Source organism: Cyprinus carpio, chromosome A12 (genome assembly GCF_018340385.1).
Source record: "Cyprinus carpio isolate SPL01 chromosome A12, ASM1834038v1, whole genome shotgun sequence".
Lineage (NCBI taxonomy): Eukaryota > Metazoa > Chordata > Actinopteri > Cypriniformes > Cyprinidae > Cyprinus > Cyprinus carpio.
The window spans coordinates 1,488,457-1,549,404 of NC_056583.1; the positions used below are offsets into that span (position 1 = coordinate 1,488,457).

The 60,948-nt window shown below is 35.9% G+C and overlaps 3 protein-coding genes across 4 annotated transcripts; 2 read left to right on the forward strand and 1 right to left on the reverse strand.

The window, feature by feature from the left end:
- Nucleotides 1-18,221: 18,221 nt before the first annotated feature.
- LOC109099103 (bone morphogenetic protein 2-like) lies at nt 18,222-21,248 on the forward strand. The gene is made up of 5 exons (XM_042768232.1): nt 18,222-18,673; nt 18,754-18,881; nt 19,810-19,926; nt 20,024-20,207; nt 20,805-21,248. The coding sequence occupies exons 1-5, from the start codon at nt 18,274-18,276 to the stop codon at nt 21,212-21,214; spliced, it is 1,239 nt and encodes a 412-aa protein (XP_042624166.1). The 5' UTR covers nt 18,222-18,273; the 3' UTR covers nt 21,215-21,248.
- Nucleotides 21,249-22,065: 817 nt separating this feature from the next.
- Nucleotides 22,066-29,970, reverse strand: LOC122146939. The gene is made up of 2 exons (XM_042767087.1): nt 29,490-29,970; nt 22,066-28,488 (listed from the first exon to the last, which is right to left on the reverse strand). The coding sequence occupies exon 2, from the start codon at nt 28,382-28,384 to the stop codon at nt 22,610-22,612; it is 5,775 nt and encodes a 1,924-aa protein (XP_042623021.1). The 5' UTR covers nt 28,385-28,488; nt 29,490-29,970; the 3' UTR covers nt 22,066-22,609.
- A 16,252-nt stretch (nt 29,971-46,222) lies between these two features.
- On the forward strand, nt 46,223-56,480 carry LOC109099741 (V-set and transmembrane domain-containing protein 4-like). Of its 2 annotated transcripts, XM_019113264.2 has the most exons (8): nt 46,231-46,561; nt 48,277-48,675; nt 53,306-53,359; nt 53,944-54,051; nt 54,827-54,860; nt 54,943-55,061; nt 55,147-55,211; nt 55,327-56,480. In XM_019113264.2, the coding sequence occupies exons 1-8, from the start codon at nt 46,510-46,512 to the stop codon at nt 55,438-55,440; spliced, it is 945 nt and encodes a 314-aa protein (XP_018968809.1). In that variant the 5' UTR covers nt 46,231-46,509; the 3' UTR covers nt 55,441-56,480. The 2 variants fall into 2 exon arrangements, with proteins under 2 accessions (XP_042623022.1, XP_018968809.1); XM_042767088.1 differs by lacking the exon at nt 53,944-54,051 and having other exon boundaries at nt 46,223-46,561.
- The last annotated feature ends 4,468 nt before the right edge of the window (nt 56,481-60,948 follow it).

Sequence of the window (60,948 nt, forward strand, 5' to 3'; positions counted from 1 at the left end):
GATTCTTTTCATTTATTTTCAAACAAACCATTGTTGATTAGGATGGTTATCAAGATCACATGATGATATTCAATCTCAGATTAAACCCATTTAATATGAAATAAAGCATCAGTACCTGAGATCATTATTGTCATAGTTTATATGAAAATAGATTTCCTTTTTGCTCGTCACGGTAACAAGAGGGCAAAAATGTTGACTTTGATGATGTGGCATCGTAGTGGTGTTTCGTTACTGAATGATTCAGTGACTCATTCATATAGACTGCGACTGCATCTGAACGTAGTAGATGAAAAACAATACAAGTAAACAACCTGTTCTCCAACTAATACGCTCGTATAGGAGGATCTTTGTTGACATCTTTGTACGCATGGGCAAGTGGTTGTGTGGCAACAAAACAAACAGTATGGCGGGCTGTAAAGACGCGACGAGCACTTTCAAGAGAGTTAGTGGGCGAAATCAACAATATATAAGCACTTTAACATCTGAAGACCGGAGGAGGTTTGGAGAGAAGCTCAAAATTTGTATTGGTGACAAAATTGAAGTTATTCAAAGCCCATATGAGATCTGGGATGACAAAAAACGTTGGTCCGACTCGCCCGTGTCTTGGCCACCAATCTGCTGGGGAGACATTTATTCTTGTTTAATAGAAACCCCTGGACCCTTCACTCATGAAAGATTAAAGGCTTTCAAAAGTCTGGAGGCCTATGATTATTTTGTTTCTTGCAAAGTTGGGCCGATCTTTTCTGCCAAACAGAAAGCAGTGATCGTGCTAAAAGCAGAGGTTAGACCTGGCCAAGCAGAGTCACAGCGTGATTCGCATCTCCCGTGGGTGATCGCCAAAGAGAACGGCGAAATAATCACTGCTCACTGCGACTGCAAAGCCGGGTAAGTCTTCATTGATCAGTGTTCTTATTTACTTATTTATTGAAAATGTAGTGACTGTTGTACCAGTCGCGGTTTGGGACACCTGAATCAGAACGCGAAAACATATGACTCGGTTGATTTGACTCGGTTGATTTGTTATTTATTTTTTATTCAATCTTCTATAAATACATAGTCACTAAGACTTACCATGAACAAAATGTGCCTCACAAACTTGATCAGAAGCTGCAGGAATCCAGGCTTTCTTCGGAGCGTCCAGGTTCAATCGCCTAATTGGACGCAACCATTTCTTTCGTTTTTCCGCTATCCTTTTCGGAGGGAATTCGAAAAAAACTTTTTATCAGGCCCCCAACGAGCCGTAGAATCGACCACACAGCAAGAGTGAACCATCCTCTTCTCTAAATCCTCCTCCAAACGTGCAAAACAATCAAATTACAGGTATCTAGCGGTGTTTCTTGCCACACGACTCCCATGATGCAACGCGACAAACATAAACAATGACGTCACAAAAGATCCGCCTATAGGTCGTTTGTCCAAATCCCTGAAATACGACCCATCAGAGCGTATACTACAATTGCGCCCCTATCGGCAAAAGGTCGTTTTCATATTAATGTTTTGTACTCTTTTATTTGCACTGTGATTTGCGTTTCGTGTAGCTCAGTTGGTAGATTATTGCGTTATACCTTGATATGCAATCATGCTATCATGGGTTTGATCCCAGAGAACGGACGTGCACGTAAAATGTATATGCTCAATAAGTCATAATTTAGCATGATTTCTGTGAGGGTTAGGTTTAGGGGGTGGGGATAGGTGTGGTCATTCGAACGAATAAGCCACCTAGTAAAATATGTACGAATTACTGTGAGATCGGTGTAAAAAGTCCACACATTGCATTTAAATAAACGTGAGTTTTTGATTGGTAATGACGTTATGCGTCATTTCATGACGACAGACGCAACGCGATACTGTCATTATTTTTACGCCCGCTAGAGGCCGCTTAACTTTAAAACGTAAATATAGGTCGTAATAAGGTGCTTGCACAAACGACCTATATGGTCGTTTTTTGTTGGAGGAGAGGCTCCAAGTAAAGGAATTCACAGTATTCATAAAACAGTACTTCCAGTAAAATTCTGAAGTGAGCATCGAAAGAGCACTTTACTCTTTCAGGAGGATTTGTGACAATATGACAATAACAATGAACCTTATACATTCATATTACACACATTCATATAGAACAGTCACCAAGTAATTACGTATTCAAAAGAAGTACAGAAATTTACTGTAAAATGATTGATTACTGGTATTAGAATTTAGAATAATAAAAAGTGTTAATTTAGATACCAAATAGCATGTTTGGACACCTCTAAAAAAATTTTTATGATTTAATTCCTTGACAAAAATTTGCATTGTTGGTCTTGCTGGTATATATATATCAGATCTTTAATATACTAATCATGCTTTCAATGTACCTTAATTTAATGCATGCCATAGAAAAATAAATAAAATTAATTTCTGCAAGTTAGAGAGTGTTTGAATTTAACATGTATTTTTGCAAATGTGATGACAAACACACAGCTCACCCTCTTCAGGGTCTACTGTTACACTCCAAAGATCTGTTTGTTAGGACAGATGAAAGGGAAAAAAAATGGGTTGCAAAGTTACAAAACCGTAGAGAAAGACTGCTGTCAAAGCTGAGTCCAAATAAGTGTGCAGGCCAATCCTACTGAATACACATGAAGACAGAATGAGCATAGAGTCTGCACATAAGTGTATTAGGATGTTGGAAAGTAACAGATTTCCCATCGAGAAAAGCCTGAGGCAGGTTGCTAAAACTAGATTTGTAACAAATCATTCCGTTCAGATGACACAGATGTTAGTGCATCTATCTTAATAGATCTTACAGGCCGGATTGTGTTGTAAAGCCCAGCGGTTGGTCTTGCCCTCCATTATGAAAGCTATCGATGTGTTTTGCTACCATGAGGACGTGCAGGCTGGTATTGTGCTAGTTTTGGCTGATGAAGAGGCCAAGATTTTATTGCTTTTAAAGCTTCTGCTTCCTTCCTCAGATGAAGTATTACAACTACTGTTTGTTATCGAGCCAAGAAGTCGCAGGTAACAGAGGCCATTCACCGTCCGCCAGAAGGAGGGGTTGTGCACTTCACGGAGAATTGACTTTATATTGAGTCTCATAAAACACTGCAACCTTCTCAAAGACGTTACTATGGAGGCAAATAAATAGATGTGTTTTTCCCCTTCCCTTTCTGGAGTCAAATCCGAGATGGTCACCATCCAGCCTGCATCTCTTTTGGCATAGGATCGCTGGTATGTTTGGAAAAATACTCCACAGAGGGTTTTTGGGTCATTAATAAAGCCTAATTGCAGCTAACCTAGCTGTTATCGGCTTCTCCTTAAACAAGCAATTTGCTATGAAATTCGAGATCCCGCACTCATTTGTGCTGTGTTGGTCAGTTCGGCGTTTATATAAACACTTTATAAATCCTTCATACTGAGCCGTGCGAGCCTGCGGCCGGCCTCTGTTGCCTGCAGCTCTTTCTTCATGCTTATTTTAAAATGAGGCCATCTCAGATGTTTCTTACAGTTTATTGAGGAACCACAATCCATCGACAAAAAGTCCTGGATCGCAATTTCTTGATTTGGCCTCTGTTATTGCAAATAAGTTATTGCCTTTGTCTGAACTAAGCAAAATATACATGTTTCATTTCTAGGGGAAAGTTGAGAGGGACTGTCAGCGGCGCTCAAAATTAGGGCTTCGTTTAGCAGGAAATTACAAATCCGCCTTTCAGACGACGGCATCCTACCTGTACATCACTCGCTAAGGACCTGGAGGAGATCGGTCACGGTCCTGACTGATGACAATGTCAACGTGGAGCATTTATTTCTCCTTTATATTAAAATGATATTTTAAATGAGAGCATATAATGTCTTCCACATTATTATATGTAGTGCAAATCAGGTCATTAAGGAGGTGGTTTCACTTGCAAAATAGAAAACTTGATTAAGGGTCAGTGACATATGGTATAAAGATGACTTTGACCATAATTCTGTGAAATTTTGCAGGCCAAAGGCAGTTATTTCAATAGGAACCCATGCATTCGAGAGTTTCGTGTGGTGTAACCAAGTAAAAAACTAATGCATTTTCCTTGAATACATATGAGCATATCATAATCATTATTTTAAATATATGTATATACATATATATATAGTTTGAACATTTTAATTTTAAGATACTTTTTGATCTTAATAATTGTCATTTTCTTCTTATCACATATTATAAAAAAATAAATAAAATATAATTTTTTTTTTTTTTAATATTTTGTGGACAAAATGTTTACAAATATTAACCAGTAAAACATTTAAAAAATAAATAAATAAATAAACATTGCACAGAAATTGTTGTGCTTAAGTCATTGTAAATACAACATGACTTGCAATTTAACATTTTTGAATAAATGAATGAAGCACGTCATGTCATTGACCTTTAAACTCTTAAAAACACAGCGCAGATGTGCTCAGATGTACCATCATTCCCTCCAGAGCTTCGTCCTCAATCCTCATTTGAAGGTGGGAGTTTGACGAGGATCCAAGAGAACAACACATGGCATATAAACTACAGGCCAACCGACAAGGGACCCATCAGAAAATCAGTGCTACATCAGGGCCGTAACCGTGAGAGGAGATGAAAAATGAAAAGTTTTACAGCCAATGTCTTCCATATGAGGGCCGCAACCCCTCCGCCCTGGAGGCATGATGGACGCTTGCAGCTGTGGGACGTGGCCGCAGAGATGATTTGCATAGCCATTGGTCCACAGCTGCTGATGTCATTAAAGGGGTGGTTGATTATGATTTCACTTTTTGAACTTCAGTTAGTGTGTAATGTTGCTGTTAGAGCATAAACAACGTCTGCATAGTTACGACGCTCAGAGTTCAATGCAAAGGGAGATATTTTCTTTTTAATGAATTGCTGTTTAAGGACTACAAAAAATGGTTGGGAGGGACTACAACAAACTTCTTCCTGGGTTTGTGACATCACTAACCCTGATGATTACATAAACCCCGCCCCCACGGGAAGACGCAACTACCTGTAATGGGAAGGAGGCGTGACGTTTCCGGACAATGTGAACTAGGCATCTAGCGAATCACAAACACACTAAGCCCGCTAACCAATCAGAGCCCATTGCGTATTTTCTGAGGGAGGGGCTTCATAGAACCAGGAGCTCAACAGACAGTTTGGACGAGAATGGAAACAGCAGTGTAGAATAAAGTTAAAATGTGAATGTTTATTTATTTTTTATTTTTTGGAACGAAGCATTAGCACATGTTGCACTGCACCCCATAAACACAATCAAGCTTTCAAAAAAAGCTAATCAACCACACCTTTAAGGGTGGCTCTTCCGTTCCCCTACTCTTAGGCTGAGCATACACTGCGATTTTAGCAATGTTTTTGTTAAATACCAACTTTCACTGAATGTGTAAATCGCATGCGATGTCGAGCCAAAGCTCAGGATTTATGTGCTCACAATATGATCATCAATGTCAAAATGATCGAGATGACACATCAAATAAAAGAAGGCAGGATTTACTGTTCACAGAAACTGACCATAATTTCCAGTGCATCGATTCAGTTTTTAACGGTGCATGGTAAGATGTAGCTACTTGACTTAAAACTGTTTTACGACAGAACTGTGAAATGACCAACAGTGATGCAAACCACTTTACATTTTTGTCAAATTTCAATGCTTTGAATTGAAAATAGAGGTCGTCAGTTATGTGATTTATATTATTCATAACTGAATGACACAAGACAAGAATAATTTTCTGTTTTGTATTTGTAACATGTTAGGGATACGAATACGATTAAACGTGTGCATTTTTTTTTTTTAAACAAAACGCTATTGCCAATAAACAATTTAAATTATTAAAAAAAAAATCACTTATGTGAACGTTAATGCATGCCTTACTGATCACAGAAACGGATTCCAGAATGCCGCTTTAGTTTTTCAATGATAAAAGAGTGTGAGGTAAGATCCAAGTTGTTAAACATTTCATATCTGACAATTGGTTTTTACAATAAAACTGTTAAATGATTATCTGCATTATGCAAACTACTCTACGGTTTTGTTAAATTTTGGTTTTTTGTTTCGATTTTGTATGGTGTTTTTTGGATGTTTCATGTAGCCTAGTTCATAATTTTATTTTTTTGCGTGGAAATATATTTTTCTGTTTTGCATTTTCAACATATGTGACCCTGGAGCACAAAAGCAGTCTTAAGTCGCTGGAATATATTTGTAGCAATAGCCAAAAAAATACATTGTATGGATCAAAATTATAATTTTTTCTTTTATGCCAAAAATCATTAGGATATTAAGTAAAGATCATGTTCTATGAAGATATTTTGTAAATTTCCTACTGTAAATATATCAAATCTTAATTTTTGATCAGTAATATGCATTACTAAGAACTTAATTTGGACAACTTTAAAGGCGATTTTCTCAATATATTTTTTTTATTTTTTATTTTTTTATTTTATTTTTTTCACCCTCAGATTCCAGATTTTCAAATAGTTGTATCTCGACCAAATATTGTCCTCCTTACAAACCATACATCAATGGAAAGCTTATTTATTCAGATTTCAGATGACGTATAAATCTCAATTTCGAAAAATTTACCCTTATGACTGGTTCTGTGGTCCAGTGTCACATATTAGGCATACAAATAAGATTGAACATGCATATTTAAAGTAAAAATATTTGCAAACCATTCAAATTACAAAAATTGTTGTTCTTCCTTTTTCTTTATTCCCATAAATCCATTTAAACCATTTTCTTAATTCCTTTAATAAAATACCATTACCATTTATTCGAAAGACCCCTCCCAAAAAAATGTTCAAGACATGCTTACAGTCTTGCTTCTGTAAACTCCCATAATTCTCTTTTAGGGTTGAACAAACCCTTTTCCTCGAGGGGAAAATCGTAATGTATTTAATATCTCAATTACGATAGGCAGGATTCCAGATCTCGGTCAGAAAGCGGTCTTGCATCACTGAAACGAGACGAAGTGTAAACTTCTGACCACATTGTGAAAGCACCATTTACCGAAGGGAATGAGATTGAAGATTATTTGCAACTGGTGAACTTTCGCCATGCCTTGTCTTGTGAATGATATACAGTAAACCTAGAAAAAACGTGACGACAGTCGCTCAAAAAAAGGTCACAGAAAATTGCTCCTATTACAAGAGAAGATTTACTGTGGGCAAAGCTCATTAGACTGGAGAAACTAGCAGAGACACAATGAATAATGGCTTGCCTGGGTATGTTTGTGCAGTCCTCTTTAATCTGTGTCACTGTGCCCGCTGCGCTGTGGATGTTGGCACGTTCCCCGCTGGATAAGTGACAGTGCCCACCATACGCCCTTCTGCTGTGCCCTACTCACCCAGCCTGAACCCCTTTCTGCTGTATTCTCAAAAGCCCCACCTGACCGACTGCCGCCATCCGTCCGCCTCAATAATTACCCACGAAATGAGAAACAGGAAAATGCAATAACTCAGACTGGTGATAATGAAATAAAACTGTTAAGAGAAGAAAAAAAACAGCACTCTGTATTTCAGCGATCAGGAATATCATCTGAGCTGCAATAATTTCCCAGATGAAGTAGTGTCTGGCCTCCGAAATGGCAAAAAGGTGAGTCGACCGTTAAAAGGCCTGAGAGTGGGAAATGAAGCAGAGACTCGCAGACTTTTGGCTCATTTTGCTCTTTCTTTCTTCTGTTCTCACTTTCGTTCTTCGTCACGTTTTCTCAGTCATGGATGTAAAGAAGGCTAGAGAAAAACAATTGGCTTTTTCTTAAACAGAACAAAAGGTGAGCTGCATGTCTGACAGTAAAACACAACAGCCGCGCTTGTGGGTCAATGGCAAACAAGGATGTCCATGAACAAACTGAGTAAAATTTTAAAGAAGAAAAGAAAAGAAAAGAAAAGAAAAGAAAAGAAAAGAAAAGAAAAGAAAAGAAAAGAAAAGAAAAGAAAAGAAAAAAAAAGAAAAGTTCCCTGAAATGTACTCGTGTTGTTTTCATGTTGGTTTAAAAAAAAAAAATGCATACTAAAAAAAAAAATATGCAATTTTCATAAGTCTTATTGACTTTGACACTCATTAGGGTTTCTTTAATATAATTTCCTGATGTTTCCAAAAACAATTCTAATACACCAATTTAATCATTGTATTTGCATTTTTTATGTAATTTTTATTAGCAAGTTTGTTTGTTTTTTTCCCAAGTAAATCTAAAGGTGAAGCACAAGTCTGAAAGCAAAACAAACTGCATTTGTATCATTATAATGACTCTAAACCGAAATGAGCGCTGAAGAAGAAAGTCTACATCCCACATAATCTGTAACCTCCTGAAAGTTTAGAAGCCTTTCCACCAATCTGAAGCACTTTGGCTTAATTTTCTTCTATTCTCAGCTGAATGGCTTGCTGTTTTCTCAGGGCCATCGCTGCAGGACTCTGGTTTCATACCGCGCCTGCCAGCTGACTCATGAAAAATACACAGCAACGCGCTCCAGTGTCTCGTTGCATTTAGCACTTACACTAACCAAACCCCATTGTTATTTTAGCTCAACACTGAGGAATACGCTGAATGCCTCTTCAGAGAACCTTACTTGTTTCTTGAAGGAGCAGCCCTCCTGCATTTCTATTTATGTTTCAAAAATTAGCCCTTCCACATATATAATGGACTGGGACCTGCAGGAACAAGGCCACAAACTTAGCGTGTTCATTGGAAAGACAGAATCACTCATGCAAACTGGTCGATAAAACAAAATCACACACAATGTGAAGTATATTTATCATGCTCTGGAAATTGTGACATGATGACAACGGGTCTCATTCACTAATATAATCATACAAGCTGTGCACAGAAAGAGTTTATGCTTTAACTATGACAGATCTATATTGCACATCATTTGACTTAGTCTGGTCACTTTATCCAATTTCTAATATTTTTAATTATAAGAGTACAATTTATTTTTATTATTGTTTTTATTTTTATTATTATTATTATTATTATTATTATTATTATTATTATTATAGTTAATTATTATTATTATTATTATTATTATTATTATTATTATTATTATAGTTAACATTTCTTTTAATGAATATGTTTTTATGGTTTTTATATTTAAGATACTATTCACACTGAGAGCTTGAAGCATTCTACAAAACAACCCATTCTGATAGACCTTTTCACCTTGGGGTCTGTATATTTTTCCAAATCTATATTCCACATATTTTTTTTACTCTGAAATAAATTGCATATAATAATATAATATAATATAATATAATATAATATAATATAATATAATATAATATAATATATATTACAATTTATAATCAGATATTTGATATTTATTATACATTATATAAATATTAGGGCTGTCAAATGATTAATCACGATTAATCACATCCAAAATAAAAGTTTTGTTTACATAATATATGTGTGTATACTGTGTATATTTATTATGTATATATAAATACACACACATGCATGTATATATTTAAGAAGAATATGTTATGTTTATATATTAAATATATTTATATATAATATAAAATATAAGAATATAAATATATAAATGTATATACATGTAAATATTTTCTAAATATATAATTTATGTGTGTATATTTATATATACATAATAAATATACCCTGTACACATACATATGTTTTGTAAGCACAGGGCATCACTTCCCAATCACATTTTATATATATATTTTTATATATATAATAAATATACAAATTGATGTACATAAAATTAATATATATAAATTGATGAAACGTGATTTCTACATAAAAATGTGCACACACCAATATATACTGTACATGCACACGGTTAGTGAATGAGATTTTTAAGATATGTCAATATTAGCCAATTCTTCATCTTGTTTCTTCATGGCATCTGGGGGTCAGTCAGATGTCTAATGAGACCGTTTCCTCTTCTAATATATTTGAGTGGGGTCAAATCCATTACTGTGGCATTTTACATCAGTCAGCATCTCAGAACAGGCGAGATACATCACTGTTGTCTTGATCTGCTGACACTGATTAAACGCTGAAAAATGTGATGCAGAATACACCCGTAACATACAGAAACACAGGCAGTTTGGGAATAGATGAGTGAGAGGAATGAATAAAAAGACAGAATCTGAGAGAAAATACAGACAGATGGGCCTGGAATGGAGAGAGGAGCTCCAATTTGGCCTGCGGAAGTGTTTCTTATGTAATAGCACACTCATACTTGAGTGCCAAAGCTTTTTAGCATGTTTGTAAACCTGGCAGGTCTAAAGCGCAGCTTTGAAATCAATATTTGAAAATAAGTTTTCATCTGTCTCCTGTCTTTAGAAACAAAGACAAATTGAAAAACCACTTTCAGACAGAACTCAACCTGCCATGCCGTATCCAATTTATTGTAATTGATGGGTTTGCTGCCTAATTAACCAGATCTTTTGTCTAAAACATCAACATTCTTGTCCAGGGCAGCAGGTTATGCAAGAGTCAATGTGTGTGTGTGTGTCTATGGGAGTGTGTGTGCCCTGTGTGTGTTTGTGCATGTGTGTGTGTGTGTGTGTGTGTGTTTGTGTGTGTGTGTGTGTGTGTGTGTCAGTGAGTACGTGTGTTCGTGTCTGTGTGTAGGTGTGTGTGTGTGTGTGTGTGTGTGTGTGTGTGTGTGTAATGAAAAACTAAACATGAAAACGATTCCTTACAAAATATCATCTGTCTGGAAAAGTTTAGGAGCGACAGCAAATAGCAGACGTGTATGACGATTTCAAGAATAATAACGTAATGGTTTGACAATAATTTAATAATAGGGCTTTTACGAGAATGGAGTCATAATATTACACGTCTAAAGTAGTAATGTTTTGAAAACAGATTCAGAATTACGAGAATAAAGTCATAGGATTATGAAATTAGGGTTGTAATGAAAAAAACATCAAAGAGGACATTATTCTCATAATTTAAGTTATATTTGTAATGTATTTACATAATTTAGCAGTTTTAACCTCATAATGCTACAGCCTTATTCACATAATTTTGTCCTTTTCTTTTTCTTTTTCTTTTTTTTTTTTGCATAATACTTAACTCTAATTTGTTAAAAATGTTATGATTTTATGCTCATAAAAAGGCCTGTTACATTATTCTCCAAACGTCAGAACTTTATTTTATTCCAGAACCCGGATGAAAAAAAAAACATAAATATATAAAAGATGCATACCTGTACATTTAGAGAAATGTTTGGGAGAAAAGATATATTAATTTGGAGGGAAATTGAATAAATAAATGTAAAAATTATAAATACTATATATATTTTTTTTTTTAAAAAAGAGATTTATTTAAATGTTACAAGAAAATACTATTTTAGTCTATTTCAAAATTCATGTTTAATTAATTGTGTAACTTGCCATTTCTTTGTAATTATTTGTAGAAATGTACTAGAAATAAATACTGAAAATTGCAAATCCTAAACCAAATTGTTATATATCAATTGTATTTTTTTATTTATTAATAAGAAAAATTAATTCTCAAAAAAAAAAAGATATAAAGGCTGCTGTCACTTGGGCAGTTCCCTTTCAAAAGGTACTAATATTTACACTATTACCTTTACAGTACTAATATGCAGGTACAAATGTGTATTTTTGAGAAAGGCTATGGGCCCCAATCACAGCTTTTTTGCTATTTTTTTCTTAAAGTGTAACTAGCATTAATGTATCGAAAATTTACTGTAATTCCATTAATATACCTTCTATCTTAGCTCTAAGGAATGGCTTGGATATCCCGGGATGATCCAATCCAGAGTCTCATCATCACTGCTTACACGTCTGAGTGCTAAAAGTATCTTACCACCCACCGTGTTTGCAATGGCAGAGTCCCAGTGACTGTCTGTCAGCATCGGCTGCTACTGTTTGATTACAGTGTGCCACATCTATCAGTCAACACATGCTGCATCACACATGTGTATATGTGTGTTTGGAGGCAGCCAGGGTAGAGAGGAAGTATCAGGTGTGGGTTTGGTTAACGGGGGGCTTTTCCTCTGTCAGTGTGAGCCGCGCTCATCAGGTGCTGAAAGCTCGGCTACGTTCGGCCTCTGTCTGAACAGATGTGAAAAATCCAGTCATACACGAGAGAGAGAGAGAGAGAGAGTACAATGTACACCAAGACAATTCAGCCTAAACATATTTAGAAAAAATAAATACAACTAGTTTTGATTACTTCACTAAACAGATTATTCAATTCAGTTACTAAGATGGATTTAAAAAAAAAAACACAATATACACACTTTTATGAAATTCATAAGATCCATATGATCGTATGAGTCTATTAGAACAACCAGACAGAAATTATGTTTCACTTGCTTGTGACTGACATCACTGAAAAGAAAGATAATTACAATACAGTAAGCAATTTAGATGTTGATTCGGTAACTATTTTGACTGATTCAGTGAGTTCAGTCAGTGAAGGTTTCAGGAAGATGTGTTTTCTTGCCATTTTATCGTAGTATCAGTAAAAAAAAAAAAAAAAAAATGGACAGAAAACACTGGTTTGATACTCAAAAACCTTTACTAGTTGACTAATCTCTACAGGTATTTTTCACCAGTAAATCGTTAGAGTTGAACAGCAGTACAGAAGGGAACTCTAGCCCTGGAAACTCTACTTACCCTGAATTGTAGACTGATCAAGTCATTAATGAGAGGTATACAGTATCATTAAATCATTTTATATATGCCGTTTCTGAGCCAATAAAACATCCAAGAAAAACACAAAGCTCTAAATATGTGGTTGTAATCTGTAAAATGATGACTGCAACTCTGGTTTGGTCTTAACACACATCTAATATGTTATATATTTCAAACATGCATTTGGCAGGTGAATGCAATTCCTCCAACTCTAACTATGATTTAGAGAAGAATTTCTACAGCCATTATTAATAGTACATATCATCTTACTGTAAAGAGCTGATTTAATGCATTCATCGTTTTATAATTCAGGCGTCGTCTAAACGTGAGACGTGTCTGCTTTGCATTGTAAAATCTGGAAAAAATGACTCCTAGACTCATTTCATCAACCCTGCTACATGAGTTTATCGTTTTATATCATTTACTCTTTTCTGTCAAGAGTTGTTGGAACTCAAAGAGACGTGAAAGGAATAGTTCACCCAAAAATCAACATTTGGTGAAAATGTCCTCACCCTCAGGGTGTCCAGGATGTAGATGAGTTTGTTTCTTCATCAGATTTGGAGGAATGTTGCACTGCATCAGTGTCTCAGCAATGGATGCTCTGTAGTGAATGGGTGCCGTCAGAACGAGAGTCCAAACAGCTGATAAAAACATCACAATAATCTACAAGTAATCCACAGCACTCCAGTCCAGCAGTTAACATCTGGAGAAGACAAAAGCTGTGTGTTTGTAAGAAACAAATCCATTATTAAGACATTTTAATTTGAAATTGTTGGTAAAATGTGAGTCCTCTATCCATAATAATGATTCCTCCAGTGAAAAAGTCTTCTCATCTGAATTAGAAGAGAAATCTGCACAGATCAAGCAACGTTTACAGTTCAAAACAGCTCTAAACAAATATGTGTGAGGACTTTGATGTGAGAGGACAACAGGAGATGGACGTTTAAACTGGAGGAAGCATTATTTTGGATTATGGACAGAAGCGATGGTTTAAAGCAGGGCCGGTTCTTGACAGCTATAGAAGGGTGGGCTGGCAGATATCCTGGGTGGGCTTTTTTTTTCTTCTGTCGGGTTGGTGGGGTGGGGGGGGTTATTGCAAGGGGGGAAAAAGTCTAGATATTTATTCTGTAGATATTGCTATAGGCTGTTATACGTATGTACACTGAAGAAAAAAAAAAACTTGCATGGTCAGCCTAGAATATCATGCACTTTCACAACAAATTAAACTTTTTTTTCTTTATTGAATAATAATAATAATAAAAAAAAAAAACCTTTTTGTTTTCTTTCTATGTACCATTGTTACTGGTGATTTTTTTAACTAACTTTTATATTTATACAAAGCAAGGCCATATCTAGAACATTAGGGGGGCAATTATTTTGAGGAAAATATTAAGGCCAGACCATTATGGTAATGGTAAAGGAACCAAATAAATAAATAAAAATTTGTGAAAGTGATCAATCTGAACTGCAAATAATATTGTGATTGTAAAATATGCAGCCATTCAATTTTAGTTGTAGCCTATTCCTTTTGTTGAAAACACAAGACAGAAAAATTTGTCATCACAATAATTATGAATTACATGAATCACGTATATGACAGCCCAACTTTCAATTCAAATCAGCCGAATTTGAAAAAAAAAAAAAAAAAAAAAAAGGCAAATAGTTTGCATCACTGGATAATACAGTTGACTGTTGCTATAGTAAGTAATTTAAACATTCAACATTAACAGCGAGTCAAAAGGGGTAGCTTTCAACTGTAGGCTATAGCCTAATATGCATTTTAAACGTTTATATGTGCCCCGTCCTTGCAATGAACGCACGTTATGGAATGTTTCTTTTTTTTTAGAACATTAAAACATAGCTTACTGTGTAGGCTATGATACATATTCGTGTATTAAACTCCTCATAACTCGCAAACTCCCCGTGATAGCCCGCAAATATTTCTGCCCGTTTCCACTCGTTGTCAGCCTCTGCTTTCATGCAAAAGACTGAAGCCTCTGCGTGCATTCAGCACACCTTTCTTTTCAGCTAATAAAATAAAAATGCTGCAATTTTCTGGAGTTATTTTATGATTATTTGGGCAGTCTCAAGCTATATTTTAAACTTGTCTAAATACACGCAGCTTTTGGCTTCTCAAGATGATAACCGATGGGTTGACTGTGGATTATTGTGATGTTTTTAACAGCTGTTTGGACTCTCATTCTGACGGCACCCATTCACTGCAGAGGATCCACTGGTGAGCAAGTGATTAAATGCTAAATTTTTCAAAATCCGTTACAATGAACAAACAAATTCCTCTACATCTTGGATGGCCCGAGAGGGAGTCAAATTTCACCAAATTTTCATTTTGGCTGAACTTTTTATTTAAACCTGTATCCCCCCCAAGAAAATAACCCTGAGACACACCTCTAAACAAACTGACTAATTGTTAAGCATAAGATTCTCAAAGGAGGAAATGAGAATTAAGTGGCAAAGGTATGAGAAATGAAACAGCAGCTCCTGTAAACTTCCCATTCACCATCCTCATCTTTAACCCAAACAGCCCCTAAACACTTCACCCCCAGGTCAACCAAAATTCAATCATTCTGAAAACATAAAACACCAAGCCTCCCATAATCCCCCAGCGGTATGTTTCCACTTTAGCCATAATTGTATTTTCTCTTCAGATATCTAATAGAACAGCAGCAACGGCTTGGTGCTTGTTTAATTTCTTCCATCTGTTCTCTTTTGGACCCAAAGGGATGTTGAACAAAAGGGGGAGGCCATTATTAGGAATACAGTTTACAGAAGTGCCAACAGAGCCTGTAGGTTCGGACTCAACCAGGCCAAGAATTTCACCTCATACTTTCAGGCAGAAAAACCTTTCCTCAAATCCTCAAAGGCATGGAACAGCTCATTCATCTTTATGCATATCTCCTAAAGACTATTGTCAAAATGTGCATGGTGCTTTTAGTTTGTGCAATTAAGAAAAAAACCTCATGAAGACGCATAGATTCAAAAATACCTGTCCTTAATAACTACTGAATTGTGAGGCAGATCAGATATTTATGTATGAAGTATTGAGTATTAAGTAATACATTTCTGCAAAAAAATGTCCAGACTACTCCACTTCTCTGCTTTAAAACATCAGCCAAGTAGCAAGCGCTTGCAGATGGGATGAAATGTTTCCTTAGTCATTGGCACCATCTAGTGGAGAAAAACTCCCCCTTTCTAGTGGTTTAGACAACATAGATCTACCAATATCAACAATACTGCACAATTAGCAAACATGAAAGAACAGTGTCAGGTTGATCCTGTTTATCTCACATGTTTATCTCAAGCATGCAATATGCCATTTATATGAGTTATTCCCTCAATGATTCTTGAGTACTAGGACAAAACATCCTACAAAACTAAAATACAACTGTATGTAAAGTATTATCACTCAGTACTTCAGATACAAAAATACTGTGTCAGACAAAATAAATATGTAGCTTTCATTCAATAAATTAATTCATTTATACCCTAGGATAGGTTCAAAATGATTTTTAGCTTCATCTATTAATTGTCACCACATTGAGAGAAAAAAAAATCATTAAAATATCTAAACATTATTAAATAAAAATAAAGTTAATGATTACAATTTACATTTAATGACAAAATGACATGAGAGTCACCTCTAAAGTCTTCTAAAATAAATAAATAAAACAATTATTACATTTTTTATTTGAAACAATAACAAATATCTAACAATGGGGTAAGCAGAATAAAACTCTTTTATTTTAATTAAGTTTATTGGAAGGTATTTTTTCTTGTTTTAAAACAAATCAATTTTGAAGAAAAAAAATCAGAAAGTAAGACTTAAAATCTTAAGTTATTGTGCGTCTCAAGTAAATGTATCTAGATACTTGTACTGCAAAACACGTTAAAAAAAAAAAAAATTATAAATAAATAAATAACCAAGATACACAGTCAGAAAATTTTGAGATTATGTATAAATCTGGCAAGCATTTTGTTTTGTGGTGTTGCTAACTAACAGGACATTCAAATGAGAGAAAAATCCCAAATTTAAATTTCTTTAATTGTGGGACTATCAGGATCATTGCACTAATATAAGTATAGGCTACAATTAATACAATTAATACTCACCAAAATCTGTTGTTTAACTCTGAGCAGGTGACACATGGAAAGAGGACCTTCAGGATGAGGGCTGACTTTAATTTTGCCTGATTTGAGAAATACTTTTTATTATTGAATCTCTGATAATTTAGTGTCGAAGTTGAAATGTTTTTATTTTAAACACCAATGGTGTGTAAAGTGCCCTACATGTCAAAGGCTATATGTAAATTATTATTACTCCATATGAAGACCTGCATGAAGGGCAAACATGCTCGGGTTAACAGTGAGTAAATCTTCATTTCCATTTGCGTCATAGTCATGTCACTGCGTTTACTTCTGTCACTATGAGAGGACCTGGCTGTGCAGAGATAACAGACAACAACCTGCTAAAACCAACACAGACATGCAGCAATTTCTAACATTTGTCTCTTCATCGACGTCATTGTCTAATGACCTCTGAACCAGGTCCAGCACACCTTCTCATTTCAACAAAATAAATCCTGGATTAAGCTGTAGAATATTCAATATCCCTAATGAAAATCTAAAATCTAGTCTCTTCTGCTCATAAAGGCTGCATTTATTTGATCAATATACAATAAAAAGTGAAATATTGTGAAATTTTATTACAATTTAAAATAACTTTTTAGCACTTTCTTTCAGCAGACATTAATATCAGTTATTTAATTTAATTTCAGAGTTTCAAATGACTTTTTTTTACTATATTTTTGATCAAATAAATGCAGCCTTAGTGGACATAAGAGACTTCTTTATATATTCAGTAAACTAAACCCATTTTTAAAAGGGGGGAAAAAAGTATTTCTCTTGCTTTAAATACAATAAACATTAACTGAAAAAAATGTAAAAATAATAAAATAACATAAACTTGTTTCAGCTAGTTGCCAAGGCAAAACCTTTAATTTTCATTTTGTTTAACTTGATGCGCTAAAATAGCTAAAACAATAATAAAAAAAATATATATATATATATATTTATATGTGTGTGTGTGTGTGTGTGTTTTAAAAGTGGCAAAAACATTTTTATTAAAGATTTAGCTGAAATTAAAATAATAATGAAAAATATAAAGATAAACACTAATTCTAAACATTAATAAAAACTATAATATTATCTCAATAATACTAAAACAACACTGCAAGACACACATTTGTACACACACACACACACACACACAAAAAAAAAAAAAAAATAATAATAATCATTTTAATTAATTTCATGGACTTCCAAAATGTCTAAAGTGAAGATGGCATTAGCAAAAATTGCATATAATACTTATAATCTAAATTTTCTTATAATCTTAATTTGTAAAATGAGTGCTTTGTTTACAAAAATGAATGCACGTTTTGTTAAGGAAAGGTTAGGCTGTGAGAGAAGAAGAAGAAATTATATTCAGAAATCGGCCTTGTTTGTGTGTGATTAATTGATATGAGCAGTTGATTTAACTTTATTCTTGATGTTTGGTTTGAAAGGCTGTCTGTTCACTCTTATCTGTGCAGGATGAGCAGACAAACCCTTGTGTAAACCCTGATGTAAATTTATGGTTGGTTTGAATGCACTGTCACAGCAGTCAATCTCAGCAGCAGGTGCAAATTCATACCACAGGGAATATTCCACACTGATTCTCACAGCGGTCAAATTAGGATCTGCACAATTAGAAATGAAGTTACTGAGCATTTATTTCTGTGGGATTTTTTCTTGCTCGTTGCTTGTGTCATCCGATGACATTTCAGCCTCAGCAGATGTGCAAAAGATAGCAAATGCACTTAAGATGCGCAACTGGAATGAAATATTCCAGACAGGAGATCTGACTCGCAGCGTTCAGGCGCACAGGAAGGCGCCTCAGTTCATGATGGAGTTGTACGATGCTGTTGCAGACTCGAACGGAACGCTGAAAAACACCAAAGTGCTGGAAGGAAACATTGTTCGAAGTTTCGAAGGTGGGTAAACTGAAATGACAATGACTGGTGTTACACTGGACGTTCAGATGTAATGCGAATGATGTTGTTTTCTGATCTAGGACAGTCCAGCGGCTCATTTCACTTCTTCAATCTGACATCATTCAGACAGGACGAGCACGTGATCAAAGCAGAATTTCGATGGTTTCGTCATAAACAGTCTTTTATCGGACAACGTCATTATTACAAAGTAAGTGTATTTTTTTTTTTTAAGTAAATAAATACATAAATAGATAAATAATAGTGCCTAGATATCACCGTGTTTCCCCGGTTGATTGATTATTCTACATTAAAGTTGCAAACATTTTATTATATTACATGTTTTCTTTATTATTGTTTAAACATGCAAATAAGACATCATCTAATTAAATGTGCACTAATTTGCATATATTTCCAGAACAGAAATCTGAATCTAGGCTCAAGACTGATTCATTTTTTTTTTTTTTTTTTTTTTTACATATTAAAGTTAAAAGTTTTAATTTATTTATTTTGTATTGTCTTTTTTTATCGCTTTTATGAAAATACTGTAAACAGACAGAAAAAAAAAGGAATACATTTTTAGGAATAAAATGTGGTATAAAATCAGGCAATAGGAGCAAACCACTCTGTAAAAACCTTCAGAATACAGATATGAAAAAAAAAAACTATCTGTAAAGTTGTAAGTGTAAGCACTGCTGAAGTGGAGAAAACACTCAGCCTTTAAATATATGTAATTGAAATCTACAGACGCAAATAGGCTACATAAAGTGCAATTAAATAAACAAGGCTCAATCTGTTGATGTTTGTCTCAAGCAACCCATATTGTTTTACAGACTTTTTAACCTTTTTTTCTTTTCTTTTTTTCATATATGTAGTATGTAAATCTAAAACAGAATTTATATTGACAATGTTTTGTCATTTTTCTGTCTGACGATGACCCTAAGAAAGTGCTGGAGTGACTTGCTATGGTTACTTCCTCAAACTTCTTCTTGGAAAAATATGCACCTTAAATAACTTGAAATATAATATCTGTGGCAACTGAATAATTTGAAACCCTTATTGAAAGCACAGGTGTCAAAACAATAAGGAATTACCAATTTGCACGAATGTAATTAATATTACACAATTTGTTGCTGTAGGTTGACCTCTATGAAGTGTTGGACAGCAGACCTAAACCTTGGCGAGGAAATTTGATAAGCTCAAGGTTATTACCAGTCTACACCAAAGGATGGGAGGTCCTCAACATCACACAAATGGTAAATACAATTTCACTGTAGAAGAATATAATAAAGAATATAATATGCAATCGGTTTGTTTGTGCGGCTGTCCCAATAACTCCTCAATTATTGACAGGTGACTAAATGGATTCTTAACAGCGGTACAAATAATGGTATCCTGGTCGTGACTGCTATGCCTTCAGGTAACTGGTTTGAGTCCAGCATTCAGATGGAGGGGCATACAGATGAAACAAATGCATATTTGGTTATATATTCAGATGACGGACAAAAGCACTACCAACACCCACCTTTCTACACAGGTAATTAAGCCATAAAAACGTACTGAAATTCTACAGGCACAAGTGTAATATATGGGGGTTTTCTAGACTATGGGCACTTTTGACCCTGTGGCCTTTCAGAAAATAAACTCTGTTAAAACTTGCTCTTCACACTTTTTCATAGACATACATGCATCACATGTGAAGTCTGTCATTTTTATTTTTTTTTTTACTGGAAAACGCAAACGTTTTCAGTGTTACTTTACAATTGCATTTCCATTACATGTTAAATAGAAAATGGAATTTTTCAGATTTTAATTTTGTGGAACAAAAGTAAAACAATACCATAAAAGGTATTTTAAAAGTAGAAAAAAACAATAAGACAAGTTAAAGGGTTACCAGGGCATTTATAATGTGACCTTCATATAACAAAAAGAAAAAAACTGGTGAAATCAGTTTTAATAAAAATCGACCCCAGGGACATAAAAGTACCCAAAGTTGAAGAAAGACTCGTATTTTAATAACTATGCATACTGAACACAGTTTAGAAAATGCATTACTGTTTATTTAAGAAAAAGCATCAAATGTTGTGTTTGAAAGTTAATTTTGTGTCCGATGTCATTGTTGACTCTTTCTTAGGACAAAATTTCAGCACATCCCTTAAACTCCTCAAGCCTATAGCGAGTTTAGTGAAGTCAATGCGTAACCGCAGGAGTGTGCGTGCATTAACTTCTGCATGCCAGAGAACAAACCTGTACGTAGACTTCACTAGAATCGGCTGGTCGGGGTGGATAATATCTCCCAGAGGTTATAATGCGTACAGTTGCATGGGCTCCTGTCCGTTTCCGCTGGGAGAAGGTCTACGGGCTACGAATCACGCTACTGTGAGATCCATCATGAATGCACTGAAACTATCGCAGGAGGTGGGGAAACCGTGCTGCGTACCTGACGTGCTTCACCCCATCAGCCTCCTGTACTTCGACGATGAAGAAAATGTTGTTCTAAAACAATATGATGACATGGTTGCAGGCAGTTGTGGCTGCCATTAAAATAAGGTTTATTTATTTCAATGCATCACATGTGCCACAGAAAATTAATATGTTGATATTTGAATATTTGTATGTCTAAATCAAATTAAAGATGTTTCATGCAAGCAAATACTGTATGATTATGTCTTTTATAAGGATAAAACAGATCTACCTCTATGATTACTGCAAGTGAAAAATGCCTTTTTAGGGTTGGAAATGTCATACTTGAACTAGAATTCAGCTACAAGTCTATTAAACTATTTTTTTTTTTTTTACCATGCCAATGTGACATTGGTTTTAGGTTTAAAGTTAATGCTGCCACACTACCTGTTTTATAAATGTAAGTCATCCTGACCTAGTCGCAACCCAACTTTACAACTGCTATAGCAGGTCAGAAGACACTTCCAGAACTCCTATTCACCACTTGGTGGAGACAGAATGGTGATGTCTCGTGCATCTTACAGACAAAGATGGCTAAAGCTGACTGAAATCACCAAAGTATTAGGTTAAAACAACGAGCGAAAGTTAGGAAGAACTGATTTTCCATGTTCTCCAGGTTAATGTCATCAAATGTTTGAAAGATACTGAAGTGTTTTGCTGAGGCAAGATGTGTTAAGTAGATATCCATAAGCAAAACTGTATTTTTTCAATGTCTGTTTATTGTTGTGGTCTAATCCAGTTCAGATAATCCCAGCCATCAACAGAAAATGTGATCGATCTCTTCCTATCTAAATCTGGCAGAATAATATGCATTGAGGACTACACTTGATGCAGCAAGTCAAAACGTCTGGGTACCTGAGACTAAGCAAAATATGATTTTTCTTCGGATAAAAGGTAGTAATATCATTAAAATGAAATAATGAAAAACTTGCTCATTGATGATGCTTTTATTGGAATGATTCTTTTCTGAACAACAAACCATTTAAATTTACTAATTCATTCCAAAATGCACCCAGAAAAGTGATGCAATCAGCATTTGTCAAATATACCATTTTAAGCATATAAAACACCTACAGTATGAAGATCTCTTCATTTTTACCATACTTTTTCTGCTGTGAAAAATACTGCAGACTAAATATTTCCAAAACTCAAATAAAAGATGTATCAAAATAATCTCTTTCTGATTTTTATGAAAGCAAAACTACTTTCAGTTTGACAAATCTCAACTTCCTGTTACAAACAGACAAGTGCTTTTAAGTTTAACAGTAAGAGCACTAGGATATTGCCTTACTTTAATAAGAAATAAAGATTTACAATCCACGTCTTGTGCACTATAAACAAAGAACAGCATACATACTAGAAAGTTTCTCATGTCACACCAGACTGCAAGTTGGAAACAGTGAAAACCCTTTTAATCTACAAACAACACAAATCCCTGATTTCAGTCACATTCAATCTCTGGACTATGCAATGTTGTCATCTTACACTATCAATTTCCTCCTCAGGTGTATGTTCCTGTGATGTATATACAGGCTCAGCATAAGGACTGACCTCTTCTTTATGCGTTTTATAAAAGTCCTCCTGCATCTGTTTCCTGCTAGGCTGAAAGTCTTCCAGGTCATCAGGAGGAATCATAGATCCTGCAGTCCTGACAACAGATTTCTGTGATGGTACAGGCACTGGAACAAAGCCGTGATACAACACAAGTGGTGGTGTGTTCATAACCTCCAGTGGTGGAGCTTGTCGCACAACAGCCTCGGGAGACTGCACTGGCAGTTGCACATAACTTTTTGTTTCCGGGTCAAAGAAAGTTTTCGTTTTGACCTGTACTGGCATATCCACCAGAAAGTATTGTCCAGAGTCAGGGTCCTGTAAAAGCTTCCTCTGGGTGATTGGAAAGGACTGTGTTACTAGATTATTGGCTGGTGGATAAATATGTTCAATGCTGTTGTGGCGCAAAGGTAAGGCCTTTGGAGTAGAGTACTGTGATCCTTCTGTTGAAAACTCAGAATTACCACCAGTTTTCCCAGTGCTACTCAACATGTTTTTGTGTTTATCCCTTAAAAATCTATCCAGACTTTGAGTCCTATGTTCCAGTTTCTTGGGCAAGAGTTTCTCATTGCTTCGGCCCTGTCGGTCATTACTTATATTGCCATTCTCCAAATGATCCCCATGGTTTGATTTGCCTTCTAGTTGTTTCTCAATGCGATGGCTCTTTGGGTCACCAGTTTGACTGGTTTGTCTGTCTTTGCCTTTGGTTGCATGAGTTTTTTTTTTACTAGGATCATTCTCTTCTATGCTTTGGCTCTTGTGACCATTATGGCATCTAGCATGCTTCTCGCTTCTTAGAGTTTCGGGCTCAGATGTGTCATCAAAGTGTTCACTTTTTTTACTGCTGATACTGTCACTGCTAAGAGACCTGTGTTCTGATCTTTCGTGTACTTTGTCAGTGCTGTGGTGCCTCCTCTCAGCCTTGTGACTGACACTTTTGTCACCGCTCCTACCTTTACGCTCAGATTTGCTTTTAGCTTCAGCTTTTTGTATCCTCCGTGTTGTGAGCTTCATGGCCCGGCGTAGAGCCTTTTCGGTTTTTGGAGGTACAACAGGCGGCTTGTTCTGACCCTGACTGTCGTTTCCACTGCAGGCTGAAGCAGATCTCTCGGAGGTTGCCTTGGATCCCTCCGCATCCTCTGTTGGGGCAGTACTAGAGATGTTCTCCTCCATCGTATCCCCTCCGCTTGTTTCATAGCTGTCCATTCCCTCAGATAAAGTGCTTACAGCAGAGCATAGCTCCTCCTCCTCAGACACAGATGCACTTCCAGCTGACAGCTTTCCGTCCTTGACTGTGACCAGGTGAGTTGCCGGAATGGACAAGTACTGCATTGCTGGTTGTTTTGGTTGGGGGCTCTGGACTGATATTGCAGGCATCTTAACTCGAGAATGATCCTTGAGGAGGTCCAGATCTTGCTCTTCTTTCTCTGATCCGTTCATGCAGTTTTCTTGTTGATCCTTGGAGGAAGTATGACCGTGTGACATTTGTGTTAAGTTTCTAGCTGACTCAATCAAGCTGTGCACCAATTCCCTTTTGTCCACATCACTTGGTGGAGAAACTACCCTGTCAGAGACGTCTGACTCACTTTCATGGTTGCTTAAAGAGCAGGAGTCTATTGATGGTTTCTGGAAAATCTCCTTCAACTTTTCATCTACTTTTTCTGTCATGTTGCAGACTTCTGCTTTCCTTAACAACTCTTCTGATTGTACCCCCTGTTCAGGTTCATGTAATAGAGAGAGTTCACTTGAATTTGATGAGCGACTGCTGTGATGTGTCCGTTTCCCATTTAATGCAGACACAGACTGTCCAAGCATATCATATACTGTGATACTGTCCTTTCTGACTTTATCAGGTTTGAAAGACTCTGAGGACAATGTTTCTGATAGTTCTGCCTCATGTTCATCTACAGTTATGACCCTTTCTGAGCTTGAAAGTCCAAGAAGTCCACTAAAAAAGTCTTTCATGTAGACTTTAGGACCTTTGGATTTGTTCTGCTTGTCTCCCAACTCAGACTTCAGACTTACCACATCCACTTCCTTCTCATTCGTTTTTACCCTGTCTTGCATTTCTTCATTTCTGTTGTTTGAGAGATCATGTATAGCCTTTTGGAAGTCTTGGGTGACACTGTGTTTCTTCTGTGAACTAGAAGGTTCCTCACCTCTTTCCGATTCTTTTGAAGAGATGTTAGACATTCTTTCACTCCCTGAATCCATCCCTGTGTAGATAATTGAAGAGGTCCCACTTTCAGTATCACTGACTGTGAGTTTTGGGGGAATAAATTTATGTTTCATTTTGTCTTTAGGAGCCTTTTCATTGGGTCCCTCTTCCATAGACTTTTCAGAACATGCACCTTCAACAGGCAGACCTTTCTGAACATCCCTGCGGTTAACCTTACTTTCCTTGTCATATTTCTCTTTCAGAGCTGATACATTTCCTCTCACTGGGCCTCGATTTTTTGATTGACTTGACTGAACTTTGCTAACTTCCCTACTCTCCATTTTCTCAGTTTTGACTGTAGTGTCACTTTCTCTTGTCTTTTCACCGTCAACACTCTGAGAATTAGTTCTCCCTCTTCTTGGGGGTCTCTCAGGTTTAAAGGAACTACCCTTATGGTCAACATCCAACTCTTCCTCATACTGTCTCACACTGTGAATATCTCTATTTTCCAAATTATTACCCATTTTTGTGCATTTTTTTGCATGATTTATATTTTGATTCATTAACTCTTGGCACATTTCATCACCCTTGCTGATATTATTTGTGTTGCTTTCTTGATGGTCTAGGAAAAATCTGTCTCTCTCATTATATTTTATAGGTTCTGAGTGCTGGCACTGCCCGTTAGATGCTTCCTGCTTGCAGGGCCTGGCTAATTTTACCTCAGGCACATGACTTTCACCATGTTTGTCCATGTCTTCTGACTTGATCTGCATAGTCTGCCAATTTGTTTTAAGTGCAGATAGAGTATTCTGACCTCTGCCATCTTTTGTATTTGTCTCCCTTTCATTCGGCATAAACGTGCTAGGTAGTTGATCCTCTCCACTGGTGGGTAACTCAAGACCATCTTGAGATTTTTCACAACCAGCCCTTTTTCTATCAATGTGTAAACCACCTGTCTTGTTTTTCAACTTTCTTTGCTCTCGTTCAGCAATTACTTCTTCTAAAGCCACTTTGGCCAAGTCGTACTTATCTAAGACAACATTCTCTATCTTTAAGGGTGCAGTTGTCTTATTTGGCACCATGTCCATGGATGCCAATAGTGCTTTCTTTGCAGAATTGTTTCCTTTCATTGAGAAAGTTTGGTCTTTTACTTTTTGCTCTCTTTGAGTTTCCAAATCATTCTTTGATGTAATACTGCTCTGTTTTTTAACCGTGTTAGCCTGTCCTTTAACATGAACATTTTCTTTCAGTAGTGGCCCATCCACTATTGTTTGAACTAGTCCTTTATTTTTATGGATTCCTGCATTATGCTTCTCTTGCCTTATCTCTTTTGTTTTTGTATTTTTGGAATGCCTGGAACACTTGTCATTATCATTTTTATCCTTTATAGGCATCAGCCTTTTTTCTACATTAGAACTATCATCATCATGATCATTAGCATCATCTGTACTTACAAATCTCTGACTTTTAATGTAGTTGTTCTGTCTTGCAGAAAAGACAAGCTTTGCTCCTGCTTCCGTTATGATGGGTTGTTTTTCTTTAACAGGGCTTTTCTGTGCACTGACTGTTCCTCTAGTTTTCAGCCTATCCTTAATTAGATTTGTACCATCACTAATGGCTTGTTCTTCTGGTTTTGTTAAACTTACACTTGGGCTTTTTCCAGATTTGTTTTCAAGAGTCCTTTCAATATTTAAACCTAAAGTGGGCTTTTTGGCATTTAGCATTGACTCTAACGGATCATACTCTACACCTTTAAACAATTTACTTGGATAGTTATGCTTTGTGTCATGATCTTTGTTGGATTTTTCTGTGAAAACCTGAGAGCTGGTGTCAATCACAGTATGGGCATTTGCTCTAATCTCTTCGGGACTAGCTTTTCGGTAAAGTTGTAATGATGGGTATGTTGCCTTGTTAGTTGCAGGGTTCTTGTTTGATTTTGATTTTCCAGATTGAAGCAGACTCAGTGCCAAATAGTCATCTGGCATTCCACCATTTGCAGGAGAACCAGTTTGAGTGTCTCCAGTTTCCAACAAGGGACTCATTGGGGAGATGATGGCTTTGTGACGAGCAGGTAAAATTGTTTTAGCTCCTGAAATCTCTGGTATCTCGAGCAGATCTTTTGACGCTTCAGGCTGGGGAGACTCTTTACTTTGATTTGTCCCATCCAAACCTTTAAACTTAGGTGGACTGTACATGGTCTTAACCCGTTTTCTGTTGTCCTTGAGATTGAACAACAAGCTTGATGCTATGGATTTGTACCCCTCTCTCTTAATCTCAGGCGAGGGATGCAGTTCTCTCTCAGGAAATGGTGGGACGTCCAGAGCAGTGGGTGAGAGCACAGTTTGCAGTATCTCTGAGGTTCCTGTCCCATGTCTGGAGGGTATCACTGGTGTCAACAGCTGTGAAATACTGAAAGGAGTTGAACTAGCTGAGGTTTGGTCCTCTTCTTTTTTAAATGCCTGTGTACTCCCATCTCCAGCATTTGTCCTTTCACAGGCCGGTGAATTAACAGAATGCCCCACAGGTGCAACACTTTTTGCTCTACTGCGGCTTTTTCGCCAGGGAACGCAAGCTTCCGGCCTTTCTGAATTACATCTTTGTTCAGCAGTTGGTGGAGGAGCCTTTGTAGGAATATTGTGCTGGATTTGCTTGGACTCTTTCTCTAGTTTGAGGGGTGCTGCATTTTGTTCAAATTGTGGTTTAAGCGGCTGTGTCTCACCTTGTTTAGGACACTTTTCAGCTTCTTTTTCCACTGATGGGGGAACACTTAATTTATAGTGTCCATGTGCTGCAGTTAATTCTTTGTAAAGAGGTGAATCATACCACTCTGGTGGTCTATTGCTTAACATAGTCTCTGAAATGTGCTGCTGCCCGATAGAGAATTTATTAAATTCCCTCCAAGACAAAAATGGGCTGAGTTCGCTGTGGAGGAAAAAGTTAATGCAGTTCAGTTTTCTCAGTTTGTTGTTTTTGTTTTGTTTACTTTTAGAGGATTTTCCAGAGGGAATCAATGCATCCTTGCTTGTTTTCTTGGCAGACCTTTTGTCATCTGACTTGAGATGATTCTTACCTTGGGAAAGATGTTCCACTGTTAAACTGTGATAATCTGAAGAAAACTCTGAGAGCTCTCTTTGGATGCTGAGTAGAGCAGACTTGTCCCATGAATCACCATTTGTCATCTTGGTGCTCTCACCATTTTTTTTGGCTGCAAACAATGTAAAAAGCGACAAGTCTTTGGATGATTTATTTGATCTGCTCAACGGATCCTTCCCTCCATTAAGGGGGTAAGAATTAAGTTTTTTGGCTGCAGACAATGAGCTCTCCTGAGTCTTTTTTGAGATGTCCTCCACCACTGGCTTGTGGCAGCTGACTGGAGAGAGGGAAAACTCTGAGTCATTGTAGACTGCTTCATCTCCAATGCACAGACTCTTGAAAGCTCGATCCGTCAGGCTCATGACCTCACGGTCTATTTCATCCATAAAGCTATCGAGATAGCGGAGGTGCTGCATGCTTGTCCTGTGGCGCTTCTCTTGGTTGCTCATGATGAATGCGTATTCCCAGTTCCTTCAGTCTGACACAGAACTGGCCTGGTTTGACACTTCTTGCATTGTCAACACCACATATTGGAGATTACATTGTGATTTCCCTGCAAAATAGACAGAAAATGTATCAGTGCTACCCAATGACAGACAAAAAATTAACTTTTATAATATAAAACTTTTATAATATGTAAAACATAAAACAGGTTTATTGCTTTGACCTCACAGGTGGCTGGTTATCCAGCCTGTGACTACGTACAGTAAAGAAAGCTACTCCATGCCAAACACCAACTATTTTTAGAAGAAGTCAGATGTCTCTCTGCCCTTTCACATACACAGGCCACCTGCATAACCCTAAATCATTTGGTAAAACAAATGGATTTTCAAGCTATTCAGATGTTTTAAGTGTGTCCTCTTCAAAGAAGCTATACAACATTTTTGTCAGCAATATTTGCACTACAGAGAACACAAATTAGTCATCATTCAGTTGTTTCACTGCAGCTGTTGCACTGTGTGGTTGATCTGGGAATAACTCATTAACCCATATTTATCCTCTGACCTGAATCCATTAACCAGCACTCATTACAGCTTATATCTCTCATGGATGGGAATGTGCCTTAAAAGTGCAGGTTTCAGACTACAATATGGCATTTTTAGACATTTTTGTGTATCTCAGAGAGTTCAAATGCTAACCAAGGACAAATCTCAAGATGTTGTGAGTGTTTAAAGGCATGCACTAAATGGACAAGACGACACAACATTGGACAGCGCAACATTTTTCCACCACCCATAATTCCGTATCAACTTGCAGTCGGGGTAATTTCCCCACATCTGTTGTTTCATTTAAGTGAAACGAAGATCTTCAGTGATAAAGCCCTGACTAACCTCAAGGAAAGTTCAAAATAACAGGCTGTTCATCACAAAATTATGAAAATGTAAAAAAGAGCAGTGGCACTCAACAGATCTTAACTTGTTATTATTAAAAGGAAAATATAATTTACACTAAGAAAATTTCAAACAGAGCTTTTGTCAGGAAAGTTAGCACATGTGTTGAATGACATTTATTTGACAGTAACTGATTAACAGTCTGTCAAAGTGTATTCCTTACCTTTTTTTTGAGGTTCTGTATTTCATCCTTGAACAAATCCATTAGTCAAAAATTGAAAAAAACTTATGACGCTGATGAATCCTTACAGGTAGATTTCACAGAAGTCAGATTTTCTGTTACTCCATACAACAACATGCTCTTTGTTAAACACAAACTGAAGCTCATGGTAGAAATCCATGTTCAAGTAAGCACTTGAAAAGACTGAAGGAGAAGGAACCAAACACACCACACCAAAATAGTTGCCGGCAAGGCCAGAGCTGTAACACAGGAAGGAATCAGCGAGTGCAAATATCTGAGTGACTCTTTGGTGTCGAGTGTGCGACAGATGAAATGGAAATGGTCATCTGCTATTTTGGTAGCAGCAACTTGAATGCCGTAGCTGTCTCTACCTCTCCAATCTTACAGAGACTACAACGTTTCACATTAGCACGGCAGCGCTGGACACATGAGATGTTGTTGTTGTATGGTGGCTGGGACGTAATGGGAGTAATTTGTCTCACAAACAGGGGAGGCAAATATAGCACCTTGCATCACCCCACAGCCGTGTCACCAAACTCAAAGTGTAGAATGAGCGCTGATGGAGTCTGATTACCAGGACAGACTGCCCACAGTTGTTAAGCAGATCCTGCTTGTGTCTTTCTAGTACTTCTGCTTCCAGCCGCGCAAACTGAAAGAGGAAAACATGCATGCTTAGGCTTTTTAACAGTTGTCTTAATTGACAAATTAGAAATTGGAAGTTCCTGGTTAGAGAAAGCATGCCTAGATTCAAACCTGAAGGTTTTTTTGTTTTTTGTTTTTTAAAAAAGCATTTTTATCCTAACATGGCCTCTCTGTCTTAATGCTTCATTATGTATTTTTGTTTATTTGGCTATGTTCTTCACACCTACACAGTATGATAGAGAGTTATTTAAGTGGCTCTATTTGTATTTCATACAGTAATAGCCTGCCTTTCTTTCTGGCACACCTTTCATATCTCAGCTTATCTGTCACATGTCAAAGCAACACCTGCTTCTCCACCATTCTGGCCAGAATTCCAAGAATACTGATACTTTTCAAAGCAATATCTCTTAAGTTTTGACAGTAAAAGACTATTTATATCTAACTATATCTATAAAGTTGTAATAATCATTCTAATTCTCTGAGAAGTCCACACAACTAAAACCATAACAACAAACACAACTATAACCTTAACAGCACAGAGGAACAATACTGTTGGAGTCACTTTCAGTGTGACATTTTCCAGCTGGTGTATGATAAAAAGACTGGCAGCCAATCAGAATCCGCTGAATATTTAAAACATATAAGCATGATTGAGCATTGGTGTGGGTGCTAATATGTTTGTTATTATAGTTATCATTCTTGGTGTGAATGGGGATTTAAAACAGCATTACAACAACAACAACAACAAAACACATTAAAACAAATCCAGTCAAATATCAGTAGATATAGAGTAAAATCATGTAGTATTCTTCCAGCTGATCCAGTTCACAGCAGGTCTAAATGAATCATTCATTAATCTGGTTCGAAGATTAATATTAAGATAAATCAACCAAATCTTGTTATCAGTGAATAATGAAATAGTGTTTGAAATTAGGATATTCTTTATGAATTTTGTGCTCCACAGAAGGAAAAGTCATAGAAGGAGGAAGGAAAAGTCAGAGTAAATTGCGACAGAACATTAATTATTGGGTGAACTAGCCCGTTTTTTTCTGTCAAGATTTTTTTGTTAATTTGTATGTCTTTGTATGTCTAACCAAAAATAAATATGTGTGCTATGATATATAAGCATTGTTGTTTTCAAGTCAATTAAGGAAACCTTTGTTTAGAATGAGGAGACAGACTCAACAAAATCAATATATCAACAAAAATGAGTGAAAAGAAGAATGCAAATGCTCCATCAGATCAGACACATGCATACAGTCACTTATGTTTTGTCCACAAACTGTATGTTATTCCTGTACATGATTCATGTGGTCATATGGGAAAAGACCCTCCCTAAAAAATATGGGTAAGACTCTGTGTCAGCAGTCAGACCACTGTATGCAACTGAAGTGCGTTTCCCTTTTACCATCTGCTCCTCGAGGGGAGGAAGGTCACAAGGAGAGGGCAGACGAGTCTCTATCCTTAGCAACCCCGTCTAACCATTTCCAAAAGCTCTCATGTCCACTCAACCTCTTATTCCGGAGCAAGCAGGCAAGGCTATAATAGGAGAACTGGGCCCTTTGGCTCTCAGGGGCCATCCGAGGTGGCAGCGGAGAGGAGTGTGATCTATTTGAGGTGATGGACGTCCACACATGGGCCAGCAGTAAAGCAGCCGGGCCGGCTATCATTTATTGCACTGGAGAACGCTTGAGCTTCATGCCTGCCAATAAATACTAGCATGTCTGATGCGCTGGCCTCAACATGCACCCGCTGCCCACAGAATGCCCTGCTGACCACGCTGAGACGCTCAGGTTACTGTTGTGTATTGACTGCCATGCTGGATTCAAGGGGGAGCATGGATATAAATGCAATAACCTTTGCCACGTTATGTAATGCTTAAAGAAATAGTTCACCTAAAAATTTAAAATCTAACAACATTTATTTACCAGCGTGTCTTTGGATGACTTTCTTTTTTCCGTGGAACTGAAAAGAAGATATTAAACCAGAATGTCCAAGCTTCTCTTTTACATACAATGGAAGTGAATGGAGACCACAGCATTTAGCAAGATTTAAAAAATTTTACTCTGTTCCTTACATAATCCTATCATATGGCTTAAAATGTAGTGCACAGGTCACCTTATATGATGCATTTATGGTACTTTTTTGCTTGACAGGTTTTGGTCACTTTGGTCACTTTCATTGTATGAAAGAGAATAACATACTGTAGCAATATGAGGGTAATGATGATAGAATTATAAATAAAATTTAAACATTCATTACCGTCCAAAAGTTTGGGCTTGGTAAGTTCATTTAATGTTTTTGTTTAACAATGCTGCCTTTTTTCAGGACTCTTTGATGAATAATAAGTTCAAAAGAACAGCATTTACTTGAAATAGTAACAACATTTATGATATTACAAAAGATTTGTGTCACTTTTGATCACGTGAATGCATCCTTGTTGTACAAAAGTGTTAATTTCTTTCAAAATCTTTCAAATCTTACTTGAATATATATATAGTTCCATATTAACATGAATTATGAAATTAATGGGTTTTTTTTTTATATTAATATAAAAAAAATGTATGGTTCATTAGGGGAGGGGCCCTTTGTCTCTCAGGTGTGAATCAAAATATTATTTATTTATTTATTTATTTATTTATTTATTTATTTATTTATTTATTTATTTAAATGATTGAACTACAGTCTCTGTAGTTTTTGGACAAATGTTCTGTATGTGTTTCATGGCCTTATTTCAGTGACTTATTTTTTCACTTACCACACATTTCTCAAGAAACATAGTGTTGCTTACATATTAAGTGTAGCACATTTTGTACTGAATACAGTGTAATCAGACTTTAGTCATTAATATGTTTTTAAGATACTGACAAAAGCACAAATGTATGTCAAAACTTCTCCAGGGCCCCAAGACCCCAGAAGGTTAATATTCCAGCAGATAAACATTTCTCAGAATTTACAGATCACAAGGAAAGTAAAGTGCAACACTGACTCATTGCAACAGACCCAATTAATTTGACATGGCCATGTTCAAAGCCCCAATGCTGTCATGAAAAATATCTTCAAGTCGAGGCAGACTTCAGTTGAGACATCAAGATGTCAACAAATCACCTTGGGATGAAAACATATCACGCAGACATATGGCAGTTCTCTGATGCAAGCATTAAGTCTCCTGCTTCAGGAGATCCACAGACCTAAAGATATACAAATCAAAAGAAGTTAAGCAATGGCAGTGGGATGTAAAATCATGTCCCACACTGTTTAGCTATGAGGTTTACCACTAAGCCACTTCACCGGACTGTCATTTGTCCACTAGAAAGCTGTAAAACAACAGCTTTGTCATTCTCACATTTCCCTCAGCTGTAGTATACTTAAAATAACACAATTCTCCTGGTTTTATTTATTGTGTTTGGTGTCACTCTAAAACAATAAAAAAATCAACATGTATGATAAAAACTGTATGTCTTACTGTAAGAGAAATTGTGTTTGCTATTGCAAAAACAAGATCCTTTACACCCTCAGCTTTTCTCATACTGAAAATATTTAGACATAAATAGAGCAGACAAAGAACTACGGCCTTCTAACACTCGTGTTGTTATGGTTTAAGAGATTATGATAAGTATTGTGGGCACACAGAGGTTGGGAGCTTAGCATGCGCTACTTGATCAACAGAAGGCTGTGGGTATTTATGGAAATTCACCAGTGTGTTTGGAGAGACAAGAAGTGGCAAGTTCAAGCTATTCTGAAAGGTTCAGCATAAATAAATAAATAAATAAATAAAAATTATAACCTTCAGAAAATGTTAATTGTCATCCCTGGGAGATCAAAATAATTTTTTAAAATAAACAAACAAACAAAAAAAGAGCTTGTTTTGTCATTTTTTCATTGTTCTGTTCTACAAAGTTTGCAACGTTCTACCAAATTTGGGGATGTGTAAATAGAGTTTAAAAACCTGATTTGTGTTATTATTATAAATGTTATTTCTTTATTATTATTATTATTATTATTATTTTTATTATTATTATTATTATTATTATTATTATTATTATTTTCTATGTAAATAGTCAAATAACTGGTTGGAAATGTTGACTATCATTCATAGCAGGTCAAACTTCAATTTCAAAAATATAAAAATATGAACTTGCTTTATTATTTTTATTTTATTTGACCTATTTACTAAAATTTGGGGTGTTAAAATACAGTTCAGAACTTTGATTATATTTATTATTTTGTATTTCCATGCAGTAAATTTTCAGTAAATATCTATGTAAATACAGTATATTGAAAAAAAAAATGGTTTGGGAAACACTTAGAAATGGTTAAGTAGTAAATTTCTCAAAGAATTACAAAGAAGTAACACATTGAATTAAACATGATATTGTATTTTCTCGTAAAACATACTTTTATAATCTTCATTTTCTTTGATTTGCAACTTTAAGAAATCTTTTTTATCCTCTTAAATCAACAAGCCTGTAAGAATTTAAACATGGCAAAACACCCTACAGTCAAACAGAGAGTTTAGGTTATTTTGAGTTTTAAGTAGAGATGTAACTTTGAGGCATTGACAAGGCAACAACTTGACAATTAATGTTGCTAATTTAAAACTTAAATGTTATTAAACATAGCAGGGCACTTTGTATGAACCTCCCAGAATGTCTGGCTATATATATATTACAGCATATATATAAAAACATCAGCCTGTAAAGCTCTCAGTGTTCAGAGGTGATAAGAATAGCAGTTATGCAATAACCCTCCTTGAAATATATCACTAATGCCAGTGCTAAGACCTACTGTAGATTATTAGCCCATTATTTCTAGACTACTCAACTATTCAGACCACAAATCAGCCACTCAGACTGTAATACCTAGTATAATGATATTAAAGTCATTTTTGGCCAGAGAAAAAGTAATATTTTGCTGTACGAAAAATATGCTAAGAGAATCTGACACTTCTGTCCATTTGAAGGCAACAGCTGGACGAACACAAGGCTGAGGCCGTGACCCGAAGTTGCCATGGCCAAACTCTGTTTGCAATTTATCAAAGCAAAATCAAACCAAAACTTTCAGGCGAGGTGGCATGTTTCTCGGTTTCTGAATGCTCCATTAATCCTCCGTGTTTGTTACGCCGACCTGTTAGCACTTGTCTAAAGCGGACACTGCTGACCACCTACTGTAGTAGAGAGAGTCTGCATTCCTTCCAGCAAAACACTCTGAAATCTTTGACTGTGTAACAAGAACCTGTCGTTTACTCTAGAATATTCATATAGAAACTATTCAAACCTGTGCTGATTCTGTAGGCTCAGATAGAGCGACACGATAATAGCTCTTTGATCTATAGCATGACATTTTTGAGCAGCCGTGTTGTGGTCAGATCTTGGCATGCATGCAACAGCACAAATGTTCTCATATCACAAGTCCTAGATAACAACATGAAGCTAATGATGAGAATTTTTATTTCTGGGTGAACTATACATAGAAATTAAATGGATAATACAGTACATTTTTTTTTTAAATGTTTTTGAAAGAAGTCTCTTCTGCTCATCAAGGCTGCATTTATTTGATTAAAAACACAGTAATATATTGTGAAATATTATTGCAATTTAGAATATAAAAAGTTTTCTATTATGATATATTGTAAAATGTAATTTATTCCTGTGATCAAAGCTGAATTTTCAGCATCATTACTCCAGTCTTTAGTGTCACATGATCTTCAGAAATCATTCTAATATGCTGATTTGCTGTTCAAGAAACATTTCTGATTATTATCAATGTTTAAAACTGTTTTTGCTGCTTTGTGGCAAATGTGATCCATTTTTATTTTCAAGATTCTTTGATGAACAAATTTCAAAAGAACAGCATTTTTGAAGCAGGAATCTTTTGTAACATTATAAATGCATTTACTGTCACAATTTAATGCCTTCTTGTGGAATAAAAGTATTAATTTCTACATCTTAAAGACCCCAAAGGTGTGTTGTGGTCAGATCTGGGTGATTCAGTGGTCTAGTCAACACAAATGTTCTGATATCACGTATCCAAGTTACTGAGCTCTCGTTTCAAAACAAATTGCTGCAATAGATCTCAGATGCTTGCAATGCGTGTAAGGCTCAAAACACTGACTGGTGGTCGGGTGGAGCTTTTAACCCCAAATGAACCTAATAACTTATAACACAAAGAGTGATGCTTAATGGCCATAAAAATGGACAAATCTTGAAATTATGGTTTAAAATTCACTGCCACTGGCTGCCTTTTAGCAACAATGATCTCCTAATGGAAATGACACTCAAGAGCTGCACACATTCATCAGCTCATCTTATCTAGAAATCATTTGGTGAATGCACAGGAAATGGTTAAATCTTTGAAAACAGAACTTCAGCACGTTTGCACTAAACAAACAAATGCTAGCGACAGACATGAAAAGCCTTAAGAATGTCTGAACATGCAAGATACTGCTCAGCCTTCTGCTTTATCTTCACCATTGGTATGTCATTTTTATAATTTATGGAAGCAGGGATACTACATTTATTTTCATTGGTATTTAAAAATGTGACATCAAATATAAAATGATTATTATTATTATTATTATTTATTATTATTATTAAAGACAGAATGGCAATGAAAGATGCTTGATGAAGTCTGTTGGTTGCAAGAGTGTGTTAGAATTAATTATTTATTTTCATGGATAAACTACTTACATCAACACATATTCTAGTAGCATCAAGTCGAATCAAGTCACCTTTATTTAAATAGCACTTGATTATACAAAACAGATACAGATCATCCAGTTCAGCTCTCTTCCAGTAGTGTCTGTGCAATCAGTCAAGTGTCCCCAACTAATCAAGCCAAAGGTGACAGAGGCAAGGAACCAAAACTTCAGTCAAGGGGTCAGTCAAGTGTTCCGGGTTCCAGCTGACCTAATTAATGCAGCCTAACAATAATTTAACATATTTGAATTATAGAAATGTGATAGTATGTTATGTGTATGCCAGGTTAAAGAGATGGGTGTTTAATCTAGATTTAAACTAGATTTAATCAAGTGTGTGACTTTAATGTGTAAGTATCAGTTACAGATGAATGTGTGGACAGACAAATCTGATAAGTTTCAAGTTTGTTTTATTAATACAGCACATTTAAAAACAGCAAGCACGGCTGACCAAAGTGCTGAACAAAGACACAGAACACATGGCAACCCACAGATACATACCATAAACTCACAATGAATTAAAAGCCATAGAAAAGAAATAGGTTTTAAGGGATGATTTAAAAACAGTTAAAGACTGTGCTGATCTGATATAGGCTGGAAGAGTGTTTCAGAGCTTAGGGCCAGCAACCGCAAAGGCTCTATCCCCTCTATGCTTTAACCGTGATCTGGGGACAGAGAGAAGTCTTTGATCACCAGACCTCAGATTTCGTGTAGGATTGTATGGATAAAGTTGATCAGATAGACAGCTCGGTGACAGATTATTTATAGATTTAAAAACATAGAGAAGAATTTTGAGCTCAATTCTAAGATGCACAGGTAACCAATGCAACGATTTCAAAATTGGAGTAACGTGATCAAATTTACAGTACGTTGTCCTTTGAGGAATTTAGCAGTGGCGCTTTGTACTAACTGGAGACGAGCGATGGAAGATTTAGAAATGCCAAAATAAAGAGAGTTGCAGTAGTCCAAGCGAGATATAATAAGTGCATGGATAGCAATCTCTGAAGTTTTCACTGAGAGAAAGATTTAATTTTGGAGAGAAGGCGTAGCTGAAAAAAAACAGGAACTAATAACTGCATTTATTTGTTTATCAAATTTGAGACTCTGATCCCAGAAGACACCTAGGTTCTTAATACCAGCTAGAAATGTGTTTATGTCGTAGTTTATGCAATGGAAATGTTGCATAAACTTTTTAGCAGATATATATATATATATATACATATTCGACTTGGGCACATAGTTTTTTTTGTGTGTGTGTGTGTGTGTGTGTGTGTGTGTGTGTGTGTGTGTGTGTGTGTGTGTGTGTGTGTGTGTGTGTGTGTGTGTGTGTGTGTGTGTGTGTGCATTTTTAGAATGCATATTGGCATTTCCATCCTTTTTTTTTTTTTCATATCCCACAATGTGCATAAAAATAGGTGGGTGGATGGAAAGATAGCTATTGTTAGTTCAACTCAGGTCAATTAAATGATATTAACAAATACAACTTTTGATTTTAATAAAGTATAAGTAAATGATGAAATTAACATTAACTAAGATTAATAAAGCTTTAGAAGTATTTTTCGTTGTTAGTTAATGTAAAAAAAAAAAAAAAACAATGTAAAAAAGGAACCTTATTTTAAGAATCACCAAAATCAAAGATTTTTGGAGAAATTGTCAGACTGAACTTCTAATGTGAATATAGCAAACTTAATACTACATTTTAAAAGATTTCATGTGCTTAATAGTAATTCAAGGCAACATTAGTAATCTGATGAATTTTGAATAAGGATACTTGACTTCTATCTTACAGATTGTTTGTTGGTGACGCATGTAAAGGCACAAGACTCTTCCAGTGATGAAACAGGTACAAACACATATAGTCCAAACCATACAAAACCCATTCAGATCTGAACGCTGTCCTATTCACATCATGTTTCTTTCCTGAGCATCAGAAATCAAATACGCCGTCATAGGAGCAGGAATTGGCCTTTTCTTTTCCATCTGCTTTCTGCTAATCAAAATGTACATCATCAAAAAGCAGGTGCATGACAATGAATTCTCAGGTAAGTGTTTTTCTATAAATATGATTTAAAAAATGAACAATCTTAGATTTAATCAAATCAAACAAAATCTTCATTATTTTTAACACTTGGATATTTTTAAAGACACAACACCAAGAAGAGCATCTCCACGGTAAGAACATTTTTATATGCAAATTACACTTTCCTATATCACTATAATCATTATATAGTCTATATAGTTATAAAACATTTGATTGATTTGAATGTGAATCTCATAAAATGATGACCTCTGTTTTTAAGGATCATTGATGTGGAGAGCAGGAGGGAATGAAATGTCTTCTGAGGATGAATTATTACAGTTCTTTGTCATTCTATGGCAATTTGATACTTTTATTTATTAAATGGTGACCAGTTTAGGCCTATAAAACAAATGATTGTAAAATCAGCAGATCGGTGCCATTGCTGTGCCTTCATGAGGTCATTTTGTGCTTTTTGACCCATACCTGCTTAAATGTGAATAATATATATACTGTATTTGGAGCTATATATTCATTAATTGTAACATAAAAAAATATATACTGTTTGTATCAAGAGCATAAAAGATTTAAACCAGCTTGTCTTTTCATTTAGAATCCATTTGTTGTCTTTGATCATGCATGTTTTCCTTACTTTATTCATCTGTTGTGTGTGACAATTAAATCCACATTTCTATGTCATTAAAAATGACTGTATATTTCTTAAGTCAACAAAACAGACTTTAAAATTAAGTCAACAAAAAATGAACATCTCTGGGTACAGAATCTGATTTAGTCATTAATCTTTATTAAAATGCATCTCTCTCTATCTTTCTCTCTCTCGTGCTTTATCTACAGTATCAGAAACACACATAATACACTGGTATTTAAAAATGTGACATCAAATATAAAATTATTATTATTATTATTTTTTATTTATTTTTTTTTGATTAAAGACAGAATGACAATGAAAGATGCTTGATGAAGTCTGTTGGTTGCAAGAGTTTGTTAGAATTAATTATTTTCATGGATAAACTACTTACACCAACACATATTCTAGTAGCATCAAGTCGAATCAAGTCACCTTTATTTAAACAGCATTTGATTATACAAAACAGATACAGATCATCCAGTTCAGCTCTCTTCCAGTAGTGTCTGTGCAATCAGTCAAGTGTCCCCAACTAATCAAGCCAAAGGTGACAGAGGCAAGGAACCAAAACTTCATCGGTGACAGAAATGGAGAAAAATCCTTGGAAGAAACCAGGCTCAGTCGGGGGGGTCAGTCAAGTGTTCCAGGTTCCAGCTGACCTAATTAATGCAGCCTTACAATAATTTAACAGTTCTGAATTAAAGAAATGTGATAGTATGTTATGTGTATGCCAGGTTAACGAGATGGGTTTTTAATCTAGATTTAAACTAGATTTAATCAAGTGTGTGACTTTAATGTGTAAGTATCAGTTACAGATGAATGTGTGGACAGACAAATCTGATAAGTTTCAAGTTTGTTTTATTAATACAGCACATTTAAAAACACCAAGCACGGCTGACCAAAGTTCTGAACAAAGACATAGAACACATGACAACCCACAGATTCATACCATAAACTCACAATGAATTAAAAGCCATAGAAAAGAAATAGGTTTTAAGGGATGATTTAAAAACAGTTAAAGACTGTGCTGATCTGATATAGGCTGGAAGAGTGTTTCACAGATTAGGGCCAGCAACTGCAAAGGCTCTATCCCCTCTATGCTTTAACCGTGATCTGGGGACAGAGAGAAGTCTTTGATCACCAGACCTCAGATTTCGTGTAGGATTGTATGGATAAAGAGGATCAGATAGATAGCTCGGTGACAGATTATTTATAGATATAAAAGCATAGATAAGCATTTTGAACTCAATTCTAAGATGCACAGGTAACCAAAATTGGAGTAACGTGTAACGTAATCAAATTTACAGTACGTTGTCCTTTGAGGAATTTAGCAGCAGCGTTTTGTATTAATTGGAGACGAGCGATGGAAGATTTAGAAATGCCAAAATAAAGAGAGTTGCAGTAGTCCAAGCGAGATATAATAAGCGCATGGATAGCAATCTCTAAAGTTTTCACTGAGAGAAAAGATTTAATTTTGGAGAGAAGGTGTAGCTGAAAAAAACAGGAACTAATATTTGTTTATCAAATCTGAGACTCTGATCCCAGAAGACACCTAGGTTCTTAATACAGGGAGAAGTAAAAGAAGTAAGGTAGTCCGGATCGATACTTCTGCTCCCTGAATTTTCACTGGGGCCAAAGACTATAACCTCAGTTTTTGATTCATTCAAAAACAAAAAAAATTGAGAGAACCAGGTTTTCACTTCATCCAGGCATGCAAAAAGAGATTCTAGAGCAGCATGTTTATTTAATTTCAAAGGTAGATAAATTTGGGTATCATCTGCATAGCAGTGAAATGATATGCCATGCTTTCTGAAAATAGAGCCAAAAGGAAGTAAATACAAAGAAAAAATAATGGGTGCGAGAATAGAACCCTGTGGTACGCCACAGGAAAGTTTAGCAGGCAACGAAGAAAAATTAACCAATCTGACAGAAAAACTTCTATTTGTTAAATATGATTTGAACCAGCTAAGAACAGTTCCCTGGATGCCCACAAAATATTCTAGTCAAGATAAAATAATTTTATGATCAACTGTATCAAAAGCTGAGGTTAAGTCTAACAGAATTAGGATAACAGAGTCACCAGAGTCAGTCGCCAACAAAATATCATTAAGGACTCTGTGCTATGCAGAGGCTTAAAACCAGAATGGAAAGTTTAAAAAATATGATTTGCACTAAGGAAAGACTGTAGCTGAATAAACAGTTTTCTCCTGTGCTTTAGTAATAAACAGAAGATTTGAGATGGGTTGAAAATGATTAAAATTACTAGCATCAAGAGAAGGCTTCTTAAGAAGAGGTTTCACAGTAGCTTCTTTGAGGCTATCAGGTATAGTCCCTGAAACTAAACATTTATTCAGAAAAATCACCAAACTAGGTCCAACTGAGTCAAAAATTTGTTTTAAAATATTTGGAGGGAGAACATCCTGAGAGCAGAAAGGAGGTTTCAAATGGTCGCTAATTTCTTTGAGAGACTGGAGAGAAACTGGATCAAAAGCACTCCATATGGCTGAAGAGCAGCAAAATTCAGGTGAAACATTAGCAAGTGGTTGCAGCTGAGATCTCAGAGTAGTAATCTTATCACGGAAAAACCTTAAGAAACCTTTACATAATGACACTGAGGGATTTGAAATCACAATTACAGGAGGATTTAAAACCGAATTTATAACAGAAAATAAGGCTTTAGAACAATGATGATCTTTGCAATTAAATTTAAAAAATACGGACTTCACTGCTTTCTGAAAAGTAGCAAAACAGTCTTTAAGCATTTCATATGAAATTTGCAGTTTGTCCTTTTTCCATTTTCATTCAGCTCTTCTATAAGCTTGTCTCAGAGAGTGGATGTTATCATTGAGCCATGGTTCAGTTTTTGGTTTTGCCTACTTAGGTTTAAGAGGAGCAGTGGTATTCAAAACCTCTGAGCAGGCAGTATTTAACAGACTAAGATGCTGTTCAGCATCCAAGTCAGGTAAAGATGACTCCAAGCACAGAGACAAGCACACCTCGTTAAAGGTGTTTGTGAAGTCATCACAAAAGTTGGAAGAAAAGGAACGAGTCAATTGTACAGTAGGAGTAATGCTCGAACTTAGCTGAGGAAAAGGCATCGTAAATAATACAGGCATATGATCTGAGAGCAAAGTATCAAAACCCTGAGTATCAGTAATAGAAAAACCGTGAGAAAGAACCAAGTCCAAAGTATGTACGTGAGTATGTGTAGGATCTTTCACCCACTGAACTATATTAAATGAATCAATGAAACTGAGAAACTCCATATTAAAATCACCTAGCAGAAGAATATTGTTATACTTTGTTAAACAATCACCCATAAAATCAGTAAATTCATTGATAAAGTCTTTAACTAGGTGAGGTGGCCGATACACCAGCGCTAACAAAAAAGGATCATTCCATTCCAGTCGCAACAACTGTACTTCAAAGCTGCTGTAAACAGCAGACGAAACAGGACGACAATGGACACTAAAACTGTTTTTTCAAATTCCTGTAAGAGTGCCCCCGCAGCCAGAAGAGAGTTAGAAGATAAAGTGTTGAAAGATGTAAAATTGTTTTTTTGTTAGCATTTTTGAGGAGTTTTCAGGTATCTGTGCTGTAATGTGTTAACAAGAGGAAGTGTTCGCAGATAACATCTCACTTCCTCTCGTTCAGATCTCGACTATAAGCGAGGGACCTGATCAGAGACCTGATTTAACTAAATAATGACGTGCTATGAAGCTAAAAGCAGGCCTATATGACAAAAGAAACTAAAAACAAAGCAGACAGTCAAATTTTGAGGCCAGGGGCCAAGTTTACTAAACAGGGCAAATTAGCGTTAAAATTATAGTTCTATGCATGATTTACTGACAATGTGCAAAATAAAGAACACAGAGGCAGCTGGATCATAATGACCAAGGCTATCTGCCCAAGAGCAGCGCAAAACAAGGTGCATGTAATCAACTAACCACACAGACGCAAATGTGTAAAGACATGCTTTTCTGAGCGGTAACTAATGGTGCAAATACCAGTATACTAGCGCAAACCTTGGTAAATCACATTGGGTTTTTCATTTTAATACTCTCCTCCCATAAGTTCTGCGTCTGAAAGGGAAACTCCTACAAATGCATATGCAATAAGATCAGAAAAGGCCTTTTCAACGCTAATTTCTCACTGCACGTCTTTAGTAAATCCTGACAGTCGTTTTTTTTAAAGAGGGTTTGCACTGATGCAAGCTGTTAGTAATCTGGCTCTGTACGCGTAAATATGTAAAAAAATAAATAATAATAATAATAAAAAAAATTGGAATACTTAGCAATAAAGTCCTATCAGCATTAACTAAAAATGAGCAGTACGGTTGTTACTGTCACGCCCCTGGACTGGTTTTGTTGTGTTTTCCCTCCCCATGTGTTCCGTGTCCCAATTAGTTGACTGATCCCATGCACCTGTGTTTCCTCAATCATCCCTTGTATTTAAGTCGATGCCTTTGTGTTCAGTGTTTGTTCCAGCGCCTGTTGTGTGGATTTCCCATGTGTTCCGTGGATTAAAGACTGTTTACGTTTACACAATGCCTCCTGTGTGCTTCCTAAACAGCGTATCGTGACAGTTACAGTATTTATCAACATTTAACATTAGTTAATAAAACTGTTCAATATGTTTACACCCAAAGTTGTGAATTTTACTTATATGTGCAAAATTAGACTACTGCATAAAGCATTTGCAAATAAAGCACTGTTTCCCACGTGTTCAAGAGAATAAAATCCTAGAAACTGGGACAAATGATCAATAATAAAATGAAAGCCTGTGGCTTTTTTTTCTTTCAGAATAAAAGACTTGCAGAGGAATGCAGTAACAAACGCTGTGATGTTATCTTGCATTTTGATGAGAGACTTCATCTTAAGCATTTCAATGACTAAACAATATTTGAGATGGTGTGTGTGATGAGATCGGTGCTCTGGTTAGTTCAGTTATCCAGTCACATGATCTTTTTAGACAAAGTCACATGACTTTTTTGATGCGCTTCGAGGAATTTATTCGAAAAATGTGTTTATGTCATAGTTTATGCAATGGAAATGATGCATAAACTATGTTAATCTTTTTAGCAGATTCTAATGTGAATAAAGCAAACTTAATACTACATTATAAAAGATTTCATGTGCTTAATATTACTTCAAGGCAACATTAGTAATCTGATGAATTCTGAATAAGGATACTTGACTTCTATCTTACAGATTGTTTGTTGGTGACGCATGTAAAGGCACAAGACTCTTCCAGTGATGAAACAGGTACAAACACATATAGTCCAAACCATACAAAACCCATTCAGATCTGAACGCTGTCCTATTCACATCACGTTTCTTTCCTGAGCATCAGAAATCAAATATGCCGTCATAGGAGCAGGAATTGGCCTTTTCTTTTCCATCTGCTTTCTGCTAATCAAAATGTACATCATCAAAAAGCAGGTGCATGACATTGAACTCTCAGGTAAGTGTTTTCCTATAAATCTGATTTAAAAAATGAACAATCTTAGATTTAATCAAATCAAACAAAATCTTCGTTATTTTTAACACTTGGATATTTTTAAAGACACGTCACTAAGAAGAGCATCCCCACGGTAAGAACATTTTTATATGCAAATTACACTTTGCCATATCACTATAATCATTATATAGTCTATATAGTTATAAAACTTTTGAATGATTTGAATGTGAATCTCATAAAATGATGATCTCTGTTTTTAAGGATCATTGATATGGAGAGCAGGAGGGAATGAAATGTCTTCTGAGGATGAATTATTACAGTTCTTTGTCATTCTATGGCAATTTGATACAGTTTTATTTATTAAATGGTGACCAGTTTATTCCTATAAAACAAATGATTGTAAAATCAGCAGATTGGTGCCATTGCTGTGCCTTCATGAGGCCATACCTGCTTAAATGTGAATAATAAATATACTGTACCCGGAGCTATATATTAATTAATTGTAACATAATAAAATATACTGTTTGAATCAAGAGCATAGAAGATTTAAACCAGCTTGTCTTTTCATTTAGAATCCATTTGTTGTCTTTGATCATGCATGTTTTCCTTACTTTATTTATCTGTTGTGTGTGAGTACCGAATCTGATTTAGTCATTAATCTTTATTAAAATGCATCCGTCTCTATCTTTCTCTCTCTCGTGCTTTATCTACACTATCAGTAATTTTTCACCCTAAATATTATTTTTTGAGAGCTATCTGCTTTATCTTTACTCTAAATTTACATGTATAATACATATACAATATAATCATTATCTATCTGTCTAATATATATATATATTTCCTTTTTTTCATAAATCCTAAAACGTATGTATTTATTTTTTATATTATTATTATTATTATTATTATTATTATTTGAATCTCTCAGGATTTCAATGTGTTCTCAACCTTTTAACCCTTCTATATCATGCAATGTCACACTTTATCCAGATGAGGGCAGTCAGTCCTTTCCTGCAGTTTCACATCTGTCTCTACTACATCAGCTGAAAAACAATGGCTGTCAGTCTCAAGAACCAGAATATGGTAAACAAATACATTTACTTCTGCTGGACCCTGAAGCCAGATCAACTACAACCCACTGAGTGAACCTGTTAACGGACCAGGAGCAGACAAAATATATAATGCCAACACATATCTGAGAATTTCTGAGTAAACTACAACATTTTTTGTCCATTGTATTTAACTGCATATAAGCACACAAGATGCACACTTTGAAGTGTTTCTCTGGCAATAAACCTCATTTATAGCTGATAGTCTTCAACCGGACCGGACAAAAAAATCATTTCAGCCTTCTGACGTACAGTATAGTGTGTAGTCCTATACGAAGGGGGAGGAGAGAGGGTGTAGACTAAGTAAAAACAGAGCTGAGTGTCCTGTCTCAGGTTACACAGAGGAGAAGGAGAGAGAGAGAAAAAAGAGTAGAGGAATTCAGTTTTTGTGAAGAGATTGAACTGGAGTTGCATGGAGCCCATCAGACTGGAGAATGAAGATCTCTGCAGTGCTAACAGCTCTCCTGACTAACCTCCTCTTAGGAAGTAAGTGCAATCTGTCTGAATTTCATTTTAACTGTGATGTTATTCGGTGTAGCTGGAAAATCTCAGTCTAGGTGTTGCACGTCAGTGACGTTTTTAATGCCTGTTTCTTTTTTATTTTAAGAGTTTGAATATAAAGTTCATTCAGTCAAGCTGATATACAGTATGTGCAGTGCCTGTTTCTATTGTTTGTCTTTTTTCCTGGTAATTCCCTTTTTGTCTCTGGCTACGAGCAAGTTGTGGTTTCTGACTCCTTCACTAGTATATAAGGAATATCCTCAATGTATGCAACTGAAATCCTATTTCTGTCTGTATTTGTATACATGCTGTCACTTTGAGTTTACAAATAGCACAACATCCTCACAGAAAGAAATGCCACACCAGGTTGTTTGATTCCTTTAAAAATGCATACAGCTAATTGAAAATTTTAATTGTGACAGTTTTGGTAGAATTAGATTTTACTTTTTAGTAATACATACTAGTGTATACATACTAATATATATACTATAGATACTAATTTAGTTTATATATATATATATATATATATATATATATATATATATATATATATATATATATATATATATATATATATATATATATATATATAAATTTTTATATCTACTTTACATTCAGGCTTTATTTCTACATATTTAAATGAACATCCATTCAGATTCATAACTATACGTTTGATTTTATAAATATACATTCAAATGTATACACACACACACACACACATATATATATATATATATATATATATATATATATATATATATATATATATATATATATATGCATGTATGTATGAATATATTCTGCTTTTATGTAATAATTTTGTTAAGATATTTTATTAAATTTTATCAAAAATAAATACAGTATAAACAGCAATATTGTGAAATATTATTAAAATTTAAAATAACTGATTTCTATTGTAATATACTTTAAAATGTAATTTATTCCTGTGATCAAAGCTGAATTTTCAGCATAATTTCTCCAGTCTTCAGTGTCACATGAGCTTCAGAAATCATTCTAATATGTTGATCTACTGCTTAAGATGTCTATATGATATATGTATTACAATTGATAAATATACCATTTTAATGTAATAAAGAGCCAGACAATTTATGGGGACGTCTGTTTGAGATCCACCCAAGTAATGTTCTCCAGATGGCCTGTCAAAAACTCATTAAGGAGCAGCAAGAGGGTCTGGAAAGACTCTCACTTTTAATTTCCCAGCAAGCATTGCTTTACAGTTCTCTTTAAAAGTCTGCAAACAAATTGCTGGCTTACACAGCTGAGACACTAAATAAAAAATTACTTGTGTTTAAAAGAAAAAAAAAAATATTCAGTTAGAATTCGTTTTTATTAAATATGAATTGAATATACTCATCCTCAGGCTGTCCAGGATGTAGAAGAGTTTGTTTCTTCAACAGATTTGGAGAAATGTAGCACTGCATCAGTGTCTCAGCAATGGATGCTCTGCAGTGAATGGGTGCCGTCAGAATGAGAGTCCAAACAGCTGATAAAAACATCACAATAATCCACAAGTAATCCACAGCACTCCAGTCCATCAATTTCTCCAAATCTGTTCCCATGAATAAATAAACTCATGAATAAATTTTCAGCAAATTTTTATTTCGGGGGGATGTATTCCTTTAAATGGTGCATTGCTCTGTGAATAAATGATTTATTTGCTTCATATATTCTGACTACAGATGTGTGCTCAGCTATCAATGTCACAGTCACACCCTCTCCGTTCACTGTGGTGGCTGAGGGGGAAAACATCACCCTGTCCTGTCAGGTGACCCAGCGGCGGCGGTCGGCGAGTCTGCCTGTGGTGCGCTGGACGTTTCAGCCGGAGTCAGGAGGAGAGGAGCTGCTGGTGGCGCGGGTGAACATGCGGAGAGCCAAGTTCTACGGAAACTACACCAAGAGCTTCTGCAAGCCCAAAATGAAACTGACAGTGGTGAAACAGGGCAAGATATACAACCTCCTCATCATGAACATCAGCAGACAGGACAGGGGTCTTTACAGCTGCAGGGTCCAGGAGTTCAAGAAGCATCAGGAACGATGGAAAGCTTCGACCAACAGCACGGCGTCCACGCAGCTCAGAGGTTTGTCCATATGTTGTTGTGAGAAGGGTCAGAAATTAACTGGACATTGGACCAAAAATGCCACCAAATATGTCCCTTAAATTTAAGACAAAACATACCTATAGATACAATTTACTACAGTTTTCAGCTGAGATGAACACTGGTGGCAGTAAAGGAACCAACAGCATTTATACATTTTCACACAAATTATGATTATGGTGCAGATTACAGATTATTAAAAACTTATATTTGTGTGGTTCCTAGCACAATAATATGTTATATCCTCAAAATGCTTTTCCCACAGTGCATGATTTGTAAACTATTACATTTTGACCTTTGCATCACATAAGCAGCTCCATTTGTTTGGCTTTTCTGATGTAGTAAACTTGCTCGGTAGCGCAACCGGTACAGCACTGCACTTGTGATATGAAGCGCTCGGGTATGAACCATGATAAAAGAGCTCAAAGACTCGTAGAAGCAACATGAAATTGCATGGTTGCATCAGTTTGTATCTCACATTTGCTTTTGTTAATATTATTGTTTAAGTTTAGTGTTGGTGCTACATTGTTTTCAAATGCTATACAACATTAACCTCTTTGTGTTAAGTTGTCAAATTCACGTTCATTGACACGGGCACATTTCTCCAATGAGGCTGGGCTTAGAAGATCATAGTGCATGGATGTGAAGTAACTAAAAGCAACTGATAAAGGAAGAGTCCTAAAGTATGTGCCGCTCAAACTTCCTATTTCAATAATACAGCAACACATCAAGGACCATGGTGCTTTTCAAACAATTTCATGGGGTCCTCAGTTTTGGAGGTTTTTGGAGGTCTAAATTTATATTTTTCAAAAGGCATTAAAATGTTTTAATATAAAAAATAACCCCTACGTAGCTCCGATGTTTGTCCATATGCTGTTGTGTACAGGGTTGGAAACTTACCCCCTGTTTTTGGGCAAAAATGCCACCAAAATAAACAAAAATGCCTCTCAAATTCAAGATACTGGGACAAAAATAATCATAATTGTGGCATAACCTAGTTTTGTTCAGTGCGTGAATTCTGCTCTCTCGTGAATATTTTTTTTTTCATCATAAACAACAAAGTGCAGATGTACAGATGAAGAAAGAGATTAATTTCACAGTGTATGCAGCTTCAGTGATTATAATGTGTTGTTTGAGAGAGCTTAAACTCAAGCTAGACTATATTCAGTGATAATGTGATAATGTTAATTCTTTGTTCCATTGCTTTTTGCTGTTAAAACATTTGAGTGTTGAGTTATTGAACGTTTCAGTAACGGGGAACATTCTTTGCTCGCTTTCTGTACATAATTTTATGTTTTTCATATTTGAAAAGCTTCGTTTTTTTCATACTATTTACATAACCAATGTGAAATCTTGATTTTATAATGCATAAAAAAGCAATAATGGCATATGGAAAATCTCATGTCTGACCGTGGTTGTTAGTGACTGTTTGTTAAAAGTTTCTCTCATCTACACTCTTAAATTATCTCGAGGTTTGAAACATCTGACAAAATTCTCACCGCATAAGCAACAGATGTCAAGAAACTTCAGCATTGTATGTGTTAGATTTTCCATTAAAAGCATGTGGAAATGTGATCTAATATTTATGCGCTATATATCTGTCTGGCAGTCTGAGTTGAGTTGAAAACAAAGTGAACTCTGGCATTGCGACAGCCAAACGCTATTGACACTGGCTGCAGAGCGCAGTTTTCCTTTACTAACTTACTGTACAGACAGACAGACACGCGAGCGGCACAGAGACTGTCTCTCTCTGGATCCAAGACAAAATAAGCCCATATGTGTGGAAGGGTTTACAGCAAAGCAGAAAGAGAAAAATGGGGTCAGAGACGCTCACTAAATCAGAGTTTCCCAAAAAAGGGCGCCAGAGTTCGCTGTGGGTGGGCGTCGCCTGGCCTACTTAAAGACATCACCAAATCAAAATTGGATGTTTGTGGTTTTTAGTCCATGTGTTATAACTTTGAGACCTGCTACATATGAGTGCCTAACATCTACAAAAGTTCACTTTTAGCAAAACACTTGAAATTTACAGTCTTTCCCTTTAGGTGGACATTGGAAAAATGTGCCTTTATCTATATTTTTGTACAATATGTAGGCCTACCTATAAATACAATTCACTACCCTTTCTAGTTGAAATGAACACTGGTGGCAGTAAAATGGCAACAACTTGCATTCCTTTTTACACAAATTATAATTACAGTGCAGATTAGCAATTATTAAGAACATATATTTGTGTGGTTCCTGGCACAATATGGCCTCAAAATGCTTTTACCATAGTGCATGATTTGTAAACTTATAAACTAATATTATCAGCTCAATATATTTGCCATTTCTGACTTGGTAAACTTGCTCAATAGCGCACCCGGTATAGTACTGCACATGTGATGTGAAGCACGAGTCACGGCAAACGAGCTCAAAGACTTGTAGAAGCAAGATAAAATAGCAAACTAAAAGCAACTGGTAAGTGCCACTCAAACTTCCTATTTCAGAAATATGAAAGAACATGGTGCTTGTCAAGCCGTTTCATGGGGTCTTCATTTTCGAAGGTGCAGAAAAAGCTCTAAATTTTCAAAAGGTATTAAAATGAATATATATATATATATATATATATATATATATATATATATATATATATAAAAGGTATTAAAATGAATGAAACATGAAACACTGTTACTGCCGTAATTTGGTGAGTGAAACGATATTTTATCCATCAGGAACTGATTTGATTGGAAAAACTGAAAAGAATGAGGTGTTGAAAAGTAAGAGAGATTCATGACGTCAGCTACAGAGGAAAAAAGTTCTATTTCAGTAAAATATTACAAATGCTTTTTTTATTTAAGTTAACAAATTATTTTTTGCAGCATATGATAAATAAGACCTAGAGCTTGCATTAAGTAAACAGGATCCATTTTGATTTCATGTTAACTTTAAAATGAGGTTTGCTTTAAAAAAGGTGAATGAAAAGCCATACAGTATAATGATGACGTGACACACAGAAGGAAATCCAGTAACTACTGTATGCACAGATATCCTAGACTCTAACTGGCTGAACTAATTACTAGACCTTACTGTCACTAATTATTTAGTAGGGAATGATTATATACTCAAGTTGCAGCATAAACATAACTAAACATGACTTACAGCTCAATTTAGATAAGAATGTGTGCTCCTCATTTTACTGCAGGTCGTCCAACCAATGAGATAAGTAATGTAATCTCAAAACCAAGCTATACCACAAAGCTCAAAACTTTCTTTCCATAAAACATGATCACATTTTCCACTGACAGTGTTTGTGAGGAGAACCATTGAGCATCTCTGCCGTGTGAGGGAGGATGTGGTGCAGATCTAAATACACAGTAGCACAGAGAAAGCAGCGGATAGTGGCCATGTTTGTGGAATTGACGAAGCTGTAGGGTGATGTTTTGTATGACTCTTGTCTTGTAAGAATGTGCTGTGAATCAAAAAAGCTTTTATTGAAGGCTTTCTCTGTGTATCACTTATGCAAGTTTGTGTGATCATTCATATTGCAACGACAGAAGAAAATGTCGTTCACTTTAAATTCCCTACTTTTTATACATTTCCATACATTCTGTTCTTCGTTGAATGCACTGTGGTGGTGCAGTGAAATCATTAATATGTCAACTGATGCAGCTGCTCTATTGAAACATGCATCTCTATTCATGTGTCTGTGAGGTCCTCAACAAATGACTTTTGGCATCCTGTTCAGTGACAGAAGCCTTCAGTAAACCACTGAAGATTTTGTATCTGGCTCTTTTTTTGAGCCATATGACTCAATAGAGCTTTTGTCCCTCCCCAGTTCGGTCAGGCATGAGCAACAGCTCCAAAAATAAGCACATTTTTGCAGGAGCCATGAACAGAGAAATAAACAGTAGTGCATGTGCAAGCAGAAAAAGCAGAAGACATTTACAGTGTGGTTAATAAGAACGCATTCCGGTACGAGTCCAGTGAAACACGAGTCACAATAAAAGAGCTCAAAGACTTGTAGAAGCAAGATAAAGTGGCATGGTGGTTTCAGCAAATGCATTTTTGTCTCTCGTTTGCTGATGTTAACACTCTCAGTTAGGTTTAGGGTTGGGTTTAGTGTAGGTGTTACGTTATTTTCAAACGCAACCGGACATTTCATTTATGAACTCCCACGATATGTACAACAACCAATATAATATAATGTTGTCAGATTCACATTCATCTGTTTCGTAACAATAAGCTTTTCTTTCCTGTTTTATTGCTTAACTTACACTTACACTTCTGACTGAACGAACTGGATCAATTCAACTCATTTAATTCAAGTGAGTCAAATTCGCTCTTTAGTGGTCGGTTGCACACCCAAATAGGCAGTTAAACTTCTTCAGTAGCCGAGGTGGCTGTGTTTGTTGGGCCAGCTAGCCTTTTCGTCAGCTGCTGTGGTTATGGGTATTTCAGGGCATCACAGTGGGTGTTAGCCAGGGCCATATCCAGAGAGAGGGAAAGCCTCACTGCTGTCATCCCACACAATACTACCCCTGCAATTTACTTGATTTAACTGCATATGCCATGTAATTACGAGGGTCTGGAGCCACAGTGATGAGTGTGCAATTCTCTCTTCTTCCTCTCACAGTCCATGTTCTCCCAGCCAGCAAACCAAAGGAGGAACTGTGGAGTCTGTTTGAAGGTAAGCCACGGAACTGTGTTCAACCATATTGTCTTGGACCAACAAAAACGTGTTACCAAACACTTTCAGATGCAGTGATAGGTCTAACAGAAACTGAAGGAATTACAGGTTTTCTTAAAGGTATAGTTCACCGAAAAATTAAAGTAGTAGTTCACTTTAAGAATTAATATTTTGTCATCATTTACTCACCCTCTACTGAGTTTCTTTCTTCTGTTGAACACAAAAGAAGATATTTTGAAAAATGTTAGTATCGGAACAGTTGATGAGCACCATTGACTTCCGTAGTATTCATTTTTTTCTTACTATGGAAGTCAATGGTGCCCATCAACGGTTCCGATACTAACATTTTTCAAAATATCTTCGTTTGTGTTCAACAGAAGAAAAAAACTGATACAGGTCTGGAACAAGTGGAGGGTGGGTAAATGATGACAGAATTTAAATTTTAGGTGAAATTTTTAGTTATTTAATCCTTTTATAATTTTTATTCTTTTTTGCCAGGGTATGGATAATCAGTATTTATTCAGAGTGAACATGCAGTATGCATGTATTTCAGTTTCATTAAGTGTATTTGTCTTGTGTTTCAGATGTGTATCTGTGTGCTGTGCTGGTGTGTTGTGTTGGGCTTTTGTGCATGTGTATGTTCACTATAGCTTTGAGCTGTCAGTATCTGCAGAGGAAGAGACGATTAAAAGGTATGATTCTTGCTACTGTTTATATAAAATGGTCTGATGACAATTAAAGTAATAGTGTACCTCAAAAATGAAAATTTGCTGATGAGTTTAGATGAGTTTGTTTCTTCATCAGATTTGGAGAAATGTAGCATTGCATCAGTGTCTCAGCAATGAATGCTCTGCAGTGAATGGGTGCCGTCAGAATGAGAGTCCAAACAGCTGATAAAAACATCACAATAATCCACAAGTAATCCACAGCACTCCAGTATATCGGTTACTGTCTTGAGAAGTGAAAAGCTGCATATTTGTAAGAAAGCAAGGTCTGGTCTGAATCAGGAGAGAAATCTGCACAGATCAAGCAACAGCTCTAAACAAATATGTGAGTGGATTTTGTCATGAGAGACAACAGGAGATGGACCTTTTCACTGGAGGAAGTGTTATTAAGGATTATGGACTTGTATTTTAGTTAAAAACATCTTAATGCTGGTTTGTTTCTTACAAACATGAAGCTTTTGGCTTTGCAAGACGTGCATTGATGGACTGGAGTGGTTTTTATCTGCTGTTTGGACTCTCATTCTGACGGCACCCATTCACTGAAGAGCATCCATTGGTGAGCAAGTGATGCAATGCTACATTTCTCCAAACCTGTTCCCATGAAGAAACAAACTCATCTACATCTTGTGTTTTCATTTTTGGATGAACTATTCCTTGAATGTGCATGTTAATGATGCGCTTCTAATGATCTTAATTATAAAGTCTGCTCATCAACATTTTTCCATATGCCCCTTTTTGATAGAAAACTATCATTTGGTCAAGAGTCCACAGAACAGGTGAGAAAACATGAAAAATTATAAATGTAGACGAGGAGGATAACCTCCTTCACAAACTGAAAGCATGTTCATGTGTGTCCAGTTCAGGCGAGACGGTCACTAGTGTCGTCAGTCTCTCTCCGGCTCTTCCCAAGAAGGTGAGAAAGTACAAGAAAAATAAAAGTGTGGAGCCAGACGTGCCGCCAGAGATACCGGCTAAAGGTAGAGTAACATTCCCAAAATGACCTCTATATGTCACCATACCTTATTTCTGAAGTAGTTTAATCACTAACATGTTCCATCTCAGCCCCTATTGCAGACAAAATGCGAAAGCCGAAGCTTTTAAAACCTCAACCCAGAAAAGTGGTTTTGGTAAGTTACTTGAAAGAAATACACAGTAATTTGTTAGTTGTCCTGCACAACTGCCAGTTGTTGTATTTAATAGTTTTATGAGAGCTGTAACTCTACTGTTGTCCCGAACCAACAGCCCAAAATTGCAGAGGAGAGTCTAACATACGCTGAGCTTGAACTGATGAAGCCGCTGCCTAAAGCCAAAACTGCAAAGACGGGAACAGTGTACGCTCAGATACTCTTCGAGTAGCACTATATTTTCTTGCAGAAAGCTTTATTTATAATAACACAATACTGATTTTATTTGTCGCCATTTTTCTGATATTTTATACATGCAACCTTAAGTGAACTGTACATATTGTGTATATATATTCTTTACTTTCTATGCTGACATTTTATCTGTGACAAAAAAAAATTAAAATAAATAAATGCACAGCTAATTATTGTTATCCGAAACCTGCAAACTGTAACTAAAAGGCACATAGATACAGCATCCAACCAGTCTCAAGAAACAACTTTTGCAAAACATTATCTAAAGGTAAACACCAACAAAAATTATCCATTTGAATTTGCCACGAGTTGCATCTGTTAATAAACTAATAATTTATATGAGGACATTTTGCACAAATATATTTTCAAAAAAAAAAAAAAAAAAAAAAAAAAAAAAAAACATGGAAATCTTCCCAGGAATGTTCTGGGTTCAATACAAATTCATTTTTACGAACAGCTTCTGTGGCCTGCGCTTGATGTGTTTAAGCTTGTATTAATTATTCTGCATTATTTGAGCTGTAAACCATCCGTTTAGTGATGGGTCTACTTTTCTAGATGGATGAATTTATTTATGCATTACCAACACCAAATGTTTTTCCATTTAACAGTACTTGTGTGAATAGTTACTGTACATCTCATCCCTTTATGTTAACCTCGCTGGTCTTCTGCTCAAATTATGGAGTTTAAATGCTTTATAAATTATTGTAAACAAAAAGTTCATATAACTTTGAATAGATAAGCTAATAAGTCAATTTATCACACTAGACTCAAGTTAACATGTAAAAATGTTAAATATGATGTAAATATTGTGGCTTTTGAAACAGTATTTTAACATTTTTTCCAGTGCACAATGATTTTCTTACTTAGTATTTTTGTCTTGTTTACCACTAATAATATCTTAACATTCTTACAACCTAAGCAAAATGACATAAGATATTAAGTCTTATTTATTGAGAAATATGTGAAAATTAACTGAGTTTAAGCTTAAAATAAGAAAAAGTATCTGCCAATGGGATCAGAGAAATAAATTTTATTCAAAAAGGGGAAACTAGAGTTTTTTTTAAGGATTAACTTGCTGCATTTTCAGTCATTTTGCTTCTCAAGTAAATGTATCTTGATTTAACAATTTTTAGATATTTATACTGGAAACAAGACTAAAATGCTGAGTAAGAAAATAATTTCTCTGCAGTGTATAACATTACTGTTAATGTGTTTTATGTTTGTTTGTTTTCACAAGACTGAATCATTTTTGTAAAAAAGGAAAGCAGGCCACAGAAGCTCAGGAACCAGGAAAATTCATTTAAATCTGACGAATTGCTCAAGCCTGTTTGTTTGAATGTTATGACCTGTTTTAATGGAAAAACGTTTTGGATTTAATCATGGGAAGCTAATGAAATATTAGGGCGTATCCATATCTGGAACAGACAGGCACCACTGATCTGACCTTTCAGTGTCTGTCTGCCTCTATATGATTAAATAAGAAACAATCTCTCACTTAAAGGGTTTTTGACACTATCACAGACTTTCCATGTGTAAGAAAGTTCTTTAACTGTGAATTGTAAAGGGTCCTGAGAGCCCACTGCCTTCACCACTAACAAGAACCATCTGTGAATGACGTACAGAGACTCTATACTCAACAAATGCCAAAAATATACTGTTTTTCTCTTCTGTTTCATATAAACATTCTGATGTGAAAGAACATGACTAAACCTGACTGTTTTTACTGTGTACTTTACTTCCAACTGTAATGTCCTAATTCTGACTCTAAAAAAGAATCGTGTTCATTTTCTGTGAGGGTTCGGAAAGTTTCACATGTGTTTGTGTTCTGAGGTCGATGCTTATTCGGAAAATGAAAGAGGCACCATGCTAGAAAGCAGGGTGGAGAAATACCTATCTGCAGTGCTTTCATTTTAATACAGTAGTAAATCAAAAAAGATGAAGCAGTACAGTCAAGTCATGATATTTCATTCTTTACATTTATCTCTTAATGTTCTTGTCAACTGTCACCCGAAAATTTAAATGTGCTGTTAAAGGGATACTCCACCCCAAAATGAAAATGTTGTCATTAATCACTCACCACCATGTCGTTCCAAACCCGTAAAAGCTCTGTTCGTCTTCGGAACACAATTTAAGATATTTTGGATGAAAACCGGGAGGCCTGTGACTGTCCCATAGACTGCCTTGTGGCATGGATGACACAGAAGAGCATACGCAGCATACGGTGATATGGAGAGACACAGAGGAGACCGTTGACAAAGAAATTATTGAATAAAGACGTTATTTTGTCTTCACTTACAAAAAGTGTTCCCGTCACTTCATATAACCCAGATTGCACGTCTGATGGCAGATGAAGTATTCTGACGACGACTTTCATACCTTTTATGAACCTTGACACTGTTATTTATTTGGCAGTCTATGGGACAGTCACAAGCCTCCCGGTTTTCATTCAAAATATCTTAAATAGTGTTCCAAAGATGAACGGAGCTCTTACGGGTTTGGAACGATATGGGGGTAAGTGATTAATGACAAAATTTTCATTTTGGGGTGGAGTATCCCTTTAATGTAGCTACTGTCCGTCAGACCATCCAAGATGTGACTTTTTTCTTCAGTAGAACAGTAGACGAAGATTCATAGCTGAAACCATTCATAAAATGTAAGCCATATGGAAACCGGCACTTTATTGAGAGTCAAAAAAGCATATCAGGCAACAAAAAAAATGAATACCCATGGATATATTGAGGTGTTATAAAGCTAAACGATCGGTCTGTGTGAGAAACCGAACATTATTTGCAACATTATTAACTGTAATCCAGAGCTTTAGGCAAACGGTCCGGTGATGTCCGGTTTACGAACGAATCATTCATTTGAACCGGTTCTTTTTAGCGAAGTAGTGAACCAAATCGGACTGAAGCATCTGAAACAGTTTGCAGTTCGAGCAGCACAGATCTACAAAAAACAAACTCAGATGGAAATGAGCCAAAATAGCGGTGTATCTGATCCTGTGATGAATGAATCATTCAGTCAGTCACTGAACTGAGGAAACAGTTCGACTCGGACCGATGCGCCGCTGAGATGAGCATCCGTGAACCGAACCTTTCACATTAGTGGGTGCTTTAATAATATAATTGCATATATGTTACATCATTATGTAAACAAACTGGTGAATCAGTTATTTGAACCAGTTTATTGAAACGAAGTGTCCGAATGAATCAGTTCGCGGAAAAGAATCGGACTTGCCTTTGTCCAGAGGCTCGATTATGTTGTAAATAATGTTCAGTTTCTTGCACAGAACGATCAAGACCTCAATATATCGCCAGGAGCCATGGGTATTCATTTTATATTGCCTGATATACTTTTATTTACTATCAATGGATGGATGGTAGCTGCTTGCATTTAAATTTTAAGAACCATGGTTTCAGGTAAAAACTTCTTTACTGTTTTACTGAGGGTGAACTATTCCTTTAAACCAACACTATGCAACTTATTCTGTGTGTTCAAAATTTGCAAAATGTATATAATGAGAAAGTACATCATAAATTAATCTACCAAATCGCCTTTTTGTCTTATCCCAAATCACTTCGGTACATTTATAATAAGTGATTATTTTTGGACTATTGTAGCCTGTTCGGGTCGTCACCGCTGCAGAGTAACATATACCTGCGTGAATCAAGTAGCTCCGGTTAGAATGTTCTTCCGCGGGATGCGTGCAGTTCTGTTTATAGTGCCAAAGTTTACATAGTGTTGCTTTAACACATGCACCTAACGAAAAAAAATTAGCCAAACTGTGTTAAAACTGCAGATTTACACCCAACACTACAAGAGTTTGTTGAAATCTGTAACAGTCATGAGTCACCTTAAATATTTCACCAAACGAGGAAAGAAAACATAGCTTGTGTTGCTTTAACATGCCCTTAATAAACCTAAAATAAACCTGAGGAGACACGCCGAAGCCAGTGAAACATTAGACTAAAAGCAGACACGGTTTAAAAAGAAAGGTTTCTATTTCTTGACCGTCGGATGAGTCTCAGACAAGATTCTTTGAATGTCTTCCAGGTAAACGCTTATGAAGTAGGTCAGCTGAGGTCTGCACATGTCCTAAAAACAAAAAAAACGGAGCAAAAACCACATCCTTGATTCAAACAAACTTCCATTTGCCAGTTTTCCAGAGAACACACCTTCATACTTTCCTATTAGAAAGATTACTGGATAATAATACAAGTGAGAGTTCAATCCGTGCCAAAAGAGATCTACTGTTTACTAGCAAGGGGAATGAAGAATTCATAAAACCTGAAGTCAGTTATGTGTTATTATATGAGGTGAGGATAATCCTGCAAGTGACATTACAGCAGCACATGGTGGACATGAAGATCTGAGTAATACAGTAACACAGACAGATGCTGTAATAGCATGTGCTGAGGATGTGTTCAACACAGAGCCTCTCCAAACAACTGCAGATGCTCTCCGAAATAAATCATTCAAATACATGCATGTGTCTCTCTTCCTCCGTGGTAGTGTTTTAGTTTTATAGTAGTGCATTGTAGTTTTTAAGAATAGGAAACTTTTCTACTTCCTATTCTAGAAGTATTGATGGGAAATACCTGGAAAAATGCCAAGGATCACTAAAGAAAAATATTAAATAATTATATTAATAAAGCTCATATTTAAACAAAACTCTCTAATGATGACTAAAAATGCAGTGAATGCCTCTCATTTCAAGTGGCTACAGATTTTCATTTAAGGCCAGTTTGCTTGTTATAAAGCAAATAAACAAAAAAAAAATTGGCAACTATTATATTGAAATCAGACAGTTTGCTTGTGAAAAAAACAACAACACATTGATGCATCACTAATTACTGCATAAGAGGCCTCAAACTGGAAGCACACTCTAGGCTGTCTTTTTCTAGCAATTCTTTAATAGATCTCGACTTGTCTTTCATAAAAGCCGAGGTCTTGGGCATAAAAAGGTTGGTGACCCCTGCTCTAACCCTAAGCATTAATTTTTTATTTTTTTTCCCTTTGTTATATGGAACATAAATTGCATTGCTTTTTGGCCAGGCATGGGCTTTTACTTTTTGTTTTTGTTTTTTAAATTGAACGTTCATGAGTTTTTAACAGTAAATTTGGCGTATGACTCTGTTTACCAATACTTATCTTGCATTTAGTGCAGACTGATGCTCATCGTGAAGCTTTACTTTTTTAAAATATCTGTCCTTTTTCTGGTGGATGAAAAACTTTCAGCGAATTTTGCAAAGACATAACAACTCCCTGGCAAGTACCAACATGAAACTCAAGTTTCTGTTTTCTGTCTCTTCATCAGCTGTTGCCAGCGAGCTTCATTTCCCAGTCGTCACAAATCTCCCGTGTCCCATCATTTCAGAAGCAGAAAGCAGATCCGTGCGTGTCTGTGTAAGTGTGAAGCAGCCGTGTGCGAGGAAACTCTGAAACATCCAAGCAGCCCTTAGATCACCTTTCCCACACAAGCAATTTG

What these genes read in the sequence shown, in the direction of transcription:
- LOC109099103 (XM_042768232.1), top strand. Translation starts at nt 18,274, where the DNA reads ATGGTTGGTTTGAATGCACTGTCACAGCAGTCAATCTCAGCAGCAGGT. An exon ending in CATTGTTCGAAGTTTCGAAG is followed by an intron (nt 18,674 to 18,753) that starts GTGGGTAAACTG and finishes TTTCTGATCTAG; the next exon opens with GACAGTCCAGCGGCTCATTT. An exon ending in TCCTCAACATCACACAAATG is followed by an intron (nt 19,927 to 20,023) that starts GTAAATACAATT and finishes AATTATTGACAG; the next exon opens with GTGACTAAATGGATTCTTAA.
- LOC122146939 (XM_042767087.1), bottom strand. Translation starts at nt 28,384, where the DNA reads ATGAGCAACCAAGAGAAGCGCCACAGGACAAGCATGCAGCACCTCCGC.
- LOC109099741 (XM_019113264.2), top strand. Translation starts at nt 46,510, where the DNA reads ATGAAGATCTCTGCAGTGCTAACAGCTCTCCTGACTAACCTCCTCTTA. An exon ending in GGCGTCCACGCAGCTCAGAG is followed by an intron (nt 48,676 to 53,305) that starts GTTTGTCCATAT and finishes TTCCTCTCACAG; the next exon opens with TCCATGTTCTCCCAGCCAGC. An exon ending in GCCAGAGATACCGGCTAAAG is followed by an intron (nt 55,062 to 55,146) that starts GTAGAGTAACAT and finishes GTTCCATCTCAG; the next exon opens with CCCCTATTGCAGACAAAATG.